At 51.4% G+C, this 71023-nt stretch overlaps 1 protein-coding gene across 1 annotated transcript; it reads right to left on the reverse strand.

Annotated features, from left to right (window-relative positions):
* Positions 1-10145: 10145 nt before the first annotated feature.
* Positions 10146-54525, reverse strand: SFRP1 (secreted frizzled related protein 1). Its single transcript, XM_036839006.1, has 3 exons — positions 53836-54525; positions 48724-48801; positions 10146-13516 (listed from the first exon to the last, which is right to left on the reverse strand). The coding sequence occupies exons 1-3, from the start codon at positions 54359-54361 to the stop codon at positions 13194-13196; spliced, it is 927 nt and encodes a 308-aa protein (XP_036694901.1). The 5' UTR covers positions 54362-54525; the 3' UTR covers positions 10146-13193.
* Between the last annotated feature and the right edge of the window lie 16498 nt (positions 54526-71023).

Below are 71023 nucleotides of genomic sequence, written 5' to 3' on the forward strand. Positions count from 1 at the left end.
TCACTTTGCTGTACACCTGAACCTAACACAACATTGTAAATCAACTCTACTTCAATTTTAAAAATGGAAGATGATGAAAGAAAGAGAATGGAAAAGAAAAAAGAAAAGAATGAGCAGCAAGAAAGGAAAATAAAGAAATCTTAAAAGCCGGGGGGGTGGGGAAGAGAAGGCCGTCAGGGAATAATGTTTGCAGAGCCTCGTGGATTGATGGACGCTGTTGCTTGGATACATGTCCCCTCCGAGTTGGGGCCTTTGGTCCAAGCTCCGTCTTCTCACACCAGCAAGGAGCAGGGCCACACAGGCGAAGCCATGAGCTTCTCAGCAAAGCCCAAGGCAGCCCCATCCCCTTTCTCCTCCCAATACAAGTCCTGGGGGCCCAGGGGGGCGAGTTCAGGGTTCCACTCCAGCCCAGCAGGGGCACTGGGAAATGGTGTCATTTCACACAGGACATCTGCTGAGCTGGCTGGAAAGTGTGTGCACGTGAGCGTGTGCCTGTGAGTGTGCACGCCTGTGTGGAGGGACGGAGGAGGAGCTTGCCTGCCCGGGTTGGAGAATCTCGCCCCTCGGAGAGTTCTGCTCACTTTTGCTTTGGGCAAAGCGTTTTCCTCTTGTAATCCCCAGTGTGGTGAGCAGAGGAAGTGGAAAAAGCACCCCTTGAGGTTTTTTCCGTTACGGAGGCCACGAAATTGCACAAGGAACTCAGAAATAAGGGTCTGCTGCACCCGTAGTTTCCAACTCACATCTTCCTGGGATCTGGAAACCCTGTTTTATCCCAGAAATGCCCAGGAGAGATGGAACAGTATTTTTTAAAATTATTTTTAATTGTGGTAATTACACATGCCAAAATTGACCATCTTTTTTTAAACTTTATCTTTTATTGAAGTATAGTTGACTTACAATGTTGTGTTAGTTTCTGCTGTACAGCAAAGTGACCCTGTTATACATATATACATTCTTTTTCATATTCTTTTCCATTATGGTTTATCACAGGGTACTGAATATAGTTCCCAGTGCTCTATAGTAGGACTTTGTTGTTTATCGGTTCTATATATAATAGTTGTATCTGCTAATCCCAAACTCCCAATCTTTCCCTCCCCTCCTCCCCCTTGGCAACCACCAGTCTATGCCCAAAATTTACCATCTTAACCATTTTGAAGTGTAGAGCTCAGTAGTGTTAAGTACATTCACATTGTTCCCTTTTCATCTCACAGACTTGAAACTCTGTGCCCATGAAACAACTCTCCATTTTCCCCTCCTCCAGCCCCTGGCAAGCACCATTCTACTTTCTGTCTCTGTGAACTTGACTATTCTAGGGACCTCATCTAAGTGGAATCACACAGTACTTGTCTTTTTGTGCCTGGCTTATTTCACTTCATATATAATGTCCTCAAGTTTCGTCTATGTCGTAGCATGTGTCAGAACTTCCTTCCTTTTTAAGGTTGAATGATATTCCATTGTATGTATATACCATGCTTTGTTTATCCACTCATCTACCTTTTGCCTATTGTGAATAATGCTGCTATGATCATGGGTGTACAGATCTCTTCAAGCCCTTGCCTCCTGTTCTTTTGAGTACATACCCAGAAATGAAATTGCATGGATCACATGGTAATTCTATTTTTCATTTTTTGAGGAATTGCCATATCATTTCCCACAGCAGCTGTGCTATGGCTCCCTCCCTCCAGCGGTGCACAAGGGTTCCAATTTGTCCACATCCTCGCCGATGCTTGTTATTTTCTGTGTTTTGATAGTAGCTATTCTAATGGATGTGAGGTGGTATCTTGTTGTGGTTTTGATTTGAATTTCCCTAATGATTAGTGACGTTGAGAATCTTTGCATGCGCTTCTTTGTATATCTTCTTCAGAGACATGCTTGTTCAAGTCCCTTGTCCATTTCTTACTCAAGTTCTTTATTTTGTTGTTGTTGAGTTGTATGGGTTCTTTATACATTCTGGGTCTTAAGCCCTTATCACATGCATGATTTGCAACTTCTTCCATTCCATGGGTTGCCTTTTCACTCTGCTGATTGTGTCCTTTGATGCACAGAAGTTTTTAATTTTGATGTAATCCAATTCATCCATTTTTTTCTTTTGTTTCCTGTAAGAAGAGTATTTTAGCCAACTTCAATACCATGGCTCTTCTCAAGATGCCTTTAAGTGAGAGAACAAGATAAAACGCTGTGCTGATAATGGGTGCCTGGATCTCAGAGTGACCACAGTGAGCAGGCATGGACCAGGACAGGAGCTAACCTTTCCTTTCTGTTACTTTCCGAGTCAGAGTTTGTACGAGGTTATAAGATATCCTTTTTTTTTTTTTTTTTTTTGCAGACCTATGCTAAACTTAGGGGTTTGGGTTTTGGCTTCTTTGTTTGTTGTTGCTGGTTGGGTTTTGTTTCAATGCTGGGTGTTTTTTTGTCCCTGCCTTCTGGGTACACATTTTCCCGTCGTACAGCAAGGAATCTTAAAGAATTAACTTCACATACAAGATCCAAAATGAGCCACTTATTTAGGAGAAAATATCCCAGGTTTTTTGGCCAGTTCAGATGTTCATTACTTGCATCAGATGGGATCATCCTAAAAATCAATAAAGGGTACCCAGGGGAGTGAGCCAAATGTGAACATTTAACTGCTCTGAAAGATAAGGAGCTGAAAGCATCTTAGAAGAAAGAGCTGAGCATTCAGGTCTTGGCTCTGTGCTTTATGAGTCCTAACTCTGGTCGGTGTCAGTTGCCGAGTCCTCTGCCAAAGAAATACTGGAAAGCCAGCTTTCCCTAATTCCCTCGGTACGCCAGCAGCTGAAGGTCACCTTCTGGGAGGCCAGACCAACTTTTAATACATTCCAGTCTACTGGCATGAACTCACCACTTTCCTCTCATAATGGAAAAAGCAAAGCTAGTTTAATTGAAGACATCTTCAACCCAATGGTGCCATAGGAGGTGAGGAGGGGGCTCCCGGGCAGGGACAGCAAAGCTACTGCCACACTGCCCGCCCTCTTCACCCTTCCGCTCACTTTCCTCCCTCCTGGGAGGCCTCACACATGCCCCCATCTGCAGATTCGGAAGTCGCGCTGTTTCCACCCATCCCTCTTGTTTCTTAACCATCAAGACAAGTTACCCATGTGGACAAGTTACCCGAGTACAGGCCACGCGCAAGGCAGCGGAGGGGGGTGACCCAGAACTAGTATCACACAGGTATAATGCGGGTATAACTTATTACCACGTGTAATGCATGGTATAATGTATACTACACTAGTATTAGACCTCACGTGCTGCAAACAGGTTGAAGGGATTAAAAGACAGCCCAGGAACAAGAGTGACCCATATGAGAGAGACTTGTCACCGCGCCACTTAACGTTCCATTATACATCAGGCGTGGTGGGTGCTCGAAGAAGAGGGGCCTGCGAGGAGGGGACCACCCACCACCCCGCAGTCTGGTAGTGGAGCCACGTTACACACACAGACACCAACACCAAGGCAAGCACACACGTCCCATCATCAGCTCCTGCACACTCTGACACTCACACACACACACGCCTTCCATACACATCCACACCCTGCAAAGAGATGTGTTCTCCACACACCAGTTCACGGGTAATTGTTTTTAAGTTCCTCTGCTGAAAGAAATGAGAAATGGACAAAAGCACACAGCTTCCTAAAGAAGTTTGGGTGGCCCAAGAAGGCACTCCTGCACTCCTGGATGAATTTGTTTTACTGAACTATAGTTGATTTACAATGCTGTGTTAGTTTCTGCTGTACAACAGAGTGATTCAGTTTTATATATATATATATATATATATATATATATATATACACACACACACACACATATACATATATATTCTTCTTCATATTCTTTTCCATTATGGTTTATTACAGGATATTGAATACAGTAGGACTTTTGTTGTTTATCTCTTTTATATACAGTAGTTTGCATCTGCTAATCCCAAACTCCTAATTTATCCCTCCCCCACCCCCTTTCCCCTTTGGTAACCATAAGTTTGTTTTCTCTGTCTGTTTCTATTTTGTAAGTAAGTTAATTTGTATCATATTTCAGATTCCACAAATAAGTGATAGCATTCATATTTGCCTTGCTCTGTCTGACTTACTTCACTTAGCATGATAATCTCTAAGTCCATCTATGTTGCTGCAAATGGCATTATTTCATTCTTTTTTATGGCTGAGTAATATCCATATACATATATATACCACATCTTCTTTATCCATTCATCTGTCAATGGACATTTAAGCTGCTCCCATGTCTTGGCTATTGTAAATAGTGCCTCTATGAACATTGGGGTGCATGTATCTTTCTGAATTAGAGTTTTCTCCAGATATATGCCCAGGAGTGGAATTGCTGGATCATATGGTAACTCTATTTTTAGTTTTTTAAGGAACCTCCATACGGTTTTTCATAATGGCTGCACCAATTTACATCCCCACCAACAGTGCAGGAGGGTTCCCTTTTGTCCTACACCCTCTCCATTGGCTAAATGTATAATGTCATCCTTCTTTTGCCCCACTCCAAACAGGCTTTATGAGTAACCCATAAGAAAATGCACCCTAAATTCGTGGAAGGGTTGGGCTTTTTGAAGGAGTAAATTAGTGTTCATGGGCAGTGGTCGCTGGAATTTCAGGTGAAGAAGAGAAAAGTGTGAAGTGTTCATCCCGGAATTTCGAACGCTCTTGCGGATAAGCGTTTATCCCATGAACAGACGCGGGCCTCTCTTTTCATGGACTCTGGCTCGTTTCCAGCACAGGTCAAGTTCAAATGCTTTATGCTGCCTAGACAGTTACTGGGCCGTGAGCAAGTCCAGGTGGTTCTGATCAGGTCTAGAGACGCCTGGCTTTTCCACTAGAGAATCGCTCGGTTCCAAAGGTCGGCATTCCTGCCCCTCGGTCAAGTTTCATTCCTGATGGAACGTCGCTTCCCGGTTCAAAGTGAAGATCTTTGATTCCTTTTTCCCACCTACCCTGCTCACAAAAAGTCATAAGGAAAAAAAATGGTTGGCTTGGAATAGAGGCCCTGAGGTTTGTTTGGATATCACCCACCCCTTGTAAATCAACATTTTAATGAGTTAAGCACACAGTGAGAAACACAGGGGTCACATTCCTCTGAAATACTTGGTCGGGGTGCATTTAGCCTAATTCCAAATCAGGTGGCAGGCCAGGCCCTTGTCACGTCTCCCTTGTCCCCAGGTTTGGCTCAGCACCCAGGACCCTGTCTGGTCAGGACAGAGCAGGGGCTCACAGCCTTGAATTCCTGTGCTGGTGGGTGACAGCTGCCTGACGGCCTGCCGGGGAAGGGGTGGGGGACACCGGCTTCATGATGGATACCAACAATTCTCACCGCGCTGTGATGGCCTCCCCGACGGGCAGGCAGGCAGAATAGGAGGCGAGTGATAATGAGAACAATGAAAGGGTCTGACATGGAAATTTCGGTAGGAAACAAGCAATTACATGAGAACAAACACTCCCAGCGCCACTCACAATCATCCCAACACATAACAGTGATTATAAAAAAGATAGCAACAAATTGAGACCCGGAGCTGTTTGCACTTTGAAAAAACGGTCCTTCTGGGGCGGAGCCATGTGTGACTCTGTGTGTGTGGGGGGGGGGGCTTCTGAAACACATGAATTTCATTTGACTTGATTTAAAACTGGATCTCTTTCCCCTGCAGTTGAAACCACTTCTCCTGAACAAACACATTTCCATCCACCAGGCGGGGAGGAAATAGTGAGTCAGAAAAGAGGGGAGGATTTTTCTGGACCTGCTGTAGGTTCAGTGGAGCCCTGATGGGAAGCGTTCAGACCCGAGAAGAATGGTCCCCAGTGCAGAGCTCAGGCTTGGAGGTCAGATCACAGCGAGGAGGGTCTAGGATGCAAATATTTTGCTAGGAGCCTAACTGACCACGAGTTGTCCTTTTTTTCATCAAGAGTCACAGCACAGTCAAGCTAGTTCTTAGGGTTTTAAAGGTGAGTTCTTTCCTTCCAACTCACTAAATGGAAATAAAAGTAAGTCTCTGGGTCCGGCTGTCCATCTCAACTGTCCCTACATCGTGGGATGCCTTCATCACCCCTCTCCAGCCTCCACATCTTAAACAGCCTGAAGAGAGGAGACATCCAAAAGTAAGGGGTCGGCTCTAGAGAATTAGGAGAGGGCTTGGAGAGTTTAGATGTGACAGTAGTTGGCAAATCAGGGGCAGAGCTAGAGAGGCTTCCTGCTGACATTAATTGCCATTTACAGACTGGGGTGCAATTTTCCTCTAGCTGGCTCCACGCTGCGTCTTCCAACTCCTCTTCCTTCTCTGCAGGGGCCTTGGGGCCTCCCCCAGGCCTCGCCCAGGTCAGGGCCTGATTTGGATGCCAGAGGGGAGCTACTGTTGCTAGAAGTCACTGAGTAACCTGCGGGGACGGGCAGCCAGACTTGGGTTCCCCGTGGCCTCAGCTGCCGCCTCTGGAGGGAGCGCTGACCCCCCAGGGATCCAGTCAATTCTGTGGAACCCACCCTGGCTGTCTCTGGGTCACACTGTGAAACACACACTTGGGTTTTGGCATGCGATGCCTTTATTCCTTCAGCTGATGGGCTAAATCTTCTAGGCAAAGAGGCAAAATTACCCAGATCTGGTAATTACAAACTCTCCAGAGGACTCAACAGCAAAAATGGAAACCAAGGCCCTTAAAGCACCTCCCACCCCCAATACATTCCCAGGTACAAATAGTGACGGTGATGCTGGTGCGAATTATTAAAAAGTGCAACAGAGGTGGGATCATGTACAAAACACTTCAGAAGCATCTCCTCTTTTCTTTCTAATTCTCTCTCTCTTTTTTTTTTTGAAAGGAAATCAAATGTGCAGTTCTGGGGTTTGATGGCTTTATTTATCTCTAAGTCCTGACATCCAAGGAATCTCAGAGCAGCCCTAGCCCAGGATCCCACCTGGCTAGCTGATGGGCAGGCTTCTGCAGTGTGCTTAGTTTCAGAGCCCAGGACTCAGGAAATCCAGGGAAGAGAAATGGTAAAACCATCCCTTGCATCTCATGGATGCCTACAGCAGAGCTTAGCTGAAACGCCGAGGACAGGACCGTGAGAATTCCGAATCCTTCGCCCCCGCCCCATCCACCAACTCTGGTGCTCAGGTGATGGGAAGGTCATCCTAATTAAAGCCACGTGGTGGGGTTTCAGCTGTGGAAAAATTGCTGGATCCTTTCTCCTACCTCCCACCTCCTCTGCCTCTCCTTAAACATACACATGCAACCTTCCCTCCCTTTATTTAAGCAAACAACTCTCTCCGTGATTAAGTACAGCCCCCGCTTATCTAAATAGTCCACAGACCTATAAAGACACAGGCACTCTCGGGTGCTATTCGGAGCTTGTTCTGGTACCTGTCTTCTCCAAACCTACAAAGAGCAGCTTTCCTCGGCCTTTGCTGACAGAAATTCCTCACGCCTGTTCCCCCGGTAAAGCAGCCTTGCTCGGCAGGCTGTCCTCAATTTATCAAAGAGGTGGGATTTCCCCTCCAAATACTTCATTCCCCCCGCCACCCCTCTTTTCGTGGCCTCTCCCATAACCTGAGCTTGAAGCTGCCCAGATGTGAACATCGGAACATGAAAAGTCCCCGTTCTGTTGTCAAATTCTGATTCTGTTTGGCGGTGGAGGGGAACACCATCGGGAGGTGAACTCCAAGGCCCCCCAGTGGGCGGGGCTGGGGGGAGGGATGGCGGGGAGGTCCAGAGGCAGACCCGGACAGGACAGGTCTGGATGGCTAATAGTTTGCTGAGGAAGAAAAAAAAAAAAAAAAAAAAAAAGGAAAGGAGTCTGGGGAAGAAGAATCAACCGTGGAGAGCTAGGACAAAGAACCCTAACGAGTGGATGGAGAGGATGGGCCCCCAGCTTTGGGTTTCTAACTGCGACTCTCCCAGTTTGATTTTCTTTCCACCCCAAAGCATGGTTCATATTTTGACTTCCGAGGAGATGGGCGCTGCGTGGGGACCCAGAAGTGTCATTATTAGTGCAGGGAGTCAGGACACTGCTGAGCGGACCAGCAAGCGCCAGCTCCGCCCCTCACCCGGGAGCCAATCAGAAATGCAGAATTCCAACCCGCCCTCAGATCTATCCAATCAGAACCTGCATTTTAACTCGGTCTCCAGGTGATTGATACGCATATTAGAGGTTGAGAAGTACTCTTTGGAGAGCAGGATGTACCCGGCAGTAAAGTTAGGTTCATCCCCTCCCTCGTGTATCTAACTTACCTCTGTTAATTTATACCTAGTTAAGAATAACTCACAGAGCTTCAGAAAGGGCTGCAGCAATATGAAGTGTGTGAGTAGGGGAAAGAGATACCAAAATAATCGTCTGCCTCTCATTTCCAAGCCACCACGTATGTCCTACTAGGATGTCATGCAAAGATCCAGAGGACTGCTGGCATCTGGAAAACCTAGAGCACTAGCTCAAAGTTGAGATTCCAGGGCCCCATGGCAAACCTCCCGAATCTGAATCTCTGGGAGTGGAAGACAGGCTGCATGTTAGTAAGCTCCCCTCGGTGACACATGCTAAAATTTAAGAATGAGCCTCCCTATTTCCTCTGAGTACTATTGGATGGTTGGTACGGATTTCTCTTCCTCCAGAGAGAAAGTGAATTGCTAGTACTTCTGGATCTGTCGTTGCCTTGGAAATAAGACCCACCTAACTTGGATAACATTGTGACCCTGATCTCTTTCTGGCCCTGAGTTGGAGAGCACCTGTACAACTCCTTCAAGAGGTGTGAGTGCTATAGAGCCTGAGGGTAAGGCTGTTCTCAGCACCGCCACCCTCTCTTAGTCACGAGGCTCTGGCAGTCCTGACACTTGGAACACCCCAAACTCCAGGGCGACGCCAGCTGCTGAAGCCAGGATGCCCTTGAACACACTTCATCATCTTTTTGGTGATTTGATTTTTTTTTTGATAATTCTATTTTAATTTTTAAATTTTTTTAATTTTAATTTTTTAACGTAGTTGATTTACAACGTTGTGCCAGTCTCTGCGATACAGCAAAATGACTCAGTTATACTGATTTGATTTTTAAAAATGCAAAAGAGCAATGAGAACATGTGGGTTGTGGTGGTAGGGTTCAGTGGGGTGACGATATCCACGCTCAGCCTAAAAGAGACTTTCCTTCTTATTAACCACAGAGGAATAAAAAGGAAATGCCAGTATTTTCCTTGGCTGGGCTGGCATTCCAGGTACAGGTCCACTAGTCTAGTATGGGAAAATCTTTTGATACCCTAGCACGACTTAGTGGAATTTTTGCAAGTCCTCATACCACGCCTTAAAAATGGTGCCTCTGTGCTTAGGTGTGGTCTGGGGTCACTTGGAGTATTTGCTCACTTCTGGGTAAAACTGCCAGTTGTCTGAGGTCTGGAAGTGCCTTGTTAGTCAGGGAAAGACATGAACTGAAGTTGTCACTGTCATTGCTTACAGAATTAAAAGTCACAGCGAAGAATTCCTTAGGCAAGAAGCCTAGAGCAGCCTATAGCCTCATATCGGAGAGCTTGGGCTCGCCAAGTGGTACAGTCTGGGTCCAGAGGGAGGCTCAGCTGTAATTCAGACCTTGTTCCCATGGGACTGGGACTTGGGAGCCCTGGGTTCTAGTTCCAGCAACGCCAGTGACCTGGGAGCCCCACCCTCCTTGGGAAACCCTAGCCATCTCACATCTGAGCTTCCCATCTGTAAATTAAAGGGGCAGACGTGGTCTCCTCTAAGGCTCATGTGGGTCTAAGACTCCAGGTACCAAAGAGTTTTCAAATTTTCGTTGGAATTTTAACATAGAATTGGCTGGAGGGGAAAGATCATGTGAAACCAAAAACATGGAAAAGAAACGCAGGCAGGGTTGAAAAATACATTCTTGGAGAGCAAGTATTTAACTTTCTCTCTGATCTGAAACACACAGACGGGGGAAACTTCTGGAAATGATTCATGGGAGCAGGTGGTGTACGTGGGATGGGGTGAGGGTGTCTGCAGGGCCCCCCAGGTACTCCTCTGGCTCACCATGCCCAGTTACTATTTGAAAGCTGTTAAACTGGGACCCGAAAAAAATCAAGACAGGGGTATGTGTGCAGTGGAGGAGGGTGAATGGTGCATCACTGGCGGGAAAAAGTCACCATGCACATTACCATTGATTAATTGAGTGATTTTAGTCGAGTGAATATTGATACATGGCAGGAAGGCATGAAAATAAAATGAACACATATGGGAATTACTATTAACATAAGTGATAACATCAAAACATCTGGTAAAATGCAGTTAAAAAAACAACACACAAATGAAATGGAATGTAAAACATTTTCACAGTATTCAAAGCTTTTGTAAGAGATTTAGACTCTATAAGAGGAGTGCTACGTGGAGGAACTAGAGGAAACAGGAACCTCGTCTGTGTCCTGTGTATCTGCTGGTGAAAGGTCAGGAAGGCCAGCACATTATGCCACGAGAGTCTCTCCTAAAACAGAACGCCTGAGCCCAACACATCCACGGGGTTACAGCAGAGCAACTAGTTACTTGGAGTCTGATGAGAAAGACAGACTCTTGGTTTGGGCAATGGGGTTTCTGTAATTTACAGACCCAGATGCCTTAGGGAGCCCTCAGTGCTAATTCACCGACACCCAAAGCCAAATGTGACACAGGATGCTCTAAAAATAAAGTGTTCTTGGAATTCTCACCTCATTTTCTATCTTCTAAGATAAGTACTAATATTCTTCAAAGATTTAGCTGAGTTCTGCCCATGACCTCACTGGATTCCACCCAGAATGATGAATTTAAACCTTCACGAATACGACCTTTGCACTAGCAATAATTACCAAATCACACACAGACCTCTTTTGGAAACCAATGAGAAAGCCTGTGAGTCTGCACATCGTTTTTGTTACCTCCTTTGCTGAGAAAAACAAAGGTTTGTGACCAAGTGCAGCTTTGGGCCCAGAGCCTCCCTTTGCCCTGCAATGGCTGATGTGTAATAGTCAAGGCTGTTCCAAGTCCACAGGGAAACTCAGTCCCGGCACTCTGTGGTTGGACTCTACAACTGCAATTCACATTTCCAATTTATTCTGAACTCTCTTACTGCTTCCTACCTGAGAATTCCCATTTAGAGACTCCACCTGTTATTTATAACCTTCCTGGGGTAACTGCTATGGCCCACACAAAGCCTTTCCCAAGGCCTCCACCCTGGACAGAGGCCTTGTTGCCTGACCCACTCTGTCCAAACAAGCAGACACACATGAGCACAGAACTCTTGAGTTAATCAATCAAGACTAAGACCCAGATCCATACACTCATGAAATTGCTCTGAATTTCAGTTGACAATAGGAAAGTAGAATATCTCTAATTAACTAATATATATACACATTTAAAAAAAATCATCCAAAATTACAGGCAAATCACTTAAGATCCCCAACACTTTATGATTAAAGGTCAGAGAGAACCAAAAAAAAAAAAATGTATTAAATGATGGGTCACTAATTGTCAGGGGTTCATTAGATCAGGATAACCCTCAGGAACGTAATGAAGTTGGCAGGCTGGTTTTCAGACTGGAGCTTTGGGAAGTTAACAGAATCTTCCACTGTTTCTGTGTCAGGCAGGGGCCATGCGGGTGACGCCTTCCAGCCCCACTGAAGCACTGGATTGGGTATAAACATTTGCCCAGAGGGACAATCGTTAAATCTTCGAGGTGTTACAGAGAATCAAGAATCAGGCTTGAGGGAGAAATTAATTTGGGAGGAATTACTTCCTATACATTGAACAAGAGGAGTCAAGTTGCTTCCGTGAATGGGTTTATGTACATCACTTATTAAACACAATGGCTTTGAGAATTATCTTAGGGCCCTTGGGGGAAAACCAGAGCTGCATTGCCTTTTAAACTCCCTCCTTGGATGGGGACCCTTGTAGCTTAACTTTCCCTCTGCAGAAATGAAAAAAAAAAACCAAACAAACATTTTTTTAAGTGCAGAGGACAGGCAGGCAGGCTATTCTGAATTTCTCTGATCTCTAGGCAATCAAGTTCAAAGGAATCCATTTCTTCACAGGAAAAGACAGGAATGGGATGTATTGTGAGTTTTGATTAGCGTTGTGTTTGGGCCAAGGCGACCCAGAACCCCTCAGGAAGGAGGACCCACAGCTACACTACCAGGAGAATTCACCTCCCACTGGAAATGCTCAGAGAGACGGCCACTCAGCTAGAAAGTTGCCGCAAAGGCACCAAGAGACCCCAGTCTTACCACACCTTTCAAATGCTCAGTGGAGATTTTTTTTAAAACCTTGAAAAATAAGTGGGTCTGTTGGTCGCTTTAAAACAATGTGAAATGAACAAACAGGGGAATTAGAATACTAAGCTCTTTCCCAATGACAATTCACCCTAGACTAGCAATTTGCTGACTGTTCTCAATTTTTTGTTTTTCTCCTTTAACTCTGTTTTTTGAAAACCACCGCTGCCTTCTCAGTCTACGAATCATCACCTCTGTCACACCAAGGCAGGCCCGTGCCGCCCTCCACGTGTCAGGAGGTGAGATCAAACCTAAGGCTGACGGTGACCACCTCCAGGGCATCTGAGACTGGCTGGTTCGTATCAGAGATGACACATGGCCACAGTGCCAAGCAATGCAGGCCCCTCCCTTTGTTCTCACTATTTCTCCTGTGCACTGTCACTCTCTGAGTGTGGTGTGTGTCTGTTTCTGTCCACGAGGGACAGAAAGAGAAACTCCTCTGGAACTGAAAGCCATGCATCTTACCAACAGTTAGAATTTTCTAGTTCCAAAGGCGTAGATTAGCTGATAGATCCGTAAGCAATTTGTAACGACACAAAGAGAGTGGCAGAACCTAACGTTTGCTGTCGCCTCTCCCTTGCGGCCAACCCCCTTTCTTTACCGGCAGCGTTTTCTTCTGTAGTGACTGTGTCTCTGGTTGGGGTGGTGCTGCACCTCCCTTCCCCGGGGTTGTGCTGCTCCACACTGTAGGTCTTCAGAAGCTTCCTGATCTAAATGGGTTTCCTCATCTGGGCATGCAGCTTTAAATATCGGCTATACTGGGGTCTGGCGCATGGGGATGGAGGGAGGGGTGGGAAATGCTGCAAGGGCAAAGTAGCTGGATTACGATGCCCTCCACCTCGAAGGAGCAGGGGGTGTGAACCGCCGAGGGTCCAGGGGTGTCCGCTCCCCCCTAACCCACCCCACGAGAATCACTTAAAGACCGACTGGAAAGTGGGACATTCGTGATTCTTCATCTTCTTCATGAAGTTTTTGAATTCTTTGTTTTTCTTGTCCCACTTATGGATGGCCGTCAGCAGGTACTGGCTCTTGACCTTGCGGCCCATGATGAGGAAGTGATGGCTGAGGTTGTCCAGCTGGTGACAGGGGCAGTCGGCCCCATTCTTCAGGTACAGGACCAGCTTCTTCAGCTCCTTCTTCTTGATGGGCCCCAGCTTCAGGGGCTTCTTCTTCTTGGGAACAATCTTCTTGTCGCCATTTTCCTTTTTCACTTCTTTGATTTTCATCCTCAGCGCTAGAGAGGGGGAGGACAGACAGGGGAAGAGGAGAGAAGGGAGAGAGAGAGTTTTAGAACACGGCTTTTCATCAGAAACCACAACCCACCTGCGGGCAGAAAAGCAGGAGACATAAAAGGCAAAGAGCACCTAAAGGAGGGAGGCTCTATCTGTCTATTCTATAATAAGGACCAAGGTCTCAGCTCACCTTCACGCACCAATTCTGCCCCCCGGTTTTGCGGTATCTGATGGTATCTCAATGGTTGCCACAGGATACCGTGAGAGTCTCAAATAAATGTTCAAAACCAAATCATGTGTCTCTTTTTTAAAACTCCAAGACTCAAGACTATCATACAATGCTTTAAGAGAAGAAGGGGATCATCTAATCCAATCAAGTCCACATAATCGAATGCTACCAACATCAGCACTCAAAGAAAAAACTTACCCTGAGTTTTGTTTGTTTGTTTTAAGGAGAAAGTTATTGGTTTAGTTTTTTTAATAACATCCAAAGGACCTAAAATTCTTTGTCAGTTGGGTCCTGGAAAGAAGGCAGACAGAACCTATGTGTGTGCAGTCAGCAAGGGAAAGCTGACTGCATCAAACGTCAGCGTCCAACTTTGTCATCAGAGAAACGAGGGTTCCAACCACTGGGCCTCCAGGGCGTTCAGACAGCAGGTACCGTTGACGTGCTGTCCATCACTCATCAACCACTAGATGGCGCCACTAATGGGCTATCCTACCCACCGTGTAGACCCAGAGAACCAAACTCGACTTTGACCTCTCGACCCGTTCGAGCAAGTCCTGGTGAGGGCCTGATGGATAAATCCAGGTGGTGATTCCTTAAATCTCACATGGTACCTGGGCTGCTTCCATTCTCAGCACGGCTCCCTGCAGAGAGGGAAAGCCAGCCCTCTGCCAACTCTGCCTTCTGGCCTCTTTGTCTCTACAGAGCCTGAGTCAACAGTGTTTCAGGGTTAGTGTGTGGACCACACACTCTAGTGCTGGCTTCATGGGGTTAACTGGTGAGGATGAATTAGCGTGGAGGCGTTCTATTCATTGGAAATGCACCAGAAACACAAACACAGCGTCCCTGTAACGGTCAACTCCCCTCGAAGCCTCGCCAGCCCTGGAGAGTTCCAAAGGAGTTGGAAATCATTTCTAGATTCTGGTCACCAGATGATGTGTCCATCCCTTGAATTCTTGTGAATTCCAAATCACCAAGCCCTCTCTTTTGAATAACTCAAAGCTTCCACCCACATTGCATGAGGAAAGACTTGAATCGAGCTACAGAACAGTAGCTAATGACTAGGAAAGCATCTGGATGCCCTCAAGAGCGCTGAGTATTTTCCATGCACTTCCTCAGTGAAACCTAATGCCTCCACGAGGAAGGTGCAATTATTTCCCCCATTTAACAGATGAGAAAACTGAGGCGTAAGGGTTACGTTTACTTGCCCAGAGTCACTGACCCTAAACTAAACCCACGGACTGAATGTGCACTTATAATCACCGTGCTGTCCAGGCCAAATTGCAAAATTCTTTGTAATGAAGCTGACATTTCAAGTGCTGATTAAACGGACCAAGATAATACGGGAAAAGGGCTCGGGCTCTCTTCCCAGGTTTACCCACATTTCAAAATGACTTTACTTACGAAATGGTTAAGAGTTCCTCCTGGTTGAAAGGGAACACCGCCAAGAGTGAAGGCTTTATTATTTACTCTTTAGCTGATTAGAAAGCACACCCTTGGCCACCCCAAGAATTAGGAGATATCCTAGGAACAAAGCTTCAGTGAATGTGTCAAAATCAGGAAATCAAATGCAATCCCATCCCTTTTGCTTACGGAAGGAGTTCCAGATCTGCAGCTACCGAGCCTCAGGGAACAAATACCCCAGGCCCGCAGCCCTTAGGAAAGACCTCACTCCCAAGGGTGGCGGAGGTTTTGGAGACTGGCCCAAGCAGCAGATGGTTAGCCCTGACCTCGCAGGCTGGCCCCGGCCCCGTGCACACGGGAGTGCGCTGAGCACAGTTTCCCAGTGAGCTCCTCTCTTTACTGCCCCCCGCCCCACAGAACCAGCCACTGCCCAGCACCTCTGATTTTGCTTGATTCCTGCACCCACTCCCACCCCGAGGGCAGAGGCAGGGGGACCAGCAGGTGGGAGAGCCGCGACTAGGAATCAGCAGAGACCACCCCTCTGGGACCTCCGCCCAGACCTGCCCAAGCAGCGCTCCCTCTCCCGCCCCGGCTCAGCTCCCCTTGTCGGCTTACCATCCTTGTACCTGGTGGGTCACCTGCGAAAAGACTTCACCTGGGCGAGTCTATAGTTCGCTCATCTAGAAATGTATCCGGGGGGTTGAGCCAGAGGAGACTCCCCGCCCAGGCCCGGGCAGATCAGGGCTCCATCTCTGCCCGCCCTCCGCACTGCGAGAACCGACTGACCCAAGGAAGGCGGCCGGGGACTGCAGGGAGGCGAGGCGGTGAAGACACCCTCTGAGAAGTGCCCCGACGTGTCACGGGACCCAAGGTCCAAGGCTGGGATCGATTACATCACTGGCAGGGACGAATGCATTTCCAGTGACAACTGGGCAGCCTCTTTTCTGCAGAGCGGTGAGCCATCATTTTTTTGGAGAACCCACTGTGTGCCAAGCACAGGACAGGTGCTCTCTGTGCGGCTCTCCTGACTTAACGCACGGCAACCGTCGTTATTACTGACGACGATCAAGGAGGAGGACCCAGGTTAAGGGACAACACGAGGCCACACTTCGTAGGAAGAGACTCAGGACTAGAACCCACCCCTGACCCCAAAGACCACGCTGGTTCCTACTATACCATGACGGGGTTTCAAATGCTATTGCTTCAGTGGAAACTATTTCCCTCTTTTGATTGTGTTGCTTTTAATCACAACTCAAATCAAAAATTAATGTTCCTTTGCCATGACCGTGTCAAGGAATTTAGTTTACATAGGTGGGAGCATGGCGGGGAGAGGGAAAAGCAAACGATGGAAATGTGTTCTGCATTAGACTCTTCGTTTCTTGCCATTTGGCTCACTTTCTTTTTTTTGAGGTAGGGAGAGTAGGGAAGGAGGAGGCACATGTGGCCAGAAATTACTAACATCTTTCCATCTTTCAGGGGTTTATTTTAGGGATGCAGATTACCAACAATGTTTGGATAGGCGATTAACCATCCCAGGTTGATTTCCCCTGCCTTGCGGGTATGTATGCAGCCTCCCACCACATACATCCAGGGGCTGCTGGGACGGGATGGGGGGAGACTGATCACCACTTCCTCTCCCCCCACCCGGCCTCCACCATGCAGACAGCCTGGACCCCAGGGAGTTCACCCATGGAATGTGTTTGCGCTGCAACCGGTGCTGGTGGGCAGGGGGAGAAGCCCCAGCAGGCAGCAGCTGGGCTCACAACTGGGGTGCTGCTGGAGTCCCAGGTCCTGGGTTCCAACTGGGTGGCCACAGAACCTGGATCAGAGCTCCCCAAGTCTGTAAAGCGTGGAGTGCAGTTTGCCTGCTGGCCTGGCCGGTCGAGCATCCAGAGGGCCCGTGCTGGGCAATCCCAGGCAGACTACTGCGCCCACCCTGTCTCCGTCCTTCTCTGCCCCGTCCCGAGCCTGTCTCCCACAGGGGGATGATTCTACACCTGCCTCAGGCCCTTGATCTCAGCTACCCGTGACAGCCAGACCCTGAACTAAAACAAAACAAAACAGGAAACAAAACCCTTCTCTGTGTTTTTTCTTAGCAGCAACTGAACACCCTCCAACAGTAGGATATGACTCCTGCCTTTCACCTTGCTGGTCACGGCTAGCGAGGATGCAGAGACCAGAAACTTTAAAAACTCAAAACTTAAGGTCACAGTTAGGGGCCGTCTGGGTCTTTCTCCGCAACCTTAAAATAAATAACCCCTTCTATTCAGGTTAGACCCTGAAAGTTTCATCCCACTTGCAGTCACCGAAACCATGTTTTTTGCCCACAAATGATACCCCCTTGGTAGCCTCCCCACAAAGCCTGGCCATTTTCTGAGGCTGAAATGAGCAGAGGAAGCTTGTTACACTCATCCCAAACCCACACTCTCTTCAAAACCGCCTTTTTCTCCTGATCTGCTTATGCTAATGGGGCTGCCATCCTTCCAATTACCCAGACAGGGAGCCTGGACGCGAGGCCACTGTTGGCCAAGGGCCAGGCATTTACACGATCGACAGTGTGGAACCGCTGCAGGAGTGCAAGAAAGGCCCTGAGACAGGGAAGGTGCCGAAGGGGCTGAGTCAGTCCCCAGCTTTGTGACTCATCTGATTACAGATAACGGTTGCAGTGAAGAATAAAGTACAGAGACGAGAAGAGAAGGAGGGACCTCCACTGGGGAGTTCCCGCAAAGTCATCAGAGTCACGGATGGAAAACTAGGCAGCTCGGCGTCTCAGAAAGCACAGGGGGAAGGCGCTTCAAGTGGAAGAAATGCTCCTTCATCCCCAATGCCGCAGAGTTTAAGAATGAGTGTGGGACCAGCTTGCTAGCCTTGGCAACGGTGGGGGGGGGGGGTTTGCTGACGACCTGTGGGAGCCACGATCCCAGGGGGTGAGGGAGACTCCCAGAGAGCTCCAAACCAATGGGAAGTGAAAAGGTTTTCCATCCTGACAACCACCAAGCGTCTGGAATGTTTGTGAAGAGTTACCACTGGCCACTTCTAACCAAACATAGTAGACTGAGCACACAATCATTTCCACCCCTCTCAAATTATAGTTTTAAAAAAAGTTATAAACACATGCAAGAAAATGGTAAAGAAACAAGGACATCACATTTAGTATAACAGAAAGCAAATGGATGGTGGGTCCTGGCTTGATGAGAAAAGAAAAGCTGAAACCCAGCTGCTAACAGAGGGAGCTGACAGTAAGAAAGCAGCAGATCCACATGGCAGGACGCAGACGTGCTCGTGAACTGGGGCCACTGGGTGCTTCTGCGCTCGATGACAGAGACTGTATTAAATATAGGAACCGAGACGTCTGCATCAGGGCACCCAGACCCACCAGCCTGGCCATTAAACCCAGATGACTGCCCCTCACCAACTCCAGCAGCAGCCAAGACGTTTATTCCGTACAGAAGGTTTGAACCCAGACAGACTGGGCTTGTGGACACCAGACTCACAGGAGGACGGGGTGGGGAGGAGCTGCCCCGACACCAAAGGATTAAATGAAAGTCTGCACAGTGAAGAGTGAGACCCTCAGGTCTTAGAACACTACAGCAACACCCCCAGTCAGAGGATTGTGGGGTTTCTATCTAAAGAAACCAGTAGCCCCAAAGAAGAGACCTATAGCTTCCCCTAACAAAATTCCAAAATGAGGCCCAGCAAATCACAGGCCATGCATACACACAAAGAGCTCGAATTTAGTGCTTTACTCTTAAACTCCAATGGCCAGCCAAGGATCAGCAGGCATTTAAAGGAAAGCCTCTAAATGTGAACGAGAGACCAAAACGTACAAAACACACAGGAAAAAAAGAAATCGGAGATAACAGAAACAAGGTATGGCACAGAAGAAAACTGTTTACAAAGGTAATGGAAGATATTGTATTCATGAAACCAGAACAGAATGCTATTAAAAGGAATGTTCAGAGAACCAAGAGTATTTGAAGTTTTAAAAGGTAAGAGCAGAAATAAAGAATGCAACACACGTGCTTTAAGATAAGGTTGGAACAAAATGACAAAGAGATGGAAATAGGAGAAAGAAAGATAAAAGAGAGAATCCAACCAGGAGGTTCAACATCTGAATAAGAGAACACCAAGAAAACAAATGGGAGAAAATACCAAAGAAATAATACAAGAAAAATTTTCCAGCAATGAAGAATGTAAGTTCTCAGATTAAACAGTGCCCAGGTCAATGAATCATAGCATTTAGAAACACCAGAGGTAAAGAGAACTTATAAAACCCTCCAGAGACAAAGAGAGGCTACATTTGCTGCAAAGGACCAGGCATCAGAATGGTACTGGATTGGTCAACAGCAACATTAGAAGCCAAAACAATTTCCAAATTCAATACTGAGCCAAACAGTCAATGTGGGAGAGGAGAATAAAGACAACTTCAGGCATTCAATGGTTATAAAAAAAATCTTCCATGTGTCTATTCTTAAGAAACTGCTCCAAAAATGCAGCACAAGACCCAGGAGCAGGAAACTAAAGCTCTAACGTAAGATAAAAGCAATGGAAGTCTTAGAATGGTTTCTCCAGAACAACTGTGTGGCCGGCGTAAAGCTCAACCAGTCCAGCACTGAAACAGGAGGAAAGAGGGACGGATGTACATCTACAGGAAGGTCTGGGGCTGAATTCAAAACACAAACGTGAGGACCCAGGAAAATAAAATGAGGCAACTACTATCTCAAGGGAAAACAAAATGGTGTATAATAAAGGAAATATAAATGCAGTACACTACACGGCTCAGCTGCAGATAATACTGACATAATTATAATAAATTAAACGCTGAATGTCAATTTAACCAGAAGTGTGATATAACTATATGGAAAAGAATGGGGAGAAGAGGGAATAGAGTATAAGACAGATGTCTTTATCGTCAATCATAGAAAAGCAATAAATAGTGTCTAAAAATTAAAACGAAGAATTTAACTAAAAATTAAGATTGTGTAAAAATTAAAATTAAGAAACAAAAGTGAGACAGATCTTTGTCTTCAATAATAGAAAATCAATAAGCAATGTCTAAAAATCAAAATTAAAATTAAGTATGGTATTTATTTACTCCCTTTTGCTATCTATCATAAGACATAGCTAAAATAGCTGAAAATTATTACCTCTGGGTTGTGGGAATTAGTGGTTGGAAGGCATGGGGCAGAGGCCTGCAGTTTTTTGTTAAAAGCCTTTTAATACTATTTGACGTTTTAAATTGCATTTATTCTGAAGCAAAAAACTTAGATTTTAAAAAAGCTTGCTGTCTAGTAAAGAACTGAAATGTATATAAAATGTCAATGAATCACAAAATGGGAGCTCTTAAAAGAAACACAAAGATTACATTTCCTGGCCCTTCACTCCCCATTCAGCTGGAGCAGCTTGGCGTTACTTAGGGCTTCTCAGGAAGGGTTTTGTTTAAGAATTCTACTTTTTCCACTGTTTATTTGGGAAGACGGGGTAGCCTATAGAGCTTGTCAAGCCGATCATTTTTCAGATAAAAAACCAATTAGGTTAGAATTCGGATTATTTACTTTGAATGCAAAGGGACGTCAAACCTGGTTCAGCTGAATAGGCTGCCCGAGGCTGGAGGTGCCCACAGCTCCCTGCCTCTCAGCCCAGCCACAGCTCCCCACGAGCAAGGAGCAGGAAAGCATGGGGTCCCTACAGATTCCAGGGACAACTGACCAGCAGTCAGATATACTGTCTCCAATAGGTGCTAATAAAAAATCCTCCTGGGGCAGGTAACCCACCACACAGTCTGACTCCTGACTTGCTTGCTTTCCTAAATTACTTTCCCTGGCAGACAGGGCTGAAGTTCCCAAACAGATGATCTGAGCAGCAGGGGGGCAAGACGGACAAACTCCTTACCGAGTGGCCTGTTCCCAGACCCCAGGACCAGGAAGAGCCCACAGGTGGGCGCCTGGACCATCAGCCCTGGGGGTTCAGCTTACACCCCTCCTCCCACCCTGCCTCCTGGTGAAAGAGCTTGTTCAGATAGCAGACCTCACTAAGCAGACAGAGAGGACTTGCTTTCCTATGTCCCAGCCCCATTTTCACAGATCTCTTGGGTGGGCGACCCTGAGGCAGAAAGCGCCATCCCCAAAGCCAACTGTGCAAATGAGATTTGGTAACAGCACTGGGTAAGGGCGGGGCTGGGAGAAACTGCTGCTCCTTCCAACACTCAGCAGAGGGTCTGGGCACCGCGCAGGCTGGCTTGCAGGCATCGGGATCCAAATGAGTCCTGCTGACAAAGGCCCTGCAAAGGCAGCTCAACAGAACTCCGTTCCCAGCAGGGGCCAGTGTTTGCATCATTAATTCCTTTAGCAAAGCAAGGGGCTTGCGCTTGGTACAATAACTCAGACTCTCTCCCTGACCACAAACCACGTGCTGCATACTTACACGCATCTACTGGTTACAGGACAGACGCTACAGAGAGAAAAGGGAAAAAAAGAAAAATCAAAACAAAACAAACAAACAAAAAGATTGAAAGCAGCTTTTCTTTTTTTCTCATTTACAAAAAAACAGCAGATGTAAAAAATGCTCCTGAGTGACTTATTTGAGACAAATTATTTAATTGAAATTGTCCTGTTTTCTGGATCCCAGACATCTTGGGGAGGTGGGGGGATGGGCAGGCAGAAGGGTGGAATTTGCAGCTCTATGCCCTCGCAACCCACTTACAAGTACTCACGCGCACAGCACGGAGGCGTCGGTGTCAGCCATCGGAATCCCGCTGCCTACGTGCTTGATTTCATGGGTTGTGTTAAATCCCCACTGATCGAAGCTAATGGTGCAAAATGGAAACCCCACTTTGAGAACAAAGGGCTGCTTGGTGTGGGTTTATTCGGGAAGACGTGTGCACCGCGGCCCAGGCAGCAGGGGCTTGGGCCCCTCTCCTCCCAGTGAGGACCGCATCCCTCCTCCATGCCTCCCCAAGCAGTCGGCAGAGGAGAATAGGAGACTTGCTTAAATAAAGTCAGTCAAAAGGATTAATGGAACCTTGGCTCCAAGTCTGGGCCAACCGGCCAAGGCAAACAGTCCTCCTGCCGAAGGGCTCACTGGTTTTCCATTCCCCTCCGTTCCACCCCCCAGTGTTCAACCCACACGGCACGTTGGAGTGCGCAATCGTCTCTTGGAAGGAAGACGATGGGGAGTGGGTTTCAGAACCAAGAACCGGAAAAGCCATGAGCTAGCCCTGGCTCTGAGAGATGCTCCAGAGAGGGGTCCTCAGGATCTCCGGGAGGGCTTGTTAAAATGCAGAGTGCCGGGCTGCCCCCAGAGCTTCTGCTTCAGCAGTAAGGGGACGGGGCCTGAGAATGTGCATGTCTAACCTGTTCCCAAGTGATGCTAATGCTGCTGGTCTGGGGACCACACCTGAGAACCACTGGTCCAAAGGGTTTGAGGGGGGCTTTTTGGTCTGTCACCTTGGTTATTCACAGTGCCGCATTCTGAGGATGCTTTCTTGGATGGTGTTTAAACTTACTGGAAGCCCAGGGCAGCCCTCCAAACTCATTAAAACTCAGGCTGAAGTCAGCACGGGCAGGTCCAAGACCCAGCTGACCCTGGGCAAGCTGGTCTAGTGCCATTTTCAGAATCGCTGAGGTCTCTGGGGCCCCTACCCCGCAGAGGTGGAATCTTGCAAAGTCAGGAAAACCGAGGCTTTGTTAGCAAGAGGCAGCACCTTTCAGAGTAAAGGACTCTAAGTCCAGAATCAGCCAACTCCAGCTCCTGGTTGGGATTCCATCACTAACTTTTGTACAAATCACTTTACTTCTCTGGGTCTTCGTGTAGCCATTTGGACCAGTTAATCTCAATTTCCATTCCAGCACGGGCAATCTGTCTAAGTCTTCATATTTCCTTTCTCTGTCTTGAAATCCAGTATAGATCATCCAAGGGAAAGTATCTTCTATCTCAGATGGTACCAGCTGCCCTCGCCTGCTCACGGCGCCCGGGGACCCTGCTGACAGTGGTCACAGCCCAAGCCCACAGAGAACACAACGGCACGAGAGCCTGGCCCTGACTGTGGAGTTGTCTAAACTTAAAGACAGGCCCCAGAAAGCATCTCCCAGCATGGCGGCAGGCAGGTCTTCACACTATCCCATCTGACCGATGGGAGAAGAGGCCTGGGAGTGCCCTGACCCCTCGGCTGGCAGATCCCCGAAGCAGCTATGAGTCACGCCTCTGAGAAGCGGCGGCAGGCACACCTCTGATATCACCCCTTCACTGTTCTCACAGTTGATCCCTCTGAAGGCAGAGGGTGTGCTCCAGACAAAATGTATGCTTTTCTTACCCATCCTTCCGGCCAAGCTACAGATCATCTTCTCCCTGAAGCCTCCCCAGCCCAGCCCAGCCTTGACCTTCAAGGTCCCACCCCCGCCATCTGCATATGAACTCAGCACAGGTGGTAATTACCCGTGAGTGTGCCTTCTCAGCCCCCTCCCACCGTGAGCCTGCAGGCCTGGCCCACCTACCCACCTCTGTCCCTGGCCTAGTGGGTGTCCCACACACCCCAGAGCTTAGCTAACACTGATACGCAAGCGAACGAAGAGATGTAAACAGCACGGTCTGCCCTGAAGTTCACAGCCTCACTGGTGAGACGGGTATCATTCGCTCAAACCTCTGCTTCAGCGGCAACAAGTACGGCCAACGGCGACCTGGCAGATCAGGCCCTGGTGTAGGTGCCTTTACACGTTAACTCACCGAATTCTCTAGCAACCAACCCTGTGGGGTGGACACCCTCCTGATAGCTGGCTTGCTGGTCAGGAGGCTAAGGCAGGATGGCTCAAGAAACGGGCCGAGGTTCCACGGATCCCGAGGGGACGCGAACTGTGCCAGGAGGAGTGGAGGCGAGGCCATCGCCATCCGCCGCCTGAAGCACGGACAGCGCTCAGCTAAGGTCCAGGTGACCCCGGCCTCTCGCGTGAGGCATGGGCCGGTGGCGCTGCAGGCTGGGTCTCACTAATTCTTCCCTAACACACAGAGAATGTTCTCCAACAAACCAACCCCAGTCGCTGTCCCTAACAGAGGTATGCCTGTGAAACCCTTGCATGGGACCTATAATTAAGAGAACATTTCAGAAACTAACACAACATTGTAAATCAACTTGACTTCAGTTAAAAAAAAAAAAGGCGGGCTTCCCTGGTGGCGCAGTGGTTGGGAGTCTGCCTGCCAATGCAGGGGACACGGGTTCGAGCCCTGGTCTGGGAGGGTCCCACATGCCACGGAGCGACTGGGCCCATGAGCCACAACTGCTGAGCCTGCGCGTCTGGAGCCTGTGCTCCGCAATAAGAGAGGCCACGATAGTGAGAGGCCCGCGCACCGCGATGAAGAGTGGCCCCCACTTGCCGCAACTGGAGAGGCCCCTCGCACAGAAGCGAAGACCCAACACAGCCAAGGGTAAATAAATAAATAAATATTAAAAAAAAAAAAAAAGGGACATTGATATGTTGAAACAGTAAGTAAAAAAAAAAAAATCTCTGCTTTTGAAAGGCCTAGGGTGAGGAAAACTGCAGAGCAATTTTAGGCGTGGAAAAGTCTGCCACGTAATTTGGGAAGCAATCACTATGCAAAATTGTGCACATCAAAGACGCAGAGGAGGGCTTCCCTGGTGGCGCAGTGGTTGAGAATCTGCCTGCCGATGCAGGGGACATGGGTTCGAGCCCTGGTCTGGGAAGATCCCACATGCCGTGGAGCAACTGGGCCCGTGAGCCACAAGTACTGAGCCTGTGCGTCTGGAGCCCGTGCTCCGCAACAAGAGAGGCCGCGACAGTGAGAGGCCTGCGCACTGTGATGAAGAGTGGCCCCCGCTCGCCGCAACTAGAGAAAGCCCTCGCACAGAAACGGAAGACCCAACACAGCCAAAAATAATTAATTAATTAATTAATTATTTTAAAAAAGTGAGAAGTTTATAACATGTTAATTATGTTAAAAAAAAAAAAAAGACGCAGAGGAGAGAAATACTCCAAAATATCAGCAGTTGCTGTCTCTGGGCACTCTGAGTATGGCTGATGTCTAAGCTCTTTATTGTGTTTCCCTCTATTTTCCGGGTTTTATAATTTTTATAGTGAGAAAAAAATTATCCCAAAGATAAGTAAGTCTTATCTTACTCTGGGCAAATAAGATGTTTACAGCTTACAGTTCGTGACTCTTCCAGCAGGTGTTCAGCAGGTCTTCACAGAAAGCCCACGAGACACCAAATTAAACATCGATTAACCTTGTGTGCCTTCGACCAGATTTCCCAAACAAACAAAAAATTAAATTCCTTGCTACCCCCTGAAGTTTCCGGGGGCAGCCAGCAGGGAAAAGCCCTGGTCATGGGCAGGGAAGCGAAAGGAACACAACTGAGCCTGCAAACCAGGACACTTCGGAGACAGAAAGGGGGCCATTCGTTTTTATGCTGGGACCACAGGAATAAACCGGGACTGTCCCGGGCAGACAGGATAGGTAGCCACCCTAACAAGGAGGTGGCCCGTGTGTAAAGGGTGGGTGCGTGTTTCACAGGTGTGGCTGGCGTGGAGGTGGTGACGAGTGGCCTGGCGGAGGAGAGGGCAACGGAGGCTCTTCTTCTCCCTCTCCTGGCTCCCAAAGCTACCAGGCAGGTGCAGAGGTCAGAGGGTCAGCACCCTGTCTGACTGCAGGGTTGCCCACACTTCCGCGGCCCTGGCTGGGAAACAGAGTCCAGTGGACACAGAACCATCAGGCTGGAAGGAGCCTCTGACACAGCCCTACGTTCTACGTCCCGTTCCCTCAGTGGAGTGAGGAGGGCGAGGCCCGGTGATGTCAGTGACGCCGGGGCGTAATAAGCAGAACAGGAGACCCGTATCCTAGGGCGTCCTCCGCCGATGGGGCCTGGGGGCAGGGAACGTCCTCACTCAGGAGTCACTCTCCCCCTTTCCCTCCCAAGGACGTTCAAGGTATAAAAGGATTCGGAAAGGGAAGTACCTCTCTGATTCGTCACAGATATCTCTCAAGTACCAAGTTCAAAAGAGGGCAAAAAAACAGCCCATGTCCAAAATCGTTCATTCTAACCATCACGGGATGGCACAGGCAGAAACAGGGGCTGGTCCTAGACCTGAGCCCACCCCTCCCCCGACATGAAGGTTCTTCCTGCTCTTCCGAGTTCCTGACCCACATAGCTACCCAGCTGACTGCACTTGAATGTTTCGGTTTCTTTTTTTTCAGTCTTTCTAGGCTTTGTATAAAGAGCAGGGAGGGCGGAAGGCCCAGTCACCCTAGCAGCCTGCCTGACCCTGGCCTGGGGGGCACCGAGCCCGGCCCACCGTGCACACCTTCCCCACCCATCAGATGGGGCAGCACCCGGCTTCACCCCAAAGCCCCAGGGAAGGGCAACAGCGCACACGTTCTCCTGTCACCCGCCCAGCACTGCCCCACCAGAGACAGACGTGTATCCCCTTGGATTACAACGTAATCCAAATCAGGATTACAGTGTATCTCCAATCAGGATGGAGAGGAATTCTGGCCTCCCAAAGGTGAAGTTTGTCTTGGCCTCAGGTAGGTCTGGGTGAAGCCAAGAATCTGAAAAGTTAATGGGAGTCGGCACCCAGTCCTAGTTCTGAGCTGGCCTCCTCCCGAAAAGGAAACCCTCCTACACTGTTGGTGGGAATGTAAACTGGTGCAGCCGCTATGGAAAACAGGATGGAGGTTTCTCAAAAAACTAAAAATAGAGCTAACATATGACCCAGCAATCCTACTCCTGGACATATATCCACAAAAACAAAAACACTATGTATGCTGAGAAGATACATACACCCCAATGTTCATAGCAGCATTATTTACAATAGCCAAGACATGGAAGCAACCTAAATCATCCAGATGAATGGATAAAGGAGATGTGGTATACACACACACACAATGGAATACTACTCAGCCATGAAAAAGAATGAAATTTTGCCATTTGCAGCATGGACGGACTTGGAGGGCATTATGCTAAGTGAAATTAGTCAGAGAAAGACAAATACTGTATGATATCACTTATATGTGATCTTAAAAATCTAAAAATACAACTAACTACTGAATATAACAAAAAAGAAGCAGACTCACAGATATAGGAACAAACTAGTGGTTACCAATGGGGGGGCATGATGGGGGATGGGGAAGGGGGTGGTACAAACTGTTGGGGGGAAGATAGGCTCAAGGATGTCTTATACAACACAGGGCATGTAGCCAATATTTTGTAAATGGAAAGGAACCTTTCAAAACTGTATAAAACAACAGATAAAATAAACTGAAAGCTGGCCTCCTTTCTACTGTCTAGGGTCCTTGCTCCCGCCAAGCTCAGCAAGCAGGCACGCAACGTGGCCAGTGGTATTGGCCCCGAGCTGGGTGTCCCGAGTCCTGCTTCTAGATCCTCTGACTTCACTGAGTCTCTTTTCTTTCTCTCCACCCACCTGGAGCGCCACACCCAGGTAAGGGGTCAGATCTGGGTCCTCAGAGCCCGGGGGACCGCGGGCAAGGGGAACAGAGCGATGGGATGGGGTGCCCCACTTGGGGCTCTTTTCTGCTTCTCCAGGAAAACCACTTATTAAAAAGAGACGGAAACAAAAATCAATACATCAACAAACAAACTTCCCCATGGCTGCAGAAGCCGCTGCGCCCCGGGGCCGAGTTGGCCCAAAGGAGACCCCTGGGGAAGCCGGTGGATGGGCAAGGACCCGGATGACGGGGACAGAGCTTCTTGGGCAGCAGGTGTCTGACCACATCCTGGGGCGGCGCGCCAACTGCCAAGGCACGCCTATCACTCAGGAAGCCAGTGCTTCCTACGTGTTTACCAAGCTCCTGGCTCCGGAACCGACAGATTTTGGTTAATGGGCCCCAGGACGCCCTGTGTGCGGTGCATCCCTTCCTGCTGAAGACAGTCAGGACCCCGGGGCTCCGGGCGATGGCTCTGGCTCAGTCCTGCTCCCCAGCTTCCGGCTCCCTGGCCAGGTGTGCCCTTCACTGGCAGAGGTCAAGAGCGCTGACCCTCTGAGCCCACACACTCGCTTGCCCCCAGTTGTCCCCCCAGAGATGGGACGAAGCAGGAGGAGTCGGGAGGCTGGGTGGGTTCCCCCGGATCTGCCCAAGAACGGAGGTCACCACCCTGCTCACGCTCCAGGCATCGGGGACTGATGTCACCACCACCGACCAGGGAAGGTGGAAGACGAATGTCAGCCGGCCTACGATCAGAGCTCCGGCACCAGCACAGCCACTTCAGGACACAGAATGCTTGAGCTCACGGCCACCACCCGGCCATTGCAGATAAGCTGGTACTACGTAGGAGGCACCTGGTCACCTGTCAGCACCCGTTTTGATCTTTGGTGGACAGATGTACAGACACCATACACCCAACAGCTACAGTGCCAATTTGTCGTAAATTGAGGGTTCGCAGTGAAACCATCCTTAACACGGCCTGCACGCGTGACTAATTACTATTGGTAGCCTGAGGGGCTGACACACCCTCTGTATGAAGAATTTCATTTGCTGGGCAGTCAGGAAAGATGCGGTTTCAAGATCCAGGCCCCCTGGGCAACGTTGCTGGCCGTTTTCTGGCATTCTGATCTACCCCAGTCGTGATTTCTCCAAAGTTCCTCCCTCCTGTGAATGCAGATTTTGTGCCTCACGTTCTCGTGCCTCACGTTCAACAAACAAATGGTTTTTAAAAGGTCCTTATTTTCTAAAGTGCTTCAGATGAGCTGCTGGGGCAAATCCATCCATGTGCTGGAGACCTTCGGGACACTGCAGGCCAGGGGCACAGAGGGGGGCTCCACGATCGCTCGCGCCACCCTTTAGAACCTGTTCCAAAGATGCCTTGGGAGCCGACCTTGCGCCACATCTGCAACTGACTTTCCCTGGCTTGGCTGAGGGGAGACATCCTCTCACCTCTGAGGCTCTAGACACTGCACCTTGAGGCTCTTGGTTTTCTGCGGTTCTATTCCCAAGCTCACCTACAATGTTAGAAATCAGCCTTGTAACACCCCTGCCCCCAGCAGCTAAACAACAGAGCCACTGGCTGTATTTGGAGCTGCTCCCTGCTTCCCAGGGGCCACCAGGAGCCAGGCCCTGCTGTGTGTGACACGGTGCTCAGCAGGCCACCATCTCACATCTAGAATTTTCTCTGCCAGGCCAGGTGCTCCAGACCAACAAGGCTTTTTCTCCCTTACAAATGCCTTCCAAGATTCGCGCATTGGTACTCACCGCGTGAAGCCGGCTTTCTTTGTCTGCGAGTCCATCACGTCTTTGACGACCACCGCCCTCTGCTGCCACCTCCCAAGTCCACCTTAGGGACCCGTGGTACTGACCGCAAGTATCAAGCACCATCCTTAAGGGCCTTACAGAGACCTGGTAAAGTCGGTACGACTATCATTCACCTTGTAAGACAAGAGGAGTTAGACTACAGCTTTCCAAAAGACACCAGCTAGTAAGTAATGGAGAACCAGGACTCAGTCTCAGGTAGGTTGGCTCTAGAGCCCTAAAGTGAGTTCAGTAGCGTGCCCCCAAATTCACGTGCACCTGGACCCTCAGAATATGACCTTATTTGGAAATGCAGTCTTTGCAGGTGCAATTAGTTAGGATGAGGCCACACTGGATTCAGTGGATCCCAAACCCAACAACTGGTGTCCTTACAAGAAGAGAAGAAAGGACACAGACACCAGGGAAGAGCCACGTGGAGACAGAGTGGAGATTGGAGTCATGAGTCAAGGGATGCCGGGGATTGCCGGCAGCCAACAGAAGCCAGGAGAGGGCCCTGGAGCAGGGTCTCCCCAAAGCGTCCTATGGAGAGCACCCCACCTTTGGTAAGCAGGTGGACCCCAGCAAGTGCAGGCTGGCAGGGCCACATGCTGTGGGCGGCAATGTCATCGTCCATACTCACAGGGGACAGGCCAGGGGACACTGGGTAAAGGCCCCAATGTCCATCCAGGAAGAAAGTACACAGTGAGTGTCTCATCGGATAATCACAGCCTTTCTTCCTCGAGGTCAGACACCCTTCCACACGCCCAGGAACCTCTTAAAAGAGTAAGGGTCAGTCATGCGCCGCGAGTAAGAAGTGGCCAAGCCAACCCAGGTCCAGGCCCCCCTCCTCCAGCGTAGAGGCCCCCGTGGACCAGTTTCTATGATGAAGGTTAGGGTAAGATTTCCTTTGAAGAAAGGTTCTGCTTCGTGGTGTGTGTGTTTAAAGAACACTACGTTAGGACGCAGAGCACATTCTGAGAGCGACATGGGATTTAAGAGGCCATCCAGCCAAAGTCTTGTTCCAGAGATCAGCGAACAGGGGCTCATCAGGAGCTGGAACCAGGACCCCCGCTGCCCCCCGCCTCGATCCCCAAGCACTGTCCTTCAACACACACTCCGTCTCAGAAAGAGGACCCCCGGCCCCTCGGGCTCCCACCCCATGTGATCACACAGTCCCCTTCCCTCCTCTCCAAATGCAAGCAACCCTCCCCCTGCTCCAAGGCCACGACAAAATGCCGAAAACCGGAAAACCAAGCTGCAGCCGGGCTGAAGTACAACCCCGGCTTGCTCTCAGATCTGTCACTTCTTGCAAGAAACGTGGCTGCAGTGAAGGAGGAAAGCCGGGGCCAGAGGCCCCTCTGCCAGTCCCCCCACCTTTTCAAGGAGAAACTGGCCCCTCACTCTGACCCAGGACCACCCATCAGGCAGAACAGCGGGCTGCGGCCCAGCACTCCAGCCCCTCCGGGCCAGGAAACTCTTACTGAGCCATCCTGGGGCCTGTCCTCGTGAGTCCCCGACCTGCCTTCCTCTGGGGGCCTTTGGGGGTGAGTCAGGGGCTTGGACAGCAGGCTGCACTCCCACGCGTTCCCTCATTAGAGAGCCGCCCAGGAAACGGGCTCCCAGGCCTCACACCCCCGTGACAACCAGAACCGGGGGGAACGCCAGCGACCCTTCAGGCCGCTGCACAAGTAGCTGCGTGTCGGTTTCCTGAGCCAGAGTTTTTTGGGGTGTGGGCCCCCCTGGAATTTCCACGCTGAGGGCTCCCAGGGAGGAGCAGGAAGCTTCTCAACTCTGGCTGGGGTTCCTCATTCTAAGGCCCCGGGGGCCAGGCAGGAACACAGAGAGTTCTCAGCTGGTCCAGACCGGATTCCACCCCCCAACCCGCTCGGAAAGGGGGGACCACGATGGGGATGGCGAGCAAAAGAAAAGGAAAGCACCGGTGCTCTGCGGGGCCCGAGTAATCAGAACAAGGAAACCTGCCAGAAGACACATTAGGTCTGTAAGGAAAGAAGGCTGCAGGCGAAGAGCTGTCAGTCACAAGCAAACCCACACCAGCCGTGGAGCCCCCTCCTTCCAGAGAAGCCGGTCCCGGGCTCCGCTGCCCCCAACGCCTCACACACACAGTTACACAACTGGGAAAGCCAAGTCCCCAGGAAAGCTGACACCCAGAGCGGGGGGTGGACCAGATGTCCCGTCTGCACGAAGGAAAGGGCAGGAGGGAGGCCCGCCCGGGCCTGCACTTCATTCCAGGTCTGTCGGCCTCCTCCCTGGCAACCGGAGGACCGGTCCTCGGGAGTCAGGAGCTCCAAGCCATCTGGTCTTCGCCACAAAGACACGCAACTCGGACCAGCTTCGAGGTTCTGCTGTGCGCACCGGAGCCGGCCCTTCCCTCCTGAAGGGTCTACGCGTGAGGGCGGGGACTCGAGGCTGGCATCCCAGGTCGCTGGGTGACTCGACCAGGCCCCAGGCTGTCCCTCCACCTTCCTCCGGAAAATCAGCCGACGTCCTCCTGAGGAGGAAGGTTCGCCCTCCGACACAGCCACCTTCCGGGGGAAGCCACCAGCAGGAGTGCCGCCAGCAGGTGCCCTGCGGACCACGGACCCTGCGGGGCTGGAAGGACCGGAGAAGTCATCCTCCTGCTTCCTGCCAGATGCAGGGCCCTCGGGTTCGCAGGCAAGAGGCCATCCCGCCTGTGAACAGCTCCCTGGGGAGGGGGGACCCCACCACCTTGTCGGTCAAGGTTTTGTTTCCTCAGCAAGCCGGGTTCTACCTGAGCTACACAGCACACGATTTCCCTTGGCTGGACGAGCCAGCCCCAGCTCTCTCAACCACTGTCCTCCTGGCCCTTGTGGTCCGGAGAGGCAAACACAGCCTTGTCGTTCGAAGGAGGAAGTGGGAAGAGAATCACCAGGCCCCAGAGAAGGCGGGAAACACCCAACTTTGACCCTGTAGCACCCAGGGGTGCTGCCCACGGCCTGCCCGCTGACACTTCTCAGCCGCTGCCCGCACAAAGTATCCACCACTGGCTACCACGGGCCAAAGGGATGCTGAGTGCGCATTCCACACGCCGGCATCAGGGCAGAGGACCAGTGCACAGGGTGTCAGTAAAAGCCCCGGGTCACTTGCCACTGAGGGACAGAGGCTCCCAGATGGGCCCTGTCTGCACCCGGCTTGCCATGGCCACTGGCCCCTCTCGGGGACAAGACTGACGCAAAGTCAGTCCCAGACGTTCTGAGTGTCCTCTCCACCTGATGCTTTGAACTTTAGTCTTCAGGTAAGATTTGCTCCCCTTGTGAACCCAGAGATGTCTGGGGGGTGAAAACAGCGTGTATTTTAATAGCCTCTAAAATTACTTTCAAGCTCCTCTGAGAAAAGCATCACCGTTAAGTATCCTGGTTCAGATCTGGTCTATCTGTAAAATGCATTCATTTTATTTTTTCTTTTTTAAGGAAAGCCAAGTGTGTGGCTTAGGTTAGAAATGCTTTAGGGAAGAGCGGCCATGCGGGGTTGCCCAGCAGAACTGTAAGATGGCACGTGGGACCGTGGCCAAGGTCACAGGCTCGGGGTGGATTTGCAGTGTGTCCTTTCCAGGACACATCGGTACAATCTCATGGGGTCTATCCACCAGTTCTGAGAAGTATACACAATTATCCCGATTTGGCAGGTGAGAAAGCTGAGGCCCAGAGAACTGGAGTTGGCCAGAGTCTCGTGGCTGATAAATCGTGGGGCTGGAATTGAAAATCGGTTCTGAGGCTTGGAAAGTCCTCCTTGGAAATCACCCGCACCGTGCCTGCAAACTGGTCTCCCATCAGGCTGTCTTCCCCACACAGGTGGAGAGGGTCCCCACTGTCCCTGGGTTTCTGAGGAAGTGCGGGGGAACACGTCCAGGAGAGGGGCTGAGGTCGGGGCGCCCAGCAGCCAGCCAGGCCCCATCAGGGGATGCGGACCTGCCGTGGACCAGTGCCGCTCCCAGGCTGGGGGTCCCACAGCTGCACCCCAACCCAGCTCTTCCGCTACGGCCTCCCACTCACTGCTCAGCTCTTCCACACGCACCTGAGATGGAGACCCAGGTCCCCGGCAAGCAGGGAGGTGCCAGCAAAGATATTTATCAAGAAACCAAGTCACAGAGTTTTGCGGAACAAAACCATAAGATTTCAGAGCTGGAAGGAGCCTTAGAGGTCACCCAGGGTGACCCCTTCAACTTGCTTAAGGAAACAGGCTCAGAGACGTCACTGACTGGCCGAGTGGCAGCGCTGGGTCACATCGCAGGACTCCAGGATTGGGGCGATTGTCTGTCACATCCCACTTTATCTCCTTGCACAGAAGTTTTTAAGTTTGTTTTATTGTTGCGTTTTGTCTACAGGTGGGTAAACTGAGTCACGGAGCAGTGAAGCGGCTTGCCCAAGCTGACACAGTAGGTGGTGGGACCTGGCCTTGAACTCAGGCCTGTATGACACCTCAGGCCATGCCTGTTCCTCCGGATGGACTTTTTATATCCCAGGGATTACACCATGCCCTTCACAACAATCCCTGCGAACCGCTGGAATCTGCCGAGGAGGTGGCTCTTGCCCAGAGAAGCAGCAGTTCTAAATGGACTTGCTGCAAACACTGAAACCTAACAAAATCAGCCTGGTTGGCATCTGGAGGAATAAACAAAACACGGGGACTGGAGGAGGGCTCGCCGACCCGCAGAGATGGCCCTGGGCGTGCCCGCTGCCCAGAAATCCCTGCCAGGCTCCAGAGCCTTCCCGAGTCTGGGGAATCGGCGGCGGGTTCTGTAAGGCCTCTCTCTGGAGCGACGGGGAAAGGAGGAGGCCCCTGACCTCGGCCGTGGAGACTCAGCCCCCCGAGGGGTGACTGGCACTCACGCTCACCAGGCAGACACGCTGTGCACAGATCAGCGCGCTCAGACCTACCCACACACACAAACCGCACTCGCACCCCAGCCGAGGCCGCCCCCGCCCCCTGTGGCCGCAGCCCCTCTTGCCTCCCCCTCCAGGAGGCCCCAGACCCCTGGGTTGACTCAGCCCCACCATCACAGGCCTGGCTCCACAGGCGCCGAGCTTGCTGCCCGCCCGACCGCTAACGAGGTCTCGAGAGCAAGTCAGGAGTTTACGACGGCTCCTAACGACCTCCGCTCTCGGGAATGACCGGCTCTGCGGTGACCCGCGTGTGGGCTGATGACACTCTCGGGCTCCTGCTCCGCGCGCCCCAACGGAGGTCTCCCGGGGCCCTGACCGCAGCAGATGGCCTGCCCGGCTGCCCGAGCCGCGTGCAGACCTCATCAGAGCGGCCGACAGCGGCGCCTTCCAGTGGGTGGCCCGGCACCGGCCAGCGCTGCCCTGAGCCCACAGGCCCTCGTGCCCCAAACCTCTCACCCCTGACACCTGAGGCCCTGCACAATATCGCTTTGGATGAATGAGCACTTCCTCCTTCAGTCTTCCTCCTTCCCCTCTTCCTCCCCCCCTCCTCTCCCTCCTCTCCCCCTCCCCCCCTCCCCTCCTCCTCCCCCCTACCCCAGCCCCTCCCTCTCCTCTTCCTCCCCCTCCCCCAGCCCCTCCTCCCCCCCTCCTCCCTCTCCTCTCCCTCCTCTCCCTCCTCCTTCTTCTCCTCTCCTCTCCCTCCTCTCCCTCTTCCTCCCCCCCTCCCCCCCTTTCATCCTCGCCCTACCCCAGACCCTCCTCCCCTTCCTCTTCTCCCTTCCCCCCCTCCCCCTCTCCCCCTCCTCCCCCTCTTCCTCCTCCTCCTCCCCTCCTCCCCCTCCCCATCCCCTCCCTCTCCTCTTCCTCCCCTTCCCACCTCCTCTCCCTCCTCTCCCTCCTCCTCCCCTCTCCTTCTCCTCCCCTCCTCTCCCTCCTCCCCCTCCCCATCCCCTCCCTCTCCTCTTCCTCCCCTTCCCACCTCCTCCCCTCCTCTCCCTCCTCCTCCCTTCCCCTTCTCCTCCTCCTCTCCCTCCTCCTCCTCTCCCTCCTCCTCCTCTCCCTCCTCCTCCTCTCCCTCCTCCTCCTCCTTCCCCTCCGCCTCCTCCCCCTCCCCTCCTCCCCCTCCCCCCTCCTCTCTCCGCTCTCCACCCAAGCCGCGACCGTGAGAGGTCCGCGCACTGCGATGAAGAGTGGCCCCCACTCGCCGAAACTAGAGAAAGCCCTCGCACAGAAACGAAGACCCAACACAGCCAAAAATAAATAAATAAATAAATAAAAAAAAAAAAATTAAAAAAAAAAAAATAGGCTCCTGACGCCCCTCATTGCCAACAAGACAAATGTTCCTTTCTTCAGCATAGCATTCAAGGCCCTGAGCTGACTTTGGCCTACGCTGTCAATCTCACTTCTAGATACCCGCCCCCATATGCCTTATAAGCCGTCCACAAAGAGAATCACCACTCCCCCATATACAGATGGCGTCATGCCTATGTGTCCTGGTCTCTGAGGGGTCCACCACTTAGAATATGCTTCCTATGCTTCCTATGTCCATCTTTTTGGTGAGAAACTCCAACCAATCGTTCAGTGGACAGCACCTCCTGTCTGCAGCTGTCCCGCCCCCTCCCCGGGAAGACCTGCTCCCTCGCCTGCGCTCCCATGGCCCCCGTGCTCACCTGTTACAGGGATTTCAGCGTTGATGACGTGATCTTATACTTGCCTGTTTTCTCCCCTCTGTCCCCTCCAGATGGTAAGCCTTCTGAAGGTAGGAAGCACACCCCGGTCATCCTGCACGACCACTGTCGTGCACACTCACTGCTCCTGAGTCTGCACGTGATACAGCCTTCAATTCCGCCGGCATTTATGACATCTCTAACGCAAACGCGGGACTGGGTCAACCACTCACTGCCCTCTCAAGGGCAGGGAACACCATATGGACTGGCACAGAACTGGTGGGTGCCAGGTCCCGAGGGGCAGAACAGAAGCCCCATGGGGAAGCCCCCACATGAAGCTTTGGCCTCAAGCTGGCTCCAGGAAGAGGGAGCGTGAGGTGCCCTGCTCCTCCTATGAGGTCACCTAGAGACACCCCGCCCCCCGAACACCCCACCCCCGCCTCCACCTCCACCACGTTTGGATGGAGGCCTGATAACGTGGGCCGCTCGCCTCCTCAAGGCAGCTCAGTGCAGGCCTTCTCACTGAGAATGCAGTTTGAAAGGCTGCACACAAAAGGATGGATGGAACTGCCCTTACTAAAAAGCTCCCCTGATGTGCACAGGTGAAAGCTATCTTCTGCCTGAGGTCTGACCTTCCTCGCCAAGGGCCGAGCACCTGCAGAGAGGAGACAGCCGCGCTCTTTGGCTTTGACCGTGGGGACTCCCCTCCTCCCAGGCTCTAGGAAGAAACAATACAAACACTCCTGCCTCTGGATATCTGTCGATCCCAAAGTCAGCATACGTAGCTTAAAGTATAAGCAGGGCCGCGTCCTCAGCAGTAGCCCAGCAATCGTCTGTAGGATCAAATCTGTGCAAGACTGCCCACCTTCTGCGATGGTTAGACTTTTCAAAAGAAAACACACGCACACGTCATATGCCTGTTTTTAAACGAATGCATGTCAACAGTAAAGGAGCTGTCACCCTCGAGGCTGGGTGCTCGCTGGAACCTGGCACGCTGTGGGCATCTGAGCCTCCGCATCTCAGAACAAAGGCCAGGCCATGACTCTCTCTATAGTCAGCCCCCTCCCTTTCGTGGAAGCCGCTGCAGGTGACATGAAGTTAGAGGCTGTCTTCGTAGGCTCAGTCGCCCAGAGCAGACTGCCACACCCACACTCCCCCTGCAGCCACGCCCCGCCGGCAGGATCCCTGCCTCGGACCCACAGCCGTGCTGGTTGGGTCACCCCTGTAACACACCTGCTCACTCCAGCTGCTGCACCCTCTGGGGCCCCAGCATCCTTCCAGCGGGGAAGCTGGAATCAGAAAGACCACCTCCTTCCTCACACCTCAACTCAGCCCTTGAGTCCCCGGGTTTCGGCCGAAGCGAGTCCCAACAGGACGCCGAGTCAGCTGCCAGAACCAACAGATGACCTTCTCTACCTGTGCTGATTTACCCGAATCAGGTTTTGTCAATTTAAGAAGTACTATTTGATACCATATGATCTCGCTTATACGTGGAATCTAAAATATGACACAAATGAACGTATCCATGAAACAGAAACAGACTCACAGACACAGAGAACAGACTTGTCATTGCCAAGGGGGAGGGGGTGGGGGAAGGATGGAGTGGGAGTTTGGGATTAGCAGATGCAAACTATTATGTAGAGAATGGATAAACAACAAGGTCCTACTGTATAGCACAGGGAACTGTATTCAATATCCTATGATAAACCATACTGGAAAAGAATATGAAAAAGAACGTATATACATGTACAACTGAGTCACTTTGCTATACAGCAGAAATTAACACAACATTGTAAATCAACTATACTTCAATAAAATAAATTAAAAAAAAAATTTTTTTTAAAGTACTATTTGTTTCGAGTCTTAACTCCTTTCCCAGCCCTCACCTCCTGACACCAGGATGCCTTCCTTGACTTTCTCCATTAACCTTCATCTCCTCTAGGGAGCCGCCCTGGATGTATCCAGCCCCCGCAGGAGACCCTGCCCTCCTACAGGCCTGAGAGTTGGAACCCGGCACTAAAGCAAGAGAACAGGGACTGACAAGCCTGGCTCCGGCCTGCCTCATCCTCCAGGTCCTCAGATCTGCCCAGGACCTGATGGGGAGCTGAGACCACAGGAAGGAACACAGGCCGTCCCTGCCACAGACACAGACCTGGGTCCAAGAGGCCCCAGTGGAGCCTGAAGGGTTTCACGTGCTTATTCCAGGCCCCGATTCTAGCTCTGCGGCCATAGCCACGGAGGTAGGGACTTCCTTCAGCCCTAAAGCCGTCTCCAGAAGCCAGTTGGATTTGCAGTGAAAGACACACCAGTGTGAACTCATTTTCAAAGGGCTCACAAAGAGCAGAGAACACGTCTGAGGAACTCCCAGAAGGAAACGTCCCAGGGAAGATGCTGACGGAAGGGCCGGAGAAAACAGGAGAGAGAAAACCCCTCTGGTTATCCTGCCTGAATGAGAGAGAGCATCGTTTAGGGAAGCTGGTTCCTAATTTTTCCCCTCTGCCAAAGTACTATTCTGGCATCTCTTTCCAACTCACAGACAGCCTTTCAGAATCTGTTGTAAAGGATTTCCCTTAATTCCTGCCCTAAAGAAATACGCCTTTATTCCCCTAAATACCCACAGGCCAGTAAGCATCCATTACCCGCACATAAATCCCTAAGGAGCTGTCAGGACGGCCGGGCCTTACACACCCACGGCTCCTCCAGCCGTGAAAGACCAACACCATTTCCTCTCAATCCTCAAACGTGAGCCCTGACCCCAATCCCCAAAGCCCTCGCAGGTGACATCATCTCTTCTAGGGTCCTTGCTTCCCCTCCCTGACCCACCAAGGAAATCAGGATGAGCAGGACCCAGGATGGTGCCTAAGTAGCAGGTGGTACCCACAAACACCTTCAAACTCAGCCTTCCATGAGGACCCCAAGGCCAGGGTGATCCAGAAGCTCCAGACTCCAGGGCTGTCTGAGAACAAGCAGTATAGAACTCAGCAGCCCCTCCCTGAAAAGTCGCTATAAATAGCCGCTGCACTGTCTCCCTCAGAAAGACCTAGAAGGCTCTGTTTCCTCTCATTCCATCATCACCATTCATCCGTTCATTCCCTCCCTGACTCAGACAGGTCCTGGGCACACGTGCCTGTGCCGCCCTCACAGGGCTGGATCTGCCCCCTTTATTCCTAAATGGAGCTCTCACAACCCCCAACGAGCAGAGCCAGAGACCCTGGGAAAGCATCTCAGCCCTCTGCCCCCATCCTTCAAGCTCAGCAGAATCTTCAAGGTGATTTCACCCCCGACCACCGTTCCCCGGCCCCGGCTCCCAAATCATTCAACACGCCCCAGCCTCCTGCCAATTTGCTTCAACAAATGTCTATTTGCAAAGAAAACTAAGGTGGCCACTTCTGGACGGGCTGTCGGTGTGATGCAGAGGGAAGCCGGACTGAGGCTTGCCCCCTCTGAACCAGGAAGCTCCCGGTGCCACACTAAGTGGCACTCGAGCCCAGAGAGGCCCACGCAGCAGGGGCAGCTCCGGCACACAGGGGCCCTGCCAGTCCTTGGGCCTGGCAGCCCACCGGCCCGGCCGCAGGGCCAGGTCCTCCGGGGCACGGCAGGAGTGACAGTGCTGGTGACAGGCCGGGCCTCTGACACAGCAAATCTGTAGCTCAAATATTTATTGTATGCGTCTGGCTTTCACACAGAATTTGCAATCTGCCAGTTACCAGTGTTTACCTTGGTAGAAATTCACGGGAAATCTTCGTCTGAACAGGCCCGGAGTTTATTTTACTGCCAGATAAACAACTTTCTTTGATAAATCATCCATGTGACAGTGTTCCTGAAAGACTAAACAAAGATTTCAAGTGCAATCTATAGAGGGCTTTGAGAAGCCTTCCAAAGCTAATGCATGTTTAATTGGCTGCTCCAAGCAGGCTGGGGCAGGGCGAAGGCCTGACATCTCTTTGGCCATTTGCTCTCCTTTGAAAAATAAATACAGATTGGAGCTTCTGGCTCATTCCTGAAAAACTGGAAGAAATCTGCCAATACTTAAATGCTCACTTGCTTCTGAATATGGCCTATTTCTTTGGCTCGCGGGCGTGCGTATCACAAATATCACAGCTGCTGGAAAAAACGTGAAAACTGCCCCAGAGACAGTGCTTGGGAAAAAGGGACAACACGGAGGACTCTTAAGGTCTCTCTTAGACCCAATAAATTATGAGCAGAAAAACTCGTATCAGGAATAAGATTTCTAAAAATCACTCAAAAACAAAAGAACAAAGTTCAGTGGGCGTGTCCTAGAACTAGCAAATACTCAATCCAAGCTCTACATATTCTGCGGTCATCATTGTCCGATGACTTCCAGTTTTCACAGTGGCTTTAGGGTGTCATTTCACTAAAGCCCGGACTGTCTAACTTCTAGTATTTATAGGGTTGCTTTTTGTTTGGTTTTGGTTTGGTTTTGGTTTTGTGAACTTCAGCACCTTGAAGCCGCATCAACCTTTTAAAGTTTTCCCCAGTGGGGTTTGTAAAAGATTTCTCCAGTTTAATCCTCTACTAACCAGAAATTCATCAGGACATTCCATTCCATTTCCTAACATTTTGTGCCAAGCAAGCTGGTTTTATTAGTGCTTGAATCCTCCTACCGAGGCCAATTTCCATCCTGAAACAATTCTTTCCAATAAGAAGAGATAGTAATGGTTATGGCTGGAGCAGGCACCATGTTCCAGGAACTGAACATGCTTGACTGACCCAGTTCTCCTCCCAACACAGTCACACAGGAATCACCATCCACAGGTGATAGAGACAGGCTCAGAGAGGTTAAGAGACTTTCTCGTGGTCGCTCAGCTTATAAGGATGGGACTTCATCCAAGTCTGTCTGGCCTGAAGCCTATGTTCTTTCTATTCAACAGCACCGCCTGCCTCTTCACAAAGAAACCAATGATCGCCAAGCTCTTTCCCTGTGTCAGGCACAGACATCAGTCCATTTATACCCGGCAAACTCTGAGAGCACCCAGTGCCCCTTCCCAGAGAGATTCCTCTCCCATTCCTGGCAGGATGGGAACGTGACGGGCATGAGGGGACATGAAGGAGGAAGGGTGTGCAATCCAGACTGGCTACCCAGCTAAGAGCTTCTGGGAACAAAAACGGTAAGGGATGCAAGGCAGAGAGTGGCCTTGGGCAATCTGATGACTAACTCCTTTATCTGAGTCTTATTTTCCTCCATCTGTAAGCTGAGTGCCCTGGACTGGCTGATCTTTGAGGTCCCATCCAGCTCAGCAGATCTTCAGAATGACAAAGGGGTACGGAGGAGCAAGGCAGCACCCAAAGAAATGGGCGAGCAGCCCCCCTTGTCTCAGCTCATCCTCTACCCCCCTCCTTCTCCACCCACCCCCAGAAAGGCTCCAGGGAACAGAGGTGAACTTGAGGGTAAATCCTTCCCTTGGCTCCCCTTCTCCATGACCGTTTATATACACATCAAATGATAAGGAGGACATGATGCTAAGTGAAATAAGCCAGACACAAAAGGACAAACAGTGCAGGCTTCCACTTACACGCGGTACCTGGAATAGTCAAAGCCTTAGAGACAGAGCGTACAGTGGGAGTTCCTGGGACCCGGGGGGAGGGAGAAGGGCAGTTAGCGTTTGGGTACAGGGTTTCAGTTTGGGATGGAGAAAAATATCCAAAGATGGATGGTGCCGATGGCGGCACAACAGTGTGAATGCGCTTAATGTCACTGAGCTGTACACCTAAAAAGGATTAAAAGGGTACATCTTATGTCATGTATATTTCATCACAATAAGTTTTTTTTTAAAAAGGAAGGGAAGGCAGTGAGGCGGGGCCACTCAACAGGAGAATCACGGGATGGCAGGTTGGAGGGCGCGTCAAAGGGCGCCCAAACCCCGCGGTCTGGCAACTGACCGTCCCAAGGAATAACCTCTTCGGAGCTGGACTCATCGACAAAGAGGGAGCAGTCACAATTCCCCCCACTACGTGTCTTGGGTCAAAGAAAGCAACGACTCCAGCAGGATGTGAGACAGGGAAGGGCTGGAAACAGGATTCGGCTCGGGAGAGGTGCCAACCGAGAGCCTTGGAGCTGCACACCCTGCTCCTTTAGTGAAGGGCGGCCTCGTCTGCTGGGGACAGAGGGCTGGGCCACCCCGTGCTTGCCCAGACCCCCGGGATGAACAGCTAGCAAGTCCAGCGGGTGTGGGGGGCCCAGGGCTGGGTTCCTTACACCGGCTCATCTGCTCCACCGACACCGATGCTGGGTATTAGTGTCACCTCGCAGGGAAACTGAGGCCTGGAGAGGTTCTGAGATTTCCCAGTGTTGCCCGGCATAGGTATAGGGGCAGAGGGAGAAATGAACTCAGCTCCAGGGGTGCCGCCTCCACCCGAGGATCCTGGGTTTCTGGGTCCTTTCTCAGTTGAATATACTTTCTCAGGGCCAAATATGCTAAAGAAAAGTGTTGCTATTGACATTTGCCTTATCTAAGAATCTTCCTGCCAGGTACAGCCAAGAGAGAATTAAATGTGCAGAGAGCGCTCACCACAGGGGGAAATTTGGCTCTTTTCCCAGCTTTTCCTCGCGGTGCCTCAACATGGCTTCAGAGTGCAGAGTGGTCCCCATGGAATCTCGGCCCAAACTGCCCGGGGCTTGATTCCCCCCTGGCCAGGCCCCCAGCTCTCCACTGGCAAGCCGTGGAATCGCCACCATGACCCACCCAGCCCATTGGAGGGCTTCAAAGGCCCTCACGTGTTCAGCAGTGGTCTCTGCACGGAACAAGCCACCCCCATTACGGGCGAAGGATGCAGGATGGGCCACAGGCCACGAGCTGGGAGTGGCATTTCCGGGGCACTTAAAGCTCTGACCCCGTGTTTCCCTGAATGTGAAATGCCATACGGCCCCTTCCAACTATGTCCAGATCTGTGGATGGGCTGTGTATTTTAGAGACCTTCAGTGACAATAAAAACCAGTTGTTTTCAGCCTACCAACTCCACCCCGGGATTACAGTTCCTTCTTCCATGTCTATTTAATTTTACTTCGACTGAACTAGATTTCTAGATATTAGGGTTTTTTTTTTTTTTTTTTCTTAATATATACACTCAGTCACCCAAAACAGGGATGCAGTTTCCCTCGAATTTAATAAACAAGTTGCACATACTCGTTTGGAAAGAAGTTTTCTCCTTTTATAAAAAAGGAAGGCCATAAACAACAAGGTCCTACTGTATAGCACAGAGAGCTATATTTAATATCCTATAATAAACCATAATGGAAAAGAATATTTAAAAAATGTATATATATAACTGAATCATTTTGCTGTACAGCCAAAATTAACACAACATTGTAAATCAACTATACTTCATTTAAAAAAAAAAAAAGAAAGAAAACTGGAAAACAAAATAAAACCAATGCTCTGTTACTTTTTGCCTACAAGGTGCATCTACTGCCAGAATAATATCCTTTGTCTATTCACCAGTTTTCCATAAGTACTAGTGGAATGGAATAATAGTGAAAAAAGAGGATATACAATGGTTAGGTCAAAAAAAGGCTACCCATACAATAAGTTAAAAAGTAAGTCTAAATTATCCCAATTTCTAGTCATCTGGGAACATTTTAATATTAAATAATTTTTACATTGTTTTTCTCACTTAAATACAACCCAATCTTGTGATATAAATGTACTTGTTCCCATTTAACAATTGTGAACATTAAGGAAAGGCATTTCCATGCACACTGTAGAAAACCTAGGATTTGTACTCAGATGTGTACTTTCTATTATAATATTTTTGGATTTAAAAATTCCAATATTATTCACCTTTGTGAATTTTAAGATGATACAACATAAAACCAGGTTGTAGTTACTTTAACAGAAAATAAACTGGAAATTAAACCACTCAAAAAAAAAAAAAAAAAAGGCCAATTTCCATCTCCCTACCATGCCCTGTCATTCACACACACGTCCAATGAACTTTTATTTTATGCCTACCACGGATAAGACACCATACCAAGGACGACTGAACTACACACAGGCCTTGTTTTGTTCATTCTAAGACACAGATTCTCTTCACATTTTAATGTGAAGTATGTTTTCTCTGTGGGCGGGGCATCTCACATGATGGATGGTGCATCTCGCAATCAATGGGTGCCTTAATGTTAGGTAAAATATGGTATCAGAGACAGATCATTCTCTCCAGCAGCTTACAGATGTTGCAATTACCGTGCTGGCAGCTACCATCTCCTCCTCTGTGGGAGGAAACCCAAGGTTTAGTTTGGAAAGGCTGAGCCTCCTTTTTGCAAGAAATCAAACAATGCACCTCCAAACAGCAGCCCAGCCAAAACACCTTGAAAGCAGAGTGAGCCAGAGTGAGAACAAATTAGTGAAGGTCCAGAAACCGCGAGAATGTTTCTTCTAGGAAATACTCCCAAACACTAATGGTGAGAGCCAATTTTTTTCTCTTTCCTTTTTGACTCAGTTTAGCATTGCAATGTACAGTTTTACTCTTTATGAGGAAACATATAAATGGAGAAAAAAAATGCTTCCAGAAGGCAAGGAAAATTTCTGGGGGCCAAGAAATCTTTTTCCACAACCAGAAAATACTGGGCTAAAGAAGTGGCCACCTGAACTCTCAAAAAAAAAAAAAAAAAAAAAGGAGAAGCCAGTACAAGAGGAAGCTCTGAACTGTCTTAGCAGAAGTATATTATTCCACACATTTCTACCAGGAAAGCTTAAGGGTGTTTACAGATCCAGAAGCTAGAGAGAGTGGCCAGAGGCAGGCAGGATCCTAACCTCACAGCCATTATAAATCAGATCCCCCCCATCACTGGGATAAGCTGAGCTGAAGGAAAGACAGTTACGGGTGCTGAGTTGTTAACAGCAGGATTATTAGTGTGGCAGCTTGCAAATAATATATGGACCTGTCGAAGGGAGAACAGCAGCACCCTGTTGTCATGGAGCAGGAAAAGCAGAGAGAAAACACGCAGCAGGGCCGGGTGTCCTCACTGAAGCACAGCAGGCAGCCTGGCCGCCATGTTGAATCCAGAGACTTTGCACCATCTAACTTTCGGCCGTCGCACATCTGGTGCTTGATCCAGGCTGATCCAGCTGCATTCCTGAGCATCAGCCCACAGGTGTTTCTACCGAGGCTTTTCCCTGCTTGGGGGGGGGGTAATACGTGCTCTGAACTGAGGAGGTACAGTGCAGGGGTGGAGAGAACCAAGCAGACCTGCCAGAGGGTTAAAAATGCACTGCCCGGCGCAGTGGTTAAGAATCCGCCTGCCAATGCAGGGGACAAGGGTTCGAGCCCTGGTCCGGAAAGATCCCACATGCTGCAGAGCAACTAAGCCCGTGCGCCACAACTACTGAGCCTGCGCGCCACAACTACTGAGCCCGTGCGCCTAGAGCCCGTGCTCCGCAACAAGAGAAGCCACCGCAATGAAAAGCCCATGCACCGCATAGAAGAGTAGTCCCCGCTGGCCGCAACCAGGAGAAAGCCCGCGCACAGCAACGAAGACCCGACACGGCCAAAAATAAATAAATAAATAAATTTATTTAAAAAAAAAAATGCGCCGCCCAGGGAGCCGGTGATGGGCCGGGCAGGCCCAGCTCCACGGGGGCAGCAGGGGTCTAAGGACGCACTGGCAGGAGAGGGCGAGGGCGTGCTGACCCAGAAGGAAAGCACCCCTTGTTCCTGGAGCTCCCAGGGAGCCTTCCAACAACCTGATGTCTTCCCACAGGGGATGTCAGGGCCGCTTAAAGCAAAGTTTGATCCCTAGAGTAGGGAGTAAAGCATTCTTTTTCTTCTCTGCTGTGTGTCAGCTTGCCCTGCTGCATTTCTTTGTCTCTTAACTGAATCCCATCAGCGTGGCTGACTACCTCCCTTACTTGAAATGAGCTGAGCTAGGAAACAGGTTTCTCAACAAGGCTGCATTCTCCAGGGTGCCGAGAAGGGCAGAGCTGAGCTCAGCCCCTGCAGAGAAAGAGAGAGAGAGAGGGAAAAAAAAATCCTATTTACTGCCTTATGAGACCATGACACACAGAAAACCCATAAAAGTCTCTCCTGCATCCAGATAAAGAAGGCTGGCGTCCAGGACACCCAAGCACGGAGAAGATAAATGCCTCCAGGATGGAGCCCAGCGGCTGTTCATCTTCTCTTAAGGGGGGAACACAGCGTGACAGCGAGTTAAAAGAACTCCAGTGGGACATGTCAGACGCCTTATTTGTGAAATAAGTGGACTTGATAGGATGACCTGGAGGATCCAGGAGAATTCAAAAGTTCTAGGAACTCAAGAAGGAGATAATCTCCGGGCGAAAGGAACACAGTCCCAAACAGCTAATCAGATTGCCCAGGCCCTGACTGGTTATTAAAATAAGACACACCCCTGGCGCCTGCACGCAGGGAGCAGGGAGCCACTGCCGCGGGGAGAGGATGTCCCTCCCCAGGGGGGTTACCCCAGCCCCCTCCAGACCTTTCCCCTTCACCCAAAGGTCAACCTTCACAGTCAAATTCTTTCCCAAGGTTTGCTTCTTCAGCCCATGTCTAGCGAATGGCTCTAGTTTAACGAGTTGCCACTAAAGCCCCCAACAAATGCAGATTGGTGGGTTACTGAGAATCTCAGCAGGAAGATGCAGATTCTCTTCTCACGGCTGCCTAACATCCTTCGCCTGGAGTCTCCACAGCGCCCCCTTCAGGCGGTGAGTTCTATGACGCCACGATTCTCTAGGAAATCACCGATTCATATTTGGTCGGGGTGAAGAAATTTCTTTAGTGAAATTTTCATCTATTCTAGGTCCGTATTTGAGGACACGGTATCTAGCACAGAGCTCTGCACTCAAGAAATGTTGAGTGACCGACTGGACGCGTGGCTCAGTCAATGACTGGACACACCGAATCTGAGTCGCGTCCTCCGCACACGCAGTCCCAGAAGGAGTCATCTGAACGTAAAACATCAGCTAACATATTACCTTTCAGAGTGGGCTCTAATACGATTCCCTGGATTTGCTGAAACGTCAGGGAGTCGACTTCTGAAAGTGAGTGCGGTGATTTACACTATCGGAAGAGGGTCAGTGAAATCTAAAGGCGGCCCCTGAGTATTAACCACACTGCCCCCGGCCCCCCTCAAGGAAGGATGCTTCGGGATGAGCCACACCGGAGCAGATTCTTCCTGCCAACCCCCCCCCCCCCCAGTCACGCAGCAAAAGGCTTCTCATCAGGACTTCTGAGAGATTTTATTTCTGGCCTTTTTCTCGATGCCCAAATGCCTCTTTGGGAAGGAATCTCGCGCCGTTTGCGGAAGGAAAGCTTGTGACCCGGACAGGCTGGGGCCGCGCAGACTCTGCCGCGGAGACCCGCCAGCCTCGCCGGGCGTTGGGCTCCCCTTGATGGAGCAAGGGTGTGAGCCTCAACAAGCAAGTGTCACCGCCGCCAGACGGAAGGGTCCTCAGAGTTTGCGAACATTGCTGCAGGTCCCTCTACAATTTATTTGAGTTCATTTAAAATGGCAACCAGAACAAAGGATGTGACTCAAACACAAGCAGTGGAATGCTTGGGAGACGAAATCGTCCCGGAGGTCATTCACCAAGAACCAAGAAGGCAGTGAGAGATACTTAATGCAGAAATAGGGCACTAAAAACATGTGCATTCTCAAGAAGCTCTCCGTGGCAGAGGGTCAGAATTCGCCAATTCCCGCCTTCAGTCACAATGACAAATACCCTGAGACTACACCTGTCACATGTACCATTTCCTTCAGCTTACATGTGTGCACATATACGTGTGCAACTCTCCATCACGGCACTTCGCCAGCACGAGGCCCTTTCACGTACTTTATTATGCTTGGTTAGTGAAAACCCAGAGGAGGTAGCCCTGGATGGACATAAAGACTCACCTTACCTACCATCATGCTTTCCCTGGGAGGAATTCTGTAAGAAATCCAGCCTCGGGGACACAATGGCCAGAATCGTGAGAACCTGTCCTTGGCAAAGCAGGCCTGGTTGCAGTCACTTCTCAGCATCCATATAAAATAGAGGCAGGCTGGAGGGAGTCGGCCCTTCAAAAGGATGCAGTTCACGTCTACTTTTCCAGAGGACAGCCTCCCAAGGTGTCTGAAGCTCAGTCTTCTGCGGGGCAGACTACCAGGGACCGTCCCTGAAAGGCTCCCTGAGATCAGCCCCCGGGGCCACATCCAGCCCTTCTCCTACGGCTGCAAGTGCAGATTCAGAATTCCCTTTTAGCCCAGAGTGATTAGCGAAGAAGGGAGGGAAAACCCCTCACTGTGGGATTGTCAGTTTCCTGGCCTGGAAGGACCTGAGAGCCACTGTACCCACTACCCGCCCACCCCGGCAATGCCCTAAGCGCACGGATGCGCCCCTCCCAGATCCTGGGCAGAGTGGTGCTGACACCTAGGGGCGGATGGAAGAAGAGTTGTGCCGAGAGGCCAGCCCAAGCCGCCTGGTTTCCCCCAGCTCCTCTACAGCTCTCCCCAAGCCTGCCTCCCTCCACTCCTCGAGAAGGTCCCCCCAAACCTGCCCAGTGATCCCACACACGGAAGAACAGAAGCCAAGTTTGACTTTCATAAAAACCGGCCGGTTCCCCACCCTATCTGGTCTTCCATCTGCCTGAGAACAGCAGGCATCTGGGGAGGATGGAGGGAGAGAATACACATCTCCAAAAAGATGCTCCAACAGGCTCTGCACCAGGGATGCGGACCGGGAGGAACCAGGGATGCCCAACCTCCCAGAGGCGGCCAGGGACGTTCTTACCAAACTCGCTGGCACAGAGATGCTCGATTATGGCTTCAGATTTCAGCTCGTTGTCACAGGGAGGACACACCGTCGTGCCTAGGAAGGGCAAGGGGAGAACAGGAGCTGAGTGACTGCGGTGGAACGCAGGGAGGATCCGCCCCTGGGGCCGAGATCAGCCCGGGAACCAGGCTGAAAGGAGTTAAAGGAAAGGTCTTCTGGAATTTCTGATAGGGCAACTTGAGAAAAGACGAGTCCTGGAGGCCAAAACAGACGCATAGTTTCTTGAAAATTTGGGGACTAGAGCTGTTGAATATGGTACAACTATTAAAACCAACACAATGTGGGGCTGGATGGGGCAGGTCCTATGAGTCGTGGCTTGATGGGATGTGGTGGGTCCCTAGGAAAAGCTGACTTGTAACCAAGCACTTCTACCCCAGTCGTTTGTCCCCTGTTCTTTCTCTCCTCTCCTTGAAATACCCCCCTCCGATTCCTGCCCCCTTCCTGTTCCCAAACTCCCCACAAGACGGCCGATCCGTCTGACCAGCTCTCTAGGAGCCAAGAAAGAAAATCAGCCGCTCACAAACTCCAACCGCAGGCCCTGAACACCCCTCCCCAGAAGGGCTATTGCAGTGAGCTCCTGCCGGGGGCGGGAAGCAGGAGCAGCTGGTGGGGGCTGGGAACGGCACCAGCCCTGCTGCCAAAGGGAGGGACTTGGCGGGACAGGGGAGAGACCCTCTGGAGGCGTTTTCACACTGTGAAGGGCTTTGAAGAGGAGATGTGTGTGCTGCAGGCATGGGGGCCACTGGGGGCAGCTGAGCCCCGGGGGAGGGGGAGGCCTCGGAGGCCAGGGCCAGCGGGTCCTCCCAGCCAAATGCTGCCGATGCTGGAGGGACCCCTGGGAGGTAAGGGGGCTCCGTGGAAGGGCAGGGAGAGAGCAGCCCAATGCAATCGCCAGAAGGGAAGGCAGCTTGTCACCACTGCTGCCATCCCACCGTCACCTCCATCATCTACCAGACCACTTGGAGTTTTATCCATGATGGAGGAAAGCACGAGCACGTTCTAAGGGCCCTCCACCTCGGCACAGCACTGGAGGCCATGCCCGGCCACGCTGGGGGGCCAGTCACCCCCAGAGAGGACGGGGCGCTGAGTGACCTTCGCTCCGAGTCAGGCTCTTCATTCTCCTCCTCCCCCTCCCTCTTCGTGGCTCCTCTGGCGGCATCTCCTTCACCTTCGAGCACTTCTGTGGCTCAGAGAAACAGGCAGTGCCTCCCACGGTGGATGAGGAGGGAGCTGCACAGCCCTCCGGGGTCAGTGCCGCCCCCAGGACGCAGCGGGTCCCCAGAGCCGGGGAGGTGATGCGCGACCCCCCCCCCCCCACTTCCAAGCAGGGTCCCTGCGAGGCGCAGCAGAGGCCGTACACCTTAGTCTTTACTGACAGATCCCTGTCCCACCTTTACTCTGTGCCCAGGGCCGCACTCCATCCAGAGTCCTGCAGCAAGAACCACAGCCACACCCCGAGCAGGAGACCGTGGGGCTATCTTTTGGCCCGGATGCTGGAAATTTGCTTTTCAGCCAGAACTTAAGATTGGATTCCAGAGGTCATGTTTCTGACAAAAGGGAAAAACTCACCCAGAATTTTGCATCATGGTTCTTGCTTCCATGGGGAGAAAAGGAAAGGAAATCCCGCAATATGGGAAGGACCGCGGTACCTACTTCGGGAGTGTGGACTGTGCTTTGGGGCTTTCCTTGTTTGGGTTATTTTTTTTAAGTGGAAGTTATCATGTTGCAAAGTTCTATGAATGTGACCTTGACCAAACAACTAGCAGGGCAGGACTATCCAAATACAAACACCGGGTCCCCGCTTGCTCACTCACACATCACCTTGTCTGGACACTCTGAGTTCCCCGATCCGACTGGCGGCCCGGGGCTCTGGACACCACAGGGGCGTTGTTCTCAGTCCCATCAGCTACGTTTGGCCCTCAGCGTCTCCCAGGCGGGCAGGAGCTGGCTGGGGTGGGCTCTGTGTGTTCGCATGGCTTTCCCCCACCCACCTCGACTTTTCTCATAGCCGACTGTGGAGCAGCTCTAGATTGTGTAGGGCGATATTAATCTGTGGCCTCTCTGGATTGTGCTGGGGGGCCCTGCAGGCGGCCCAAGCAGGAGAAATCCACCCAGTCATCCATCGGAGAGGCAGAACTAAATGGCTGTTTTAAGGTGTATTTAAAATAATGTTTAAAGCAAAAGAACCAAAAACCAAAAGGTTTTGTGTTTCATCAACATTTAAGGGAGGGGAGGGGAAAGTCCAACACTGGAATCAAGAGTAAGTGGATTTTTAAAAATCAATGCACACACATGCACATGGCACACACCCCACACAGCACACAGCAGGTCTTCCCTGGCCAGCTCTTCAGTACGGGGAAGGGACCCTAAGGAAGGCTCCCGGGAAGGATGAGCGCACCGTGGCCTCTGCAATCTGTGACTAAGACAGCCAGGCTGTTTTAACGCACAACATGCCTAATCAACAACAAAATAAAACTAAAAGTATGTGCTCGTTCGCAGAGCTTGAATCAGTAAAACCTGGCTGGGAGGAGGAACGACAATTTATCGGCCTGGGAATGTACAGGTCTAATGCAAGTGCAAGATTTAGAAATAACTTTCCTGAAAACAAACAAACCAACAAACAAACACTTTTTCCTCTCCCATAACAGATGCTGAAGCAGCTTGGGCATCAGCCTTTTGGGGGTGTGGGGGAGTGCCTTCTGACTCATTCTCATTATCAAGTTTATCTTTAATAACATGCGGCCCCAAAGGCCTGCCCAACACCCCCAAACGGTGCTTGTCCAAGTATGTGAACAGGAAGCAGCCTGCGGCATGCAGATACGCCGCTGCCTCAAAAATTCCATTGTAATTTTACAGAATAAAAAGAAAGAAAGAATAAAAGTAGGGCATGTATACTTGGTCTCCTCCAAAAGTACCAGTTCTGATTCTGGAGCCACCAGCTAGCTGTAAGGTTACGAGGACCAGGAGTTTGGCCCGTCTACACCTGCCCTACACACACGCACACACGCACACACACACACACACACGCACGCGCGCAAACACACACACACAGCCCTCCCACCTCTGGGCTCAGGTGACAGTCAGTGGCCACGCGGCCCCAGAGGACTGACCCCTAGAGGGGGTCCCTCCCACTGAGGGGCCGCAGTCCTGGGCAGGAGCGGAGCCTCCCGCAGAGCCTGTCACCAAAAACACGGCGGGGAGAACCGAGTCCCAAGTCCAACACGGGACTGGTCCCGTTGTAACTGTTCTCTGTGTGCAGCTGGTCTCAGGACGGTGACTACCTGAGCACTCCTGGGATGGAGGGAGGAGAGGAGATGGTACAGAGGGCAGACTTTGGGAGCAGCCAAGTGGGACAGCAGCCAAGGAGTCAAAGGCTCCAAGAAGACAGCACGTATTTGGTCTCCCTACCACCACTCCGCCACCCCTGCCTTTGGGGCGTCGAGCTGGAGGATTCTCGTCCCTTCATAAGTAGGCAGCCCAGCCAGCACCCCTACCTTCCCGTCGGAAGGGCTTCCGCCTCAGAAGGGTTCTGTCGCTGATGGTACCAGAAAGGGACACTGTGGGGGTGGACTCAGCCCCAGCAGAGCTGGCCGCGGCCTCCGGGGGCAGGGCTGGGCTAGTCCGCCCGCCGCCAGTGAGGACGGGGAGAAGGAAAATCTCGTGGGTTCCACCCGGACAGAACACAACGCGCTTTGTCCGCTCCAGGTTAACGGCTCAGCTCCCGTTCTCAAAGGGCTGCGCCTCCCCGAAGGTGCACTCTGTGCGGACCCCCAGGAAGGGGGGGGGGCAGTGGGACCCAGACCTTGCCCCTGAAGGCGGGCCGCTACCCTGCCCACCCGCCAGACCTGCCACCCCACACCCGCCCCTCTGGGCCATCTCCTCCTTCCCTGGAATAAGCCAGGGCATTCAAAGTTCGGGGTGCCCTTTCCCGGGACTACCCCGGCCTCACTCTGGGGAGTACGCCCCTCGGGGGACATTTGTGCTTTGGCATCCCTTGGAGATGTGCTGAGTCAGCAATCAGCAGGTTCCCCCCACCCTAAACCCGTTCCTCAAAAGCCCCTGGGATGCGGGCCGCTCTGCTCAGCGCCCTGGGTACGGCTCCCCATCCCTGACGACCTCCACCTCTGTGAGCCTCAACTCCGCTTCCGAAGAATTTGGGGTTGCATTCACTCCTCTAAAAGTCAGGCCACAGTGCTGGGTTGTTTTCGTTGGCTGGTTTGTTCTGTGGGGTTTTGTTTTGGCTTCTTTGCTTGTTAACTTGTTTTGTTGCCTCCCCGGGATGGTTTTTCCTCCCCCCCCCCCCACCAAGAACTGCCCTTTAAGGGGGAGGGGTTTCAGAGAAGAAACTCTGGCTCATCCCTGGGGCTGTTAGGAAAGCCTCCAATCTGCGGAGCCTCGCTCCCCAAGGGGAGCTGAGCCATGAGCTAATGACAATTTTATCTTTCTAATTACCTGAGGATTTGTGTAAATGAGAGAAGCAGGGGGTATGCAAGAATGAGGGAGAAGAGCCTTTCCATCCCGCCCCCGCCCAAACCTTCCCGAAGCTGTTAACTGAAAGGGGTAGAGAAACAGAAAGCCTCGCAATTTCTAAACTTTTTTTCTCGGCCAGTTCTGCACCAGTCCTGGACCTACTTGGCTGAATAACTAGCTAAGGAAAGCGTTTAAAAAAAAAAAAGAAAAAAAAATCCTCCTCAAACCTAAGAAAATAAACAAAGCTGCACCTTAGCATTTGCTCGGCCTTTCTGAGCTTCCCAGATTTGGGGTTTGGGTTGGTTTTTTTTTTCCCCCGGCGCATCCCGTCTGGGGGGTTCAAAACTCCGACAGGGACTCGGTTCCCTCGCGGGGGGCAGAAGAGCTCTCCTGGGAGCCAGAGCTAAGGCTTTGTTTCAGCGTAGACTGGATCCCAGGACAGCGGCTCCAGGACCCGGACCGGGTGCGCGCGGGGCTCGCCCCGCCGGGCACCACCTCGGAAGGGCCGCTAGCTCTCAAGGCGGTCGGGCACGGCCGAGAGCACGTCCCCAGTCCCGGGGCGCAGCGCGGACAGCCCCGGGACCCCCTCCCCCGCCTCACCTTGGGGCTTGGAGGCCTCGGTGGCGTTGGGCGGGGTCATGGCGATGCAGACGTCGCCCTCGGGGAACTTGTCGCACTTGAGCATCTCGGGCCAGTAGAAGCCGAAGAACTGCATGACGGGCTCGCACGAGTCTCGCACGGCCTCGCAGAGCCAGCGGCACGGGTAGATGGGCCGGTCCAGGCAGACGGGCGCGAAGAGTGAGCAGAGGAAGACCTGGGTGCCGATGTGGCAGTTCTTGTTGAGCAGGGGCACCCAGCTGCTGGCCTGCTGCTTCACCTCGGCCATGGTCTCGTGCTCCAGCAGGTTGGGCAGCACCATCCTCTTGTAGCCCACGGTGTGGCACAGCCGCAGGTCCACCGGGATGTCCACGCACTGCGGCGGCTTGGTGTAGAAGCGCCCGCTCTGGTACGCGCCGACGTCCGACTGGAAGCTCACGTAGTCGTACTCGCTGGCCGAGCCCGCGGCCAGGAGCCCGGCGGCCAGCGCCAGCAGCGCGCCCGCCGCGGCCCAGCGCCCGCCGCCCATGCTCGGCGCCCCGGCCCCTGCGACGCGGGGCGTCCTCGGCCGCCTCCCCGCGCGCGTCCCGCCGCGAACTTCCAGGAGCCCCCGGGCACAAAAGGCGCCGTCCGCACCCGCGCCCGGCGCTGGCGGGGCGACCCTGGGGAGCTCGCGCGGGGAGGCGAGCGCGCGGCCCGAGTGCAGCCCGGCTCCCGAGGCGGCGGGACCCGAGTGTCCGGCGCTCCCGCGGCCGAGCCCTCCGAGCCGCGCCGGCCAATCAGCGCCGGCCGCCGCGAGCGCTCCGGGCCCGCCCGTCAGTCACCCGCGTGGCCGGCCAATCGGCTCGCGGGCGGGAGGGGTCGGCTCACTAGAACTCAGCGCAGGTCAACACCCCTTAAAAAACAAAACCAAAAAATAAATAAAGGAAGGAAGAAGCGGGGGGGAAACGAGAAAAAGAAGAAAAAAAAAAAAAAAAGGAAGAGAGACTGGGGACGAAGAGAAGCGTGCGGTGGGTAAAGACGATGTTTAATGCTGCTTTAACTTGAGTCGGATGGCAGGAAAGTAAGGAACCTTAAGAGTACTTGCAAGTCCATGAGATAATCAAGACTTTTTTTTTTAAACACTTTTCCCTAACTTTACGTAGCAGCCCACCTCCTCGGTGTTGTTCTCTGTGGCTGCAGACGAAGATGGGCCGTTCCCGACAGACCGGGGCTCAGGAAGGCTGGGGCGAGGGAGGTCTGCTTTTTAATCCCCAGCCCGTGGGGCTCGGCTCCCGCAAGGGCCAGGCGAAGGTGTCGTCGGGCTGTTTGCTGGCTTAAAAAGGCAGAGCCTTTCCAGGTGGGATAACCGGATGATGGCCCTCCGACAACCCGGAGGCAGTGTGGCAGGAAAGGGTGCTAACAACGGTGTTAACTTTGGGAGAACAGTTTAAAAAAAGAAAAAGAAGAAGAAAAAAAAGAGCCCTACTCAAGGCCCAGCCCAAGAGCACGTCTGTGTGTGCATGCATATGCACATTGACATGTTTGTGGTCTAGAAAGCCAAAACATTAAAAACACATGTGCACTTATCAGCGTGGCTTGTGTAAATATCAAGTCCATCACTCAGGCACACATGCTACATTCAGAGCTGGCCCAGGAACCTCAAGTCAAAAACCAAGGGTTCCGTTAAAGCAGGAGGCAAGAGGGAAGTCTTAGCAGAAACAACCCACCCTTCCCATCCAGCCCCCCGGGAAATGAAGTCCCTCTGCCACTGCCACCTCAGAGTTCCTGGGGATTCTTTGTATGTTTCAAACGGGATCCTGAGAGGGAGGCTCAAACTTCAGGGATCTGAAGTGTGACCACGACTGACCCCAGGGGCAGAAGACAGCAACAGCAGTTCCTGAGGTTAACTGGGTCTCCACACTGCTTGTGTCCTGAAATGTGGGGTGGAGGGCGGCCAAGAATGCTGCAGACCACATCTGAGCAGTGTGGCACCACCCCAGGTGGCAAATGGCCACAGAGCTCCGAGCTCAAGGCAGACACCGGAGAAGGCGCTGCCTTGCTGGGCCAGCTTGTTTGTAAAGCTCTGGGGAAGCTTGCTTTGGATTCTGCAGACCAAATTTCTTGATGGACAGATTCCAAGTCAAACGACTAGAGTTTCTGAAGAAGCGAGGCTATTTTCTTAAAGCCCTGGTGCCCCTAACGAGATGGTGATTCCACTGTGCACACAGGAAGCAACTGCCGATGGTCAACTTCTCTGTCATTTCTAAGCTAATGAAAGGTGCATTAAAACAAGAGGGGCAGCGTGGAGGCAAAGAGATGGCGGGAGAGCAAGACTTTGGGTGGCAAAGGGTTAATCCCTAAACAATTGCTAATGCTCAGCCCCAGAAGCTGGGGAAGACATTCCTCACAGACAGAGAATAGACCTCAGGAAACCAGGCAACTGTGACTCAATTCAAGGGGCAGTTAGAGAAAAATGCAGTTTGGTAGGGGTCCTTTTCTCTCCTCCAGGCAGGCCCTCAGTCCCAAGACAAATGTGTCTGTTTACGCACTCATTGCAAAGAGTCGTGTTAGCAGATAACATCCTGTCACCTCTGGATCCAGGCTTTGCTCAGCTCTCACTCATGTTTGCACTGTTTCCCCAAATGGTGGGAGGACTTGGGTCTGCCCACCATGAAAATTCTGGAAACTAGTCCAAGTGACTACACCTCCACCAGTCCTGGGGCGGGGGGGTCTCGAGTCAGGAGTAAATCTCACAAATCCGTTCATGGGAGGGCCTAGCCTAGGTCTGGTTGTTTCCCATTGATCACCCGCAAATGGCCTTAGCGAGAGGCCTCTTGGGGCAAGCCAGGGACATGATTGTCCTGAGAAATACAGGGAGTGTGGGTGTAAGACCCCAGAATCCTAAACTCAGTACATTTCTGGCTCCTCTCAAGGCCCAGCTGGAAAGGAAAGGTTCAAGTCTCAGTCCCACTGACAGACTTTAACTCACACCTAGGATTTTGGAGAATGACTGCCCACCACCAATCAGTGTCCGTGGAGTTTGGAACTGCACTGAGCATGACTGCCCAGGTAATCTTTTAAAATGTTTTTAAAGAAAATGTCTTGATTTTCTTGAAATTGAGGAGGAAGCTAGCACTCATTTTTATAAGGTCATCTCACATACAACAAGAGATGTAATGATTTCTAAATCCAGAAATTCAGAGGGTAAGTGGAAAATTGAATAAATGATTAGCTCTGAGCAGACAACTCTGGTGAAAATTTACTGAAACAGTACAAATATTATAAATTCTAAAAAATATGTGGAACAGCTATCATTTAATAAATTTTACATTAAATTGAATAATATAATTTAGCAAGTTTGTTAAACTAATAAATTTTAAACACTTTAGCTATTGTTTTTGATACCTGAACATTTACCCTAAGTTGACCTACTGCTTTTTAAGAATAAACACAATTTCTTCTTTCTCCTCCTCCTTCCCCCTCCCCCTCCCCCAGAACAGCACCAGGCAGAACAGCCTGAAGACTTCATATTTTAGAGGTGCATGCAGCTGTTGGGTTTGTGTGTGTGCTTTGTCATATTGTCAAAACTTTGCACTTCAAAGCCCAGTCTCCCTTGCCCTAGTGGCAAGAATGTGTGTGTGTGGAGGAGAAAGTTCTAGAACAAAGGGTCTTTAAACATGCTATTGACATGACAGAGCTCTCAGAAACCAGGGGTCTCCAGTATGGGAGTTGTGAGCCAGGCACATCTTTCCTCCTTGAATGAACAGGGGCAAAATACATCTTTAAACTTGTGTTTTTCGTTTCAAAAAAGTGGAAGTGTGTTCCCTGTTGCTTCATAGCCCCAGCTTAAGGAGGCATTCTTCAGTCTCCCGGGTCGCCCAAAGCTGAATGTCAGGCCACGCAGGGTCACTGCGGGGCCTCCCTGGCGCCTACACACAGAGCTCCTTCCTGCCCTCTTCCAAAAAAACAAGGGTTGCAGGGTGGACCTTTCCGGCCGGTTTCTCCCATTCTGTTTCATTATCATATCATCAGTGATTTTGATGACACTCTCCAGAGGTACACTCAGCATCCTCTCCATCATCCTGGAGCGGGAGTGCAGGGCGGAGTGTCTCCTGCCTGTGGCTGGGTGGTGATGGGACTGCATTCTGACCCAGGATATACGGAGTATGGCCCCAGTTCTGCTCCTTACAGGCCGGATGACCCACACTTGACTCTCTGCACTGAGTTCTCATCTGTAAATCAGGGCTATTAATGCCTGCCCTGCTACCTCAGGAAATAAAATATGTGGATTCTCAACATCCAGTGTCAGGGAGGCACACAGTCCTGTGTTCTACAGTCTGCAACGTTTAAACTGGCATTCCATATAAGACACCACAAAGCACAGAAATGTTCTCACTTGGACAAGCTTCTTTTCCGCTCCGCCTCTGTGGAGGTGCAAATGCCCGGAGGGTCCCAATCCCCTCTGACTCAAGAATTGGCCTGACCTGCTGTCTGGGGTTGGGAATGTCTGGGAAGAATCATAAACATTTGGAGTTAAAGGCATAGTCCAGCCCCACCTCCTCCCGGGCAAGCACCCCTCTGCATCTTTCTTTTTATTCATTTTTTACTGTGCTAAGAACACCTAATGTAAGAGCTACCCTCCAAATGCATTCTTAAGTGTCCAATACAGTATTGGTGAACCTCTGCACCATTTTTTAAAAAAAATTTATTTATTTATTTATTTATCTATGTCTGTGCTGGGTCTTCGCTGCTGCGCACGGGCTTCCTCTAGTTGCGGCAAGCGGGGGCTACTCCTCGTTGCGGTGCGCGGGCTTCTCGTTGCAGTGGCTTCTCTTGTTGCGGAGCATGGGCTCTAGGCGCGCGGGCTTCAGTAGCTGTGGCTCGCGGGCTCTAGAGCACAGGCTCAATAGTTGTGGCTCACAGGCTCAGTATTTGTGGTGCACGGGTTTAGTTGCTCCGCCGCATGTGGGATCTTCCCGGACCAGGGCTCAAACCCATGTCCCCTGCATTGGCAGGCGGATTCTTAACCACTGCGCCACCAGGGAAGTCCCCGAACCTCTGCACCATTCTTTTTTTTTTTTTTTTTTTTATAAATTTATTTATTTATTTATTTATTTAAGGCTGTGTTGGGTCTTCGTTTCTGTGCGAGGGCTTTCTCCAGTTGCGGCGAGCGGGGGCCACTCTTCATCGCGGTGCGCGGGCCTCTCACTATCGCGGGCTCCCGTTGCGGGGCACAGGCTCCAGACGCGCAGGCTCAGTAGTTGTGGCTCACGGGCCCAGTTGCTCCGCGGCATGTGGGATCTTCCCAGACCAGGGCTCGAACCCGCGTCCCCTGCATTGGCAGGCAGACTCTCAACCACTGCGCCACCAGGGAAGCCCTCTGCACCATTCTTGATGGGGGCTGGCTGAGCACCAAGCCACCACCACTGGACCCTTTCACTTCTTGGGGACACAGCCACCAGGTTCAGGCAACTTCATTAGAATGTTCTTCCTTTCCTGAAGGGAAATTCTGCTCCCTGTCATTTCTCCTCCCTAGGCCACCCAAGCATCAGTGCCCACCCTAATCTACCTCAAGGCCACGGACACACAGCCCCTGCCTGCCCCACTGCTCAGATAGACCCACCCTCTCACTCCCCAGAAGAGGCACTGTCAGACTGGGCTTGGCAATTTGTATTCATTTATGAATATACTACCTTATTTATAGATATATACATTGTAGAATTCATATACCACCTTCCAGAAAAGAAGGAACTAAAACACACATTTTTAACATAACTTTTGAAAATCTCTAATGGGCTGGTTCTCTGATTAAAACCCTCACAGACTTTTTGATTGTCCACAGGAAAAAGCCCAGACTCCAGCAGAATATCAGGATCTTGCCCTCCAGTGTCCCTCAAGTCCCTCCCTCTTACACATGTTGTTTTGTCAGTAACACCCTCCTTCACCTTCATACAAACTCCAGCTCATAAACTTCCCAGATTTAGCAAATGAAAATATAGGATACCCCCATAAAATGTGAATTTCAGATGAACAAGAAAAAAAATTTTTTTAGTATAAGTATATCCCAAATATTGCATGGGATATACTTACACTATACATTATTTCTTGTATATCTGAAATTTAAATTGAAATCGGCATCCTGTATTTTATGTGGCAAACCCACCTGTTCATCCTTCTAGCATTGCTTCCCCCCCAGCAGCCTTGTCTGACCCCCTCTCAGCCCATCACCTCCCTCTTCCACCCCCGTCGGATTAACTGCTCTCTCCTCCTGTCGACCTTTTATAACTGCTTGCTTTGGGGTGTCTTTTACACAACTGGGAGCTCTTGGAGGGTCAGGATCTTATTTTGTCTCCTTTATCCTTGCATCCCAGCATCTAGCATGGTGCCAGGCATACAGTAAGTGCTCAGTAAGGCTCTGCACCCCAATGAATGCATAAATATGTAGTAGAGAGAGGCAGATGTGTGAAAGACCCAGGCTAAGGGAGGTATGCCCTTGAGCATCGATTTTACACTGTGTTTCCTGAGAACCAAGGCAGTAAGTAAGAATGAATAACTCACATGGTTCTCTCCATCTGCAGAGGAACTGATCCTCAGCGCCTTATACAAAGACTTACAGAGTGTGGAACTTTTGTAAGATGTATTATCATGTTACAGCTTGGGAGGTCAGAAGCCTCTCTGGGCTACAATCAAGGTGGTGGCAGGGCTGTGTCCTTTCAGAAGGCTCTGGGATTTTCTGCCTTTTCCAGCTTCTGGAGGCTGCCCACATACCTTGGCTTCTGGTCCCCTCCTCCATCCTCAGAGCCAGCAATGGCAGGTTGAGCCTTTCTCCTGCATCTTTCTGATCCTCACATCCGGCCTTGGGGACAGACACGTATCCAACTCACCTCTCCCCAGGGCCTGCACCAAGTAGGCTGCTCAGTTGCAGATGGGCATGGGAGGTGGGCGAGTTGGTGAATGTACTGGCCGACTTCCGGAGGAGAACAGAACTTCCTGCAAATCCTGCGGGGACACTGATCCTAACACAACCCTGTTAAAAACAGGGTCTGGTACCCAGAAGGCCGGGGTTCCTGGGAGCCTCTGACAGCACCTGGGAGTGGAGGAGGGGCAAAGGGAAGCTGGAGAGGGCTCCGCAGGGTGGGACCTAGTGCCAGGTCCTGGCTCAGAGCTCCGGGCTTTGCTTGGACATCACAGAGCAGGGAAAATGGGTCTTTAGGAACGCCCCCCTCTGGTGATCCGGGCAGTGAAAATGAAGTAACACAGGCTTCGGGAGGCCCGTAAATCGCTGGGATTGCTTCCGGGGATGGGGTGGGGACGGCCAACGGGGACACATTCCCCAAGGAGCCGTGAGCCGCCTTTCTCATGGGTTTGGTATAAACGAGGTGCAGGGAGAGGATGAGCGAGCGCCCATCAGGTGTGGTGACCACCCATGCGCTTTGAGGGCGCGCACCCCCTGATCTCCATCCGCGGCTGGGGGGGGGTCTCCTCTCCCAGTCTCCCTCCGCCTGAATAACGCATCGCGTCCTAGAGGCCCTGCTTCCCTGAGCTCAGGCACACTGCTCCCCGGCCCCTATCCCCTAGCCCCAGTAGTGAGCTGCCATTATTCAGTCTTTCCCAGTTTGCAGTCTACCCGCATTATCGCCTTTGGACCTCACAAGAAGCCTCTGAGCTGGCACAGCGGTTCGTTATTCCCATTTTTCAGAAGAAGACCCGGAGGCTCAGAGTGGTGGGACCGCCACCAGCAGTGCGGTTTTGAAAGAGGGAGCGATGGAGAGATAGGTCTGGAGCATGGGTAGGTACATGAGGTGTCTTCCTGTGAGTCCTAGAACCAGGGAAGAGTGGGATGGAGTAGCGGGTGCCTGCAGGGGTCAGAAGTGGGGGCTTTGGAACTGCTGCAAGGAAGGGTGACCCGGCCTGTCCTGGGTTGCCAAGGAGACTACAGTGCTCTGTGCAGGCAGCTGCCAACAAAGCATGTGTGGCCGACCTGGCAGCATGTGGATGCCCAGAAGAAATGCTCTAGGGGAGAAAAGACTGGGAGCCATGCAAAGAAGGGGGGCTCACTACACCCCGGGGAGAGAGAGAGAGAAAGAGGGCTGTGTGAGAGCTGGTCCAGGATGTAAGGCAGGAGTTCTGTCTATGGTCCTCTTCAGGGCCTGAACATCTTGAGAGTTATGTGGTCTTTCCAGGGGGGATATTAAAAATATTTAAAACCCAGTATGGCACAACTGATCAGATTGTATGCCAGACAGAAACCACCTGTGCAGCCCTACAGGCGTGCCAGCTTCATCCCAGCACTGGGATGGTTCCCATAGAGGCGTGAGAAGATGTACCATTCCCAGATTGCATCAGGCCAGCTGTCCCCCAAGTCGGTACCCAAGACTCAGCTCCCCATCTTCTCTTGGCTGGCCACTCCCCAGGGTCCCCCTGCTAGAAGTGGCCAGGGCAGTCCTCTGTCCCTGTGCACCATGGCTATCCAAGCAGCCCTCATCAAATACTCTTTGCTTGTTTACATGTCTGGAGCTCCTCCAGAAGCTTCTTGAGGACAGAAGCTACATCCTTTTGGTCCTTGTATCTTCCGTACTTAGCCCACTGCCTGCCATGATGTAGACACGGGATCCCTGAATGAGATGAGTCCTATGACCCAGCTCTGAGCAGTAAGAAGTAAGTGCAGGTTGGTAACTGGGGCACCCTGGAAAGCATTTTAAAACAGACAGCCTTAGGAAATTCCCCGGTGGTCCAGTGGTTAGGACTCCATGCTTCCACTGCAGGGGGCCTGGGCTCGATCCCTAGTTGGGGAACTAAGATCCCACAAGCTGGGCAGTGGGGAAAAAAACAAAAACAAAAAACCCAGATAACTTTAGAAGGCATGCACCTTGACCCTCCCTCCACTCTTCTGTCTGCCTGGAATTCAGATGTGATACCAAGAAGTACAGCAGCCATCTTGCAACCATGAGGCCACAAGCATGAGGATAAAGGCCCACACACTAGAGTGGAGGGACAGAAAGACGGAAAGAACCTGGATCATAAGCAATGACCTGAGTGGCTTACCCTGGAATTCCTGTTGGGCGGGACCTACAATCTCTCTGCCTCACTTGTTGAAATCCAAAGTCATTTGGGTTTTCTCGTTCATACAGCTAGAAACAAACCTAAGTGATACAGGTCTCTCATTTAGAGGCTCTCACAGCAGACAGTAAGCTTGAAGGCTGAACATTCCAAGTTTTACTGTCTCCTGGGACATTACTATTCACAGTGTGGTCCCCAGACCAGCAGCATCAGTAGCTTCTGGGATCTTGTGAGAAATGCAGAACCTCAGGCCCCACCCCGGACATATTCAATCAGAATGTGCATTTTAACAAGGTACCAATATGCATATTATGCATATTTAAGACTGAGAAGTACCATCCTAAGAAACTCATCCAAGGCTAGGAAGTTGCTTTGTCTCTCTCCTGTTTCAATTCCTATGGCTGCAGAAAAAACCTATTTCTAGGTGTCAGTGGATTTGTCACACACGGGCACCTGCATTGCTCTGCATTCCTTGATTTAGCAATCAACGCTTATGGATCCCCACTTTTCAGAAGAGGAGACTAAGTCACAGAGAGGCTCGTCAGCCACCCCAAATACAGAGCATTCAGACAATCCTTCAACAATGAAATCAAGTTCACAGGCCAAAAGGGTGGACAGGCAACTCTCTTTTCTAAAGGAAGCAGCGCTGCAGGGGTGCTACCAAGCAAAGGGCAGACAGCACAGAAGCGCTGCCCCTTGGCACCTCTGAGGCTGACTGCAGCAGCCAGGGGCAAACAGACCCCGCTTTCTTCCCCACGCGCTGCAATATAAGCAGCTGCGCATCTGGAGGCTTCTGTAATCTTCCAGCAGCTCCAGGCTGTATCATATTAAATATCTGTCGCTAGACAAGCATGGCCTTTTATGGGTCCTTCTAACACTTATAGTGTTTCAAGAAAGCCATAATCCCCAACCCCCAGGAAAGCATAATTTGTCCATCAAACCCCCCTGTTCTTGATTTTTAACTGTAGTCTATTAACCAAACTGCTTAAAACACAGTATAAGCTCCATCAGTAACAACTTCCCAAGTACAGCCTCTCAGCCTTGGAGTGCTTTCCAAGTTCTGCATGAACTCCTTGGGTGAGAAAAGTTTTCCAGCCACTTTGGTCCATAAATATATAACCGACCACTTCCTGAATTGCCACATAATCCTTACTACCATCACTTGTGTTTTCTTTTATTGCCATCATCATTGGCGCCGTGACAGGAGAATAAAATATTCTTTCTGGAGGATGACATGCTCGGCATCCTGCGTAATTTTAACTCACCCACAGTCCCAGATTTGGGGTTTTATTTCCATCTCCACTGCAAGGAAATCGCCCCCTCATAATCAGTGGGGATTTCAGATTGGGGGTTAACTCCATCCTCTCTTTTCTCCTGACATAAGCTTTGCCTGAGCTGGGTCCTGTGGGGAAGAGAGGTCTTCTAAGATGTATCCCCAGACCCCTAAAACCGTAGAGATGGGAAAGAAAGACACACATCAGAGACGGCTGAGGGGGCCAGTGTACGCAGAGCAAAGTTGGGGGGAGTGGTGGTAGGAAGAGCGTGGGTGATGGGCCGTCACACTCCGTCAGGACAACATGCTTTATCCTGGAGCTGCATCTGCTCACCTATTGCCCAGCAACTCAGGGAAACCAACGGACATGCTAGGAACTTGGCCCCAGAACAAGCCCCCCAGAACCCCGCCTCACCCCCACTGTGGTTTGCAGCACACAGAGACCCCATCTTCCTCAGGTCCATCGTTCTGTCAGGCTGGGAGACAGCTCTCTCTCTCTCTCTCCCCACCCCAACATTTTGTCCACCCCCGGCTACCCTAAACAAGGAAGCTCTCAGCCTCCCGATACCGCCCCCAAAGTTTGAGGGGTTGCTGTCACGAGAATAATTACACTTGTAAAAGATTAAAGGGGGTGGCAGGGAGGAAGAACCCGGTGGTGCTGAAGTCCAGAGGAATCACACTTCCAAACCTCTGTCTTGTTAGGAAAGACCTAAACCAGCGGACCACACCCTGCCTTGCCTCCTTCCTCCCCTGGCTGAGGTCCTTTCTAGCCCTCCAAGGTGAGGGGAAGCCTGGGATGGAGGCCCAGCTTTGCAAAAACACAGGGAACCAGAGGTAGTCTCCCCAGATTCACACAGACCCCTTCTCTGTGCTTAAAAGGGCATATATGATAAATGTGTCAGCCCAGGCTCTCCGTCTCCGAGCCCTTCCCTCCTTATCTTTCACACATCATATTTCTCTTGCTTCGGGCATAACTGACCTTGGAACCAGAGATCTGTAGGCAGCTCAAAACAAATCCGGTGACCCCTCTTGTCCTTGGAGGTGGAATGTTCTTGATGGGAAATGGATTGCAGAGGAGAAGGGGCTGCTTGATTGGTGACTGTGCCCTGCAGAGCGGGGGTGAGGGAGACAGGGCTGGACCACCAGCGTGATGTGCCTGGTTCCGTGGAAACTCCCCACCTTTCCACTCCCATCCCTGGCTCGCTTCCTGGGCTCCTGGCTGCTCTCAAGACCCTTTCTTTCCACCCGAGGGGTTCCAGATGGGGTGCCTCCCCCCACTGATTTTCCCTGGGAGGTGAGGCACCCATGGCCCCAAAGGCTGCCTGAGCAGCTCCGGCGCTGGGGGAGGGGCGTCTGTGGAATGCAGCCCTCTCCCCACGCTCAGAGGCCAGCCCAAGGGGCACAATAGAATACATTAGTCCCACAGCCCTTTCAGCTCTGCCTCTTTAAGAACAATGGCGGCCACTGAGCTGATTTTTGCCAAATGATTGGCTTTAGTCCATTCGGAGCAGAATGGAGGCCGCCAGACAAAGTCCATATTCAGGGCTTCAGAAGGGGTTGGCTAATGGGCACCAGCCCAGGCTACTTCCTGGGACCCACTCTCAAAGCATCCCAGTGGCCAAGAAAGAGCCCAGCAGCTGATGCCAGTCAGCCAGGCCCATCCCCATCCTGGTCAGAGCCGCGCTGCTCCTGAGACAGGTGGTCATGCTGCCACCCCGAACACAGGCAAGGCAGATTCTCTGTTTAATTTGAGAGGCCTGCTACCAGTGGTTAACTCCAGAACAATCTTAAGTATTGCGAGTTTTATTTAGGAAAAACCAGCTTGGCTTCTGGAAGGGAATGGTGCTGTAATAACATCAACCCTGTGATGTTAGGAGTCTAGTTTTCCAGCCTGACCAAGCAGAGGGACCTACCTCTCGGTCCCTCTGAGCCACAGGGCCTTAATTTGTGAGGCAGTTGGGCGATTTAGGCTCTAGACCCCTTCAAACCTTGAAATTTTATGTAGAAAGAAAACTCTGGCCATGCCTCCTTTACTTTACATCTCATACTGCGTTAGGAACTCCGAAAACACCAGAAAACCCAAAAGCCCAGGGCAAATATTAGTGATGATTATAACTAACAAAGATCAGTGTGAAAAAGATCGGTGTGAAAAGATCAATGTGAAAAAAGCAAAGCCACCACCAGAGATACAGCGGTTTTGAGGTGACTTTGTTTTGTTTTGTTTTTTGGCCGTGCCGCGCGGCATGCGGCATCTTAGTACCCTGACCAGGGATCGAACCCGTGCCCCTTGCATTGGAAGCTTGGAGTCTTAGCCACTGGACCCCCAGGGAAGTCCCTGCTGATGTGATTTTTTTTTTTTGTTCCTATAACAACTGTGTCCAAATGGGGAGACGAGAGAGCCACCTCGTTGGCAGTGCAGAGTGGGTGCTACGGCGTCGCCCTCACCAGCCCTGCCTTCTCCCAGCTCCTTCTCTTCTCTGCCGTGGACATGCTCTGATCCCCCCTGGGAAAGATGCACGACTCGGCCATAAGCTTTGAGCACTTCTCTTTGCATTTTTCTTCTTCGCTTCTGCATTTATCAATATGCAAGATACAAGAATTTTGCCTAGATTTTTTGGTGCACCTGAGAAAGTCATTCCAAGCACCCAAAGCTTAGGTATTGAAAATGGGACGTCTCGGGAGGGAATATGTCCTGCCAGTTCAGCCCAGACATCACCTGCTCAGGCAATCACCTGCTCAGGCAGGTCTTCTCTATTTAAATTGCACCCAGACTCTCCACCGTGACTACCCCCTTTTCCTGCTTCATTTTCCTACCCACCTCTTATGCTCTTCTAACACCCACATATTTTTCTCATTGATTTTATTGTCTGTCTCCCTCCCTACCGTCACCAACGCTTCCCAAGGGCAGAGATTTGTATCAGTTTTGTTCACAACTGCATCTCACAGAACAGTGCCTTGGTCCCTAGAAAGCACTCAAGAAAGAGACACTTGCTGAATGAACAAATGAACTAATGATGAATGAATGAACGAATGAATGAGGAGAATATAGGATACAAACCTATCTACAGTATGATTCAAATTTTGCCGAAAGACTGGAAAGAAAAGAAAGAAGGGAGTGATAGAAAGTACTGTACATAAAATAGATAAGCAACAAAGATTTACTGTAGAGCACAGAGAATTATACCCAGTATCTTGTAATAACCTATAATGGAACATAATCTGAAGAAAAAACGAATCACTTTGCTGTACACCTGAAACTAACACAATATTGTCAATCAACTATACTTCAATTTAAAAAAAGAAAGGAGGGAGAGAAGGAAAGAAGGAAAAAAGACAGCTAAAAAACTGAAAATAGCTACACTGAAATGTTCATTGTCTCTGGTTGTTGGAATCAAAGGTGATTGAAACTATCTTCTTTTGGCTTTTCGTCATTTTCTAAAATGTCTACAATGATCATATATCACTTTGGGGGAATAAAAAGTGAAAGTATAGATATTAACTTTAAAGTAAAAAGGATAGGCAAAGAGACCAGCATAACTATTTTTCTCAGCAAAAGGAACAACGTGAGTCTCTAATATTAGTCCCGATGACATAGGTTTTTAAAAATCCTGCTTCATTTGAAATGTCAGGTAATTATTGCAAAAGATTTCGTGTGGGATGGGGTGAGTGATGGCTCACATTTTCCAGATAATTGCCCCCATTGTCCAGTTCACGATGCATATAGAGTCATACCTGCATCTTCCAGACCACACAGAAGTGAAGTCTGGTGTGAGAACTCTGGGGCCAGCAATCAATCAACAGGTATTTAATGAGCTCCTACTACGTGCAAGGTTCTTGCTGTGCATCCTTGCTCACTCTTGTGCACGTGGCCTCCTCACTGCCCCCCAAGACCTCTCGCCACCCCCATCTGCTTTGTGTGGACTGCCTGCCCTCCCGGGGCATCCCAGGCCCAGTCTGGACATCTTTCCGTTGCGTTCTGCATCCCCTAAGGAAGAGACTCTGAGCTTCGTTCACCTGCTCTAACTCTGGGCAGGAGCAGAGGAGGGTTTGAAGCAGGCTCGGGGGTCATGCAATGGTCCCCGGGGGATGCGGGGCCTCTGAGCTCCCTCCCAGCAAGCTCGCCTCGGTCCCCTCCACCCTCCTGGCCACTGCCGGGCATGGCACAAGCTCTGCCCGAGGTGACCCACCCATGGGAAGGGGCCAAGAGGGGAGCCTTGGAAGGTCATATGCCTGTCATATGAGGAGAGCACTTGACAGCTGCCCTTTCCAGGCTGCAGGAATTCATCCTGTAATAACTTGCCACGCGAAACACACCTTTCCTTTCCCATTTGGACTGGACTGTGTCCCGGGAGGGGAGGGCTGGTGAGAACTCTGCCCTGAGCACCACAGGGAGGACCTGCGTTTCCTGCGGAGTCCTGGGGGTGTTTGTTCTGAGGAAATGCTGGACCAGTGGGGTGTCACCCAACAAGAGAGGGGAGACGGAGAGCCGGGGGTTCGGACATCGGGGAGTGTGTCTGGGCATATGGCGGGACTCTGCGAGGCTGGAGGGATTTCCTGCCAAGCTAAGGAGGGTGCTGGCAGCGCACAGCCATCACTGCAGGAATCCTGGCTCCAATTGGGATCTAGCCTTGGCTCCTCTGGAGGACGGCCGCGTGTGAGTGCCGGGGCCCGTCCTCCCCAGGCACTTCCTGCCCTGCCTGTAGGCCCCCTGCCGGGCACAGCCCCGGGACACTCTGCAGCCTGTCACCAGAGCCCCCAACTGCCCCTCTTCCCTCCCCTTCCCCCCACATCGAAATGCTTTCCATATCCCACCCTAAGTAGACGTGGCTAGAGAGACCAGCTTCTCTGCAGCCCCACCTGAGTGCTTTGGGCTCCAGGGCAGCCTCTGCGCCGCCCACTTGTCCGGGTTCTGACGCCCATGTGTGCTGCTTTCCTTCTTCCTTCCCACAGTCTCCTACAGATGGAGAATTTCAACCAGAAGGAGAATAGCACGGCCGGCGCTCAAGCTGGACCTCGCAGCCTGGGGGACCTGCTGTAGAGGGGGAGGGACCCCCCAGGGCTGGTGGGCCCTCCAGACTCCAGGGAACATTCTCCAGAAGGAAGGACGATTCCCCACCTTTCAAGGCATGACCAACCCTTGATCAGCATCGTGTCTTGATGAAGTTATTATAGTTCTGGCCTTTTGGTCATTCATTCAGCTACTCCGTGTGGGCGGGGAGCGATCAGGGCGAACACGAGGCAGATCCACTCTCAAGGTAGCCCAGCCTCCTGGAGACCTCATTTGCCTGTCTGCCAGCTGAGATGAGATTCAGATTCTGACTCGGTGAAGATCTACTCAATGCCTTCTTTGTGTCAGACACTTTGACCATCGTTTATACCCAGATGAGCGCAGTAGAACCTCAGCAAGTCTGGGAAGTAAGTTAGTTCTGAAGAAACTGAGGGTGAGACCTTAAGCAATTTGCCCAAAGTCACTCAGCTGACAAGTAGAAGGACCCAGGTCCAGGGCTCAGAAAACCTTTGACACGACACAGCGGCCGGGGTGGGGTAGGGGTAGGAGGAGGGGGGCTACTAACTGAAAAGATTAACGCATCAAAAGGAGCCCCGCCTTAGGTGACAGGTCGTGTGCCACCGGTCCGCACTGGGCCACGTGCACCCAGGGGTCGAAGGCCCTCGCTAGGCTGGGCGCCGCTCCACGCCCACTTGCCGGAGAGGCTGCCTCACCCCGCCCAGCAGAGGACCACGGCACCCTCGGCACTTTTCCGACAGCTGTGGTTGCAGCGCAGAGGACTCCTTCCACGAGGGGCGCGCAGGTGCACGCTTGGATCCGCGTTCCAATCTGGGCTGCTTGTTCCCTTCTGTCTGTGTCTCTTTCTGTCCTCCTTTTGAAAAAGAAAGCGAGGTCTCTATTGTATCCCATTGTGTACTGACTGCCCAGGCGCTGGTTTTTTCCGCCCTGTCTCGTTAAGATGGATGGGGCTGCTGCCTCAGTCATAATTGGGAAGGCTGCCCTTTGTTTCCCTTTCCTCCCCTCGCTAACGAAGCCTGCTCCAGTGGCTCCATAAAGAGCCTTGCAGCCCCGGGCGCACCCGTGCCCTGCGTGCGCGGCACCGGCTGCCAAGGCACGTCTGTTGGCCAAGCCTGAGAGCCCCAAACGTACCCACCACACCCGGGGCTCTGGAATCGCAGGAAGAAGGGCTGCCGCCGTCCAGCCCCAGGGAGGCTGCTGGACCTTCCCCGGGGTCACCCACGGCGTGGAGGTGAGAACCCCAAGCCAAGTCCTGGATCTGCGCCGCTCCAGCGTCTGTTCCGCCCGCTTTGCTGCCCTGAGCATCTCTAATCCTTTGGCAAACCGGCATCGTTCCAGGCACTGGGACCACTGCAGTGAACAAGGCATCTTGCCTGGCTTTCCAGTAGAGTGAGGCAAGAAAAGAGCAAACACACAAGGAAGCAAGATGTTAAGACGTTGGGAAGTGCTGTGGGGAAAAAGTCAAAACAGGATGACTAGCTCTGAAGGGCTGAGACCACGCCTCTCTGAAGAAGTGACATTTCCCTGGAGAGCCGAATGGAGCTCGGATGGTTCCAGCCCCCCCAGGCAAGAGAAGCAGTGAGGGCCCAGCAGGCATCACGTTGTGTGGGGCTGACGTTTAGCTGGACTTGGCTGGAGACTTCAGGAAAGAGACAGAACCTACCTTGGGTTACATCGGGGCTAGGCTAAGCGGGAGAAGAGGTGGCTGGGCGGTCCAGGAGAGGGAAGCCTGGAGCTGGGGCAAAGCTGGGGGTGGGGAGAGGGCCACCAGCCATGAGTCAGGAGGGTGCAGGCACAGGGTCCTAAGTCTCTGTAACCAATGGGTCTGGGGGCTTGACTCTCCTCCCCCT

Source organism: Balaenoptera musculus, chromosome 21 (genome assembly GCF_009873245.2).
Source record: "Balaenoptera musculus isolate JJ_BM4_2016_0621 chromosome 21, mBalMus1.pri.v3, whole genome shotgun sequence".
NCBI lineage: Eukaryota > Metazoa > Chordata > Mammalia > Artiodactyla > Balaenopteridae > Balaenoptera > Balaenoptera musculus.

What these genes read in the sequence shown, in the direction of transcription:
- SFRP1 (XM_036839006.1), bottom strand. Translation starts at nt 54,361, where the DNA reads ATGGGCGGCGGGCGCTGGGCCGCGGCGGGCGCGCTGCTGGCGCTGGCC. An exon ending in CGAGGCCTCCAAGCCCCAAG is followed by an intron (nt 48,802 to 53,835) that starts GTGAGGCGGGGG and finishes TGCCCTTCCTAG; the next exon opens with GCACGACGGTGTGTCCTCCC. An exon ending in TCTCTGTGCCAGCGAGTTTG is followed by an intron (nt 13,517 to 48,723) that starts GTAAGAACGTCC and finishes CCCCCTCTCTAG; the next exon opens with CGCTGAGGATGAAAATCAAA.